This window comes from Apaloderma vittatum, unplaced genomic scaffold (assembly GCF_000703405.1).
Source record: "Apaloderma vittatum isolate BGI_N311 unplaced genomic scaffold, ASM70340v1 scaffold6754, whole genome shotgun sequence".
In the NCBI taxonomy this organism is placed as follows: domain Eukaryota; kingdom Metazoa; phylum Chordata; class Aves; order Trogoniformes; family Trogonidae; genus Apaloderma; species Apaloderma vittatum.
This window is the reverse complement of record NW_009714266.1, coordinates 26361-98449: the sequence shown is the minus strand read 5'-3', so window position 1 is coordinate 98449 and position 72089 is coordinate 26361. Positions and strand designations below refer to the sequence as shown.

General features: G+C 38.4%; 1 protein-coding gene across 1 annotated transcript; it reads left to right on the top strand.

Annotated features, from left to right (window-relative positions):
* Nucleotides 1-18293: 18293 nt before the first annotated feature.
* Nucleotides 18294-33697, top strand: LOC104268582 (guanine nucleotide-binding protein G(i) subunit alpha-1). The gene is made up of 8 exons (XM_009868676.1): nucleotides 18294-18331; nucleotides 18412-18553; nucleotides 23248-23405; nucleotides 25100-25228; nucleotides 30948-31077; nucleotides 32250-32403; nucleotides 33161-33375; nucleotides 33477-33697. The coding sequence occupies exons 1-7, from the start codon at nucleotides 18327-18329 to the stop codon at nucleotides 33349-33351; spliced, it is 909 nt and encodes a 302-aa protein (XP_009866978.1). The 5' UTR covers nucleotides 18294-18326; the 3' UTR covers nucleotides 33352-33375; nucleotides 33477-33697.
* The last annotated feature ends 38392 nt before the right edge of the window (nucleotides 33698-72089 follow it).

Here is a 72089-nt window from a genome sequence, read left to right as displayed (position 1 = left end):
CCTTAAGAACAAGTCCTGGGATTCAGAAGGTCACAGACCATTTATTTGACAACTGTGGTTATCTATCTTCTTTCTGGATAATCACATTTATAGATTTAAGCTCAATGGATACCTTTATACTCATGATGAACAGAGCCACTTTTCTATTCCTGAACGGATCCTTGTGATTAGTACTGGCATGTCATGTTCCTAGATACCTGACTGAGTACTGCTCTTTATCTTTCTCACTGCAGCTCTTCCTGTTCCTAGGCAGTGACTAGAACAATTCTGTTAAGTTGTTCTAAATCTTCACATCTCAGGCATCTTTTTCTGGGTTTTCTTTTATTACAGACCTGCATCTTTCTATCTGCTCAGTCAGCTGACTCCCACTGCATACTCATCCTTTCAGCATCATGATCCTCGCAGCCCTTGGCTAAACCTGCCTTCCTCCTGACTGCACAGGAGACTAAAAAAAAATACATATATGCTGTTTGTACCGTTACTTCTCTTGCCTTTCTCCGGAATATTCTCTTTCTCCACACTTGCAAACCAAAAAGGCTCTGGAAGCTTGGACTTTTGGGAGTTCTCAAAAAAGCCTTAGTCTCATGAACAAGTATGACACATTTCAGAGATGCTGACTTCATCTTTTAAAGTTATGAAGCCTGGCCTAAAACATTTCTGACGAAATACCTTCTGTTTCACCTTCAGAGACAGCTATCTAAAAATACTTGGAAGTTCACCTCTTATTTAAAAGCTGTTTTGTGATACCTAAAAGAAGTGTTTAACGTTTGGGGTTTTTTTTGGTATTGTTTTTTTTTGCCTGTTGGCCTTGCCTGTCTGTTCCCTTCTCCCCCTACTTTCTGCCTGTCTGCTTAGATTTAGCAAAAGTTCTGAACTTGGAGCTCTCTTGTATTTTAGTATGGTACAGATGGACTCTGGCAATCAGATTGTTATTTATGTGGACTTGTATATCTGACTTTGTAGTTAAGTCAATGAAATCTTCAAGCCTTTGTACTAAATACAACAGTTTTCAGGGGGAGTGTCAGGAGGACGGTCCAATGGCAGGACAAGGGGCAATGGATACAAGCTGGAACATAGGAGGTTCCACAAAAATATTAGGAAAAAGTTTTTCACTGTGAGGGTGACAGAGCCCTGGCACAGGCTGCCCAGGGAGGTTGTGGAGTCTCCTTCTCTGGAGACATTCAAAACCCGCCTGGATGCGTTCTTGTGCAGTCCACTGTAGGTGATCCTGCTCTGGTGGAGGGGCTGGACTAGATGATCTTTTGAGGTCCCTTCCAGCCCCTAATATTCTGTGATTCTGTGATTTCAGAGAACAAAGTCAAAATCGCAAGATTTTGGTGGTGTAATAGTCCCCGTTGCTTTTGTGAAAGGAGGCTTATGGCTGTACAGAAAACACAGCTATTCAGTTATGGTTGTGTTTCTGTAATTGCAGTTGGCATTCTTTTATGCTTGTCTCTTTCTGTTTGAGTGTTGATGTAATAATTTACAGCTTCATAGTATTGGTCTTTAATGCGTGGATAGACTTCCTCACTACAGTACAAATTAGTGATATCAGGTCATCTGTTGCATTACTATTTTACATCTCCATTTTGGAAGTTTCTTTATGAAATCACTATTTATGATTGTATCAGGATTTTAATTCTTAAGCATTCTTAAAGATATTTACTTCAGTACATGTTGTTTTAGAAGGAGCTAAAAAGAAACTGTGTTTTGTACTGTCATGATTGCAGTAATGGTGACTTTGCTTTTTTTGATTAAAGGATGTAGTTATGGGTATATAAAAGTTAGTTTAACTTATCTTTTACGTTAGGCATTAAGGCTTTTTAAAAATACTATGAGTTAAAAAATATTTTAACCTTAAAAAATTATTTTCCTTGAAGTTGTCTTTTAAAAGCAATGTAATTCCACTTTCCCCCCCTGCTCCTGAACTGGAGACCAAAAAAGCTCTGGTAGAGTCCTTTGTGGTAAGCCATTCGCTCCCAGCATAAGTGATGCCTCAAAGACTACACATAAGTTCTATAGTACAGTGGCTTAATTAGTTTCTTCTTACTTGTTCTGGCAGCAGTTTATTGGATCGTTCTTGTGCTGCTGTGACACTTCAGTCCTATAGATGAAATAGTTACGTATTTAAGCTAACCTCCTTTTGTGAAGTTATATTTAAGTCACTTCAGAACAGAAGTTTACAGTATAGCTTCTTGCATAGTTGTGTTGACACAACTTGAATTTGGGCTTTGTACTGATTATATAATCATATCACCAAAGTGACTTGTTCTTTTGCTGCTGCATTTTACCCTTTAGTTGTTTTAGTCCTCTGAAAAGGAAGAATTGAGTAGTTGGCACATCCTAAAATCTGACTAAATATTTTGAAACCAAGCCATGAGTCCAGCTTCACAGGGTGTGAAATTCTGAAGTCAGTTTTGCTGCTGAACTTTGTGGGTGTCTGCAGTGTTTCCTGTTATATGCTGTCTGGCAAATGTCAAGGTAGAAAGCTGGAAGTAGAAAAAAGATACTTAAGATAGTCTATTAAGTGTGAAGTTTTTCTGTCATGGAAATGATGAAATAAAGATCTGAAATTATTTGATAATTAGTTATTAAAAGGGTATTTTTCCCCCAAGATGTTTATAAGAGAACAGGTATTGATAAAAACTTGCTATTCTGAAGTTAGGTCTCAGTCATTGTCCAGTTTTACTAAGGTCAGCTGTTCAGTTTATTGCTCTTGTTTCCTCAATGTCTTACTGTTACCTTAGGCTTTATGTAAATTATTTTTGTTATTCTGTAAATGTTGACGTCACCTGAGACACTTTGCATCCAAAAAGTTCGTAAGGTATATAGAAGGCAATTGGAAACATCAGACCTTGAAAATTGTGAGAGCAAGAAGTCTTGAGTGCTCCGTTCAGAAAATTGCGGAGTTTTTGAAGTGGTTCAACTTTGACATTTATGAGAGGAACGATAAATAAGATACTGAAATTTATTAGATGAGACTAAGGTAAACTTCTTGATGAGATGCTTTAGTGTACTGTGAATGTGTGTGCTTATGCAATACAGGATTTGAACTCATCTCTTCTTAATGCTAAACATTTTTTTCTCATTGTCTGTTGAGTAGGAGCAGACAATACAAAATAAGATTCTTAGTGAGGATCAGGGTGGCAAATGAAGGAATTAAATAATGTCATAGACTAATTATCTGTGACTGCTCATAATCTTTTGACAGTGTAGTTGTAAGAAGTGTTGGAGTTGGGCATTTGGGGGATATTTTGCATCATGACTTTACTCTTGGAGCCAGTTTCAAAACCTCTGGACGTATCTGTGGCTTGAATATGTGACAGGAGGTAGGGTATCAGGTGTCTCTTTATGCAGTCTCAGCAAAACTGCCTAAAAATCACCTAGTGTTACAGATAGCCGTATGCATTATTCCTTTATGTAAAACTGTATTTTCTGTTGAGCTAAAATTTTGACTTCCCATTTCATTTTGATTGATGACTGTCTCCTTCCTTGAAAAGCGAATTTCTATGTAATTTTAAAAAAAATTTTCTTCATAATGTTCTTTAGGATATCAACTGATGGGGGTGATTGACATGAAGCGTTTAGGAACCAATTCTTTAAGAGTTTTGTTGTTAAACATATGATAAGCAAATAAGTTGCTTTCCTTTCCTGACTCTGATAATTGAAGGATCTGAATAAGACAATTTCTTGTATGCCCAACTTGATTTATTAATTAACGACATTAATGTATAGATATACTTACATAGGTGTTATGTATTTATATTTAGAGATGCATGTAAACTGCAATTATTTATACCTTTATAAATTAATACTGAAGTTAGAAAAATACTTTTCATAAAACTACTTATTTAAAGGAACCAACACCATTTGAATATACAGTGTTTCAAATTATGAAATAAAATGTATCTGGTTACTTTTTGAATATGCTTTTTAGAAATGTAGTATTGTATTTGAAGTGTGTAATATACTTAGTAAAGGTACTCGATTAAATCTTCAGTGAAATGTAACAGTATCTAGGCAACCAGAATGGACATGAAGTCTTTACAATCATTGCTGTAAACAGATTGCTTTTAGAGAAGAAATCAATGTATGACAATGAAAAGCCCTGTTGAAGCTATGAGGCAGGTTCATAATTCTTAGTGTCTTCTGCAGTTTAATAGGATCCGTTTCTTGAAATGAAAATACTTTTGGAATCAAAAGACTACCTCTGTCCCATCTTCCCGTTGCAAAGCAGAGCTCTGCAGGGATGCTGCAGGGGAGAAATGTCGGTAGGAGACAGGATGGGTCACCTCAGCATCCAGCAAATGCAGGAGCTCTCCTGTGTGTCAGTACAAGAGCTGTGTGCATGAGAATCGCAATGTGGACATCACTGTACTCTCCCTGTCATGATGGGACGTGATTTATTGGTGGACGTGCCATTTCTAGGTTAACAGTTGGACTTGATGATCATAAAGATCTTCTCCAACTTAAACAATGATTCTATATGTGGATGAAGCTGTTGTAGTTGTTTGACTCATAGTATGAGTTGTTACCCATCACAATCGTGTGTTCTGAATCTCTGGATTTTTCTTAATATCCAGTAAAAATTAAAGAGATTCTTGCCTGCTTTCTAAATCCATATTAGATTGCTGGAAATAAGTAGTGCATGTTGTCTAATGAGGAGTTGAGCCATTCTGGAAGCTTTACGTTGCTAAAAAGGAAAGTGCTCTTGCAGCATCTGGCTGAATGGTTTTGTCCTCTCCCTGGCCCTTGTAAATGCTTAATTCAGTTCTGTGCTGGTTTAATAGTTAAATTGGCTGTCCTGTTTGAAAACAGTTTGCTGCTAAAGTGGTCAATGTAACTAGTATTTCATAATGATCTGCTAAGGACTGGAATAAAAGCATGATGAGGAACAGAGATACATGCCTTATACATATGGAATAGTGGAAATTCATAGTGGGTGGTGGGAAAAATGGATGTTCAACAGGATTCTCCGAACTTGTACATTTGTGTGTTAGTTTACTGTAGAGTTGCTTTTGGAATACTGTGAAATTGTGTTCACCTGCAAGGTCCAGTTGTTAAACTTCATTCAAAACCCACTTATTTTAGAAGCTCATTGCTGGGATAGGAGATGGTGCCAGTCTTCGAGTCATTGATTAGGGTACTTGACTGGAAAATGAAAGTAGGAGTTTGTTCTTGTTCCAAGTAATCTCAGACCTACGTTTCCTTATGCTGTTCTGATTTATAGATCATAGGCTTGACTAGGAAGAATCCTCTTCTGCCTAGTGCTTTGTGAAGAACGCAAGATGGCAGTGGATAAGAAATATAATTGCCAGCCCAGTCTCCAAACAGTGGAGACGAGAATGGAGGCATTAGTCTTGAGTTAAAACAGTAAAGTTGTACTAATATTGTAAAAAAAAAAAAAAAATACAGTGTGGATGTGATATTGAAATGCGATTTTCAAACTCGTTGTGACTGGAAATACATATCTTGCAATAAATAACAAAATTGCGAGTAGACAATTGTCTTAAGTATTTATAGGTTACAGTTTATTAAATTTTACTGTGAATACTTTTTTCCAGAATTTACTATTGATGTTCTGTACAAAGATGGATTGAAAACAAGCTGCTAAATCTAATTTAAGTGTTGTCTGTATTCTTGATGCATTTCAAAAGTAGATTTCTCAGCTGTATGCAGATTCACTTACTGATCCGTAATAAATCCGATAAATTCTTAGTAAAACCATTATATACTTTCTAAAGCCCTTAAAGACATTGACAGGGATTCCTTCTAATATGCTGTAGTGCCTCTGTTTGCTAGCAAAAGCTGTCACTTAATTCCTAGGTGAGAGACTACTTAATGTTATTTTCTCTGCTGTTCTTGAACATAGGACCTTTTGAGGTTAAATTAGATAGGACTTCGACAGTATACTTGTTTGAAGCCTAACAAGCTGTTATTTATGTAGGTGTCTTATTCCTTGCTTCTGGACTTGTTGGATGTGATTTCCACTTTGGATGGGTTGAATTTTTTGTGTACTTCAAAGCTTTCTCAGTTTAATTCTAAATCAATTAAATACAAAATTTGTTTAAACTACAAAAAAAAAAGCTAGATTTTTGTCTTAGTACTATTAACCACAAATAATTTTTGGCTTGTAGGTAGCTTTGTGTGAAAAATGCATGTGCATGTAACAGAACAATATAGTTGACTATACACGTAGATATTCTTTCCTGGTTCAGATACAATTAAGAGTTCTGAAACTGTTTGCTTTTGAAAAAGATTAGTTTTGATAGCTAGGTCATTTCATTTAACATTTGAGTCTGAGTCACTTTGAGTCCTTAACATTTTTTTGGTGGAGATGGAGAACTTTTTGTAGTGAAGTTAGGTCAGCTATCAAGATGCCTATTTTCCTTATTTCTATGGATCTTAATTCTTGAACTACAAGGTGAAAACCAGTTAAGTTAGGCATGGATGAAGACTGCGAATTTTTCTGTGAACTAGAGTTTGTTGTACTACTTCACTGTAATGGGCTAACTTTTAGTATAATTGCATTTGCTCTGGTATAAATAATTTTTGCTTTTTTTTATCTCATGAGCAAATAATACCTTGGTGTTAACATGGTGGGTAGAGCTTTGAATAACAGAAGTGGAGATGTACATGAGAGATCTTTTCTGATCTTGATAGGAATGTGCACGCTTTGCTTTCCGAATTTCCCAGCTATTTATACAGTTACATAGTAATGTGAGGTATTAGAGACAGTATAATCTGTCACAACTGTAGATAGTACAACAGTAGTGTTGTTTCAAATTGCAGGCGGAGCCTGAGATGAAAATGTGCTGTGAATGCCAAGTTCTTTTGTTGTATCTCTCCACTAACCTGCATAAAGTATGCCTGTGTTGCAGTGGAGAATTTTTTGTAAACTATTCTTGGTCGTGATTAACGATAACCGGCTTAGTACTAGAACTTCTCTCTGATATCTCAGTCACTGAACCTACTGGTTTTGCACACCGTGTTTATAGTTCAGTGAACAGTAAAAGGCCATGAAGGCCAACTACGCCGTCAAGAAAAAGATCGGGGCACTCTGGATTCCTAGAGGTTTATTAGATGTATATTTGGAGGTCTGGATGAGGCATGCTGTACTTTGTTGGCAGAACTGTCTTGGTAAACCTTGTAAGAGCAAGGGAGTGGTTCTTTCTGTTGGAACACTCAGCATTTTTTCTCCTGTAGTGTGCTCGTATACTACAATATCCACTGATCTTGTAGGTCTTCGTTCATGTTCTTTCATACGTTATGTAGTGATTGTTTCTGGGCATACTATTATGTATAAAACAAGGTAAACAGTATTTTTAGATAATGTATTTAAATATTACTTTAATTTTGAAGAGAAGATAAATTATTTTCTGTTAATGAAGTTCCATTAGAAACACTAACAAGGTATTTTGAGAATATTCCCAAATCTTTTAGAAGATGATAGTGGGGAGGTTGGCTTTTGATATATTTAAGTAGTTAACTGAAATCTTATAAAGCTGCTGTCAGTATCGACATGTTAAAGAAGCCTGGAGCCACAAACGTTTTAGTCACTGGTTGTGTGGCATATACTTGTCTAGCAGTAAGCATGGTTACTGTGTTGTTCTCATCTTCAAAAGTTTGTCCATTCCCTTGTTTAATTCAGGGCGTAAGAGGTTTATTTCCAAACTTTTGAGTCTCAGCTTGTTGTGGTCCTGCAGGGTTTTGCACCTTGCACAAAGAAAACTACACCTATATCTTAAACAAAGAAAATGGTTTTAAAGTACAATAGCCCTGTCCCACTGTAAGGCTGTTATACTGGGTTTTAAGAGATCTCTTGTACATTCTCAACAGATACGTTTTTTTAAAGTAGATTCAGTTTCAAGATACCGTCTTTCCTTTTGAATGTTTCACAGAGTTTCTGAAATGTGACACTTTAGTTTGTACTAGTGCTCTCCTTTATAGGGAGACAAATCCACAATATGGTTATGGCATGATGCACATAATGATAGAAGGTTTCCAACTATATAGCAGTAGCTGTACAGCGAGTAATTTGAAGCAATTGAGGAATATAGATGTAAGAACAGTTTTGAAGAGCCAGATATAATTTGAATTGAGAAGCTGCATGCGTGCATTCAAGCGTGCTGTACCTAAAATTGCACATAAAAAAATTCTGCTAAGGTGCCTGCTTATCGTATACATCAAATTTTAAGCAAGAAGTTTTTATAAATCCTCTATCATAAAAAGATAAGCACTAAGAGAAAATTTGAAATAGCTGGAAACTCAAATCCCCCTTCTCCCGACAGAAGAAAACTCCCGAACACCAAAGACAGGACAGATAATTAGCAAGACAAAGAAAAGAGGAAGTGGCCCCGGTAGGTTTTCCCTCTTAAATACATTCATCACAGAGGTGCTGTTTGGCCTGGCCCTGGCCAGAGGCAGGTCTGACTTTTATCTGAGGCTGTGGGAAGTGGTGGATTCCCCAACATGGGACGCTTCTAACATTCAACTGGACAGGATGCTGCATTGTCTTTTCTAGAGTGTATTTTTTGTCAAGAAAGGTTGGAGCAGGTGAACACTGATGTCCCTTCCAGCCTGGTGTTCTGTGATCGGTTTCATTGAATCACAGAATGGCCTAGGCTGGAAGGGACCTTAGAGATCATTTTAATCCAGCCTCCCTGCTGCCAGGGACACCACCTCTTGACTAGATCAGGCAACACATGGGGACCAAACGGGAATATTGGAAGTCTAGACCTGAATAAATACACAAGATGCTAACATGAGTTAATATGCAATATCTGCTTGAGGTGATGTTTTATATTAATGGTTTTCTTAAATGTTGTTTATATATAATGTATTGACTACGCTACTGTGCACTATTGATTTCAAGCATCGACTAAGAGCAGTACTGAAGACCTAGGAAAGTAGTTACTTGTAATTAATTTTTGAGTTGTTAGGGGATTTAGAATAGTGACAGAGGTTATAGGTTTAAATGTCGCTTCTTCTGTAGAAGTAAGCCAACACACAGCTACTGAAACCTTGAGAATTATCTTGGATCTTTTATCTGAGTTAGTATCATAATTTTGGAATTTGTCACTTTTGTGATTTCAACTGGTGGTGTAATCTGGGTTTCACACTGTATTACTATTTGGCTAAGTTACTGAAATATTTTCTTCCACATATTATTCACACGATTTCTCTTTTCTTCCACATATTGATCACACGGTTTCTTTCTTAACTCATTCAAAGTTTCATGGCACATTGAAACTCCAGTAGCTATGGAAATTACAAGAGTTATGCCACCTTATAAATAATGAGTACTGTCAGCATTTGGGTAATGTCCTGATTTGGGCTAAACAGAACCAATTTTATTCAGTGATTTTACTTTTCAGCTCAGTCTTTTATAAATGACTGTCAGTGTTTACTGGCCCACCCAGCCTTAACCCTTGACAGTTACCTGTATGAAAACAGCTTTGAAGGAGAAAATTAACATAAACTCTGTCAGTGGCAGCAGCCACCCCAGAATTAGAATACAAGATGGTAGTAGATAAGTGTAACTGCTGGGTGCCTTCAGAAAGGGGGAGTGGGGACACAAGACCCAAAAAATAAGAAAAATTTTCAAGGGGATAGAGTGGTGTGGGTGCTGATGTCATCATGTAGTGGATGTATAACAACAAGTTTCCACTGTGGGTTTCCTGTAATAGAAGATTTTTTTAATATAGTAATGGTGATTAGCAGCTTGAATTCTAATTTAAGTGTCATGTCTGGTAATGTGTCATGAGGTGATAAATTTAAGAGATTATACTCCCAAACTGTCTGCTTGTCATGTGCTTTACTAGGATATTACTGGCCCCATGGCACACAGAGATGTCATCACTGGGCTTTTAGCTTGTACTGTGACCAGCGACAGCTGAGGATCAGGCACCATTCATCTTGTACCTTCCGCTGTGAAATACTAATATCTGACAGAAGACTGGATAGGAGAGTTATGGGGAGAGGACTTTACGAAGGGTGTATTCCAACAATTTATGAGTCAATGTGTTTCATTTCAGATTTTGCATGTGTCTGTTGATGTTAATCTGGTGCAGGTCTCCTATTTTACAGTCTGAAAAGCTGACAAGCATCCATTGAAAGTTTTATATTAGTTGCTCTTGCCTGTACTTAAACTCTCTTCTGGTGACATACAAGAGTATTCACAAGTGGTGTTCCCCAGGGCTCGGTTTTGGGGCCAGTTCTGTTTAATACCTGTACCAATGATCTGGACAAGGGCATCAAGTGTACCCTTAGTAAGTTTACAGATGGCATGAAGCTGGATGAAGGATAGATATGCTTGAGGGTAGGAATACTCTACAGAGGGATCTGGACAGGCTGGATTAATGGGCCAAGGCCAGTTGTATGATGTTCAGCAAGGCCAACTGCCAAGTCCTGCACTTGGGTCACAACAAACCCGTGCAATGATACAGAGTTGAGGGAGAATGACTGAAAAGCCGCCTGACAGAAAGGCACCTGGGGATGTTGGTCGACAACCAGCTGCATATGAGCTAGCAGTGTGCCCCAGGTAGCCAAGAAGGCCAACAGCATCCTGCCATGTATAAGAAATCGTGTGGCCAGCAGGACTAGGAAAGTGAGCGTCCCCCTGTAGTTGGTATGGGTGAGACTGCACCTTGAATCCTGTGTTCACTTTTTAGGCCCCTCACTGCAAGACATTGAGGTGCTGGGGTCTAAAGCACAAGTCTTATGAAGAGGTGTTGAGGGAACTGAAGAAGGCTGAGGGAAGACCTTATAATCATAGAACAGTTTTGGTTGGAAGAGACCTTCAAGATCATAGAGTCCAAGTAGTTGTAGAGAGCAATAAGGTCTTCCCCCAGTCTCCTCCAGGCAAAACAAACCCAAATTCCTCAGCCATTCCTTGTTTGACACGTGAACCAAATCCTTTATTAGCTTGATAGCCCACCTCTGTACCCCCTCAGGGTAAACAGCAACCTGAAAGGAGCTTGTATCTAGGCGGGAGTTGTGGGAGTCTGGTCTCTTCTGCTAAGTAACAAGCTGTAGGACAAGAGGAAATGGCCTCAGGTTGTGCCAGGGGAAGTTTAGATCTGATATTAGGAGAAATGTGTTCACTGAAAGTTTTTAAGTGTTGGAACAGGCTGTCCAGGAAAGTGGAGGTATTTAAATACCTTGGAGGTTTTTAAAAGTCATGTAGATGTGGTGCTGAGGAACATGGTCTGATGGTGGACCTGGCACTGTTAGGTTAATGGCTGGACTCGATCTTGAAGATCTTTTCTAATCTAAATGATTCTATGGTTCTATTCTACTTATTTGTGGGTTCTGTTCCGTTGTCCAACTTAGTTGGTGGTTTAAAGCTAATCTTGTTGTACTTTTCAGTTTTTATCTAACTCTTCTCTTAATATGGTTTGGATTTTTTTCCAAAACTTAGTCTACATTTTTTTGCTGTGCTAGCGTTCCAAGGAGTATATTTGTGCTATTAGGAATTGTACTATTAAGATCTCAGCACTTACAAACAGCAGTTTCTGTGCTTGGATGTATAAAACATTTGTTCAAGAAATTTGTACTTCTGGAATGCTTGATATGTAGGCAGTGTGTGGGATAATAAATCATGAGACACTATGAGTAGTTTGAAGTAACGTTTTTGCTGACCTGTTATTTTTAATCAAATTATAAAATACTTAATTCTTTTTAAACACAGATCTTCTCCATTTGGAAAGTAAAAGAATATTGAATCTGTCACAATTTCATAGTAGTGAGTCATGGAATCTTTTAGGTTAGAGAAGACCTTTAAGATCATCAGGTCCAACCAAGTTTATCATTTTAATATTTTAATTCTTGTGTAACTGGCCAAATAGCAGCTTAGAGAATCAGATTTTGCTTTAACTGTTTCCGATCTGAACTTTGCTAGCCCTAGTTATTGCCGTAAGGGTGGCAGAGTAATTTTTACTGCCCTAAGAGTGATAAATCAGTCTTTGGAAGAATACTGCTTCAAGGATGGGAAGAGGAGACAAAGAAAATTTTCAGCCAGTTAGTAGAAAAGATAAGATAGTGTGCACCTGGAGATAGCAAGTAGACCATTGTTTAGAAGGTTTTAACGAGCTGTTCATCCTTGAGGGGGTGTGGAACGAGACCGAAGTGGGACTTTTCTAGTCAATACCCTAGTTATGGAGTTTAGAGAGTACCAAAACATCAAAAATTGTTTATGAAAGGCTGAAAGTGAGCCAAAATCAAATGTGGCAGTGGAAGCTGGCGATGACCACTTCAATTCAGAATGCCAAAAACTCACCCCTCACACCTGCAAGAAGCATGCATGCTAATTTACATGAGAGGCAATATACTGGTTTTAATATACTGATTTAATATACTGATTTAATTTTAATATACTGATCCAATGATTCATGTGTAACTGTTATCGCTAACCAGTAATTGTAGAATTTGTGGCAAGTTAGGTGTGTTTATACTAATAAGCTACTAAATAAATATGTTGCAGTTTTTTGATGCGGTATGGCAGTTCCATCTAGCATCCAAACTTGGCCAACTTTTCTAATAAACCAATGCCAGCTTTCTAAACTATCATTCGGTTTAGAGAGTTCTTTCTTTGCAGTTGCGTCCTCAGATGCTTCAGAGTACTGTACATGAGATTGACCTGTTGAATATTTGTGGTGGGTTTTTAGGTTTGGTGGTTTTTTTTCAACATGAACATAGTTTGATTTTTCTCTGTATTTCCAATGTTGAAAGTGGACTTTGAAAGAAAAAATATAATACAAATCTATCCTCTCTTTAGCTGAGTTTCAGATTAACTGTGCCATGGATGGTGCAGGAGGGTTAGTACATAAACCCAGGCCTGTGACTAGGTATGAATTCGCTATCACAGCTCCTACTGGATGCATGTAAACGATTGCACTGGGTGGCACCAATACTAGCTATGGAAGCTTTGACACGTGAAGGAAAAGCCTGATTACCAAATTTTGAGGCAGGACATCCCTCCGATTATTGTAAAATCTATGAGGTAAATGTGGTTCTGCTGTTTCCTGTGTTAATTGTGCTGATTAGGTTGAACATACTTTGCTTCCACACTTAGTCTGCCTAATGAAGCTTAAGGATCTACCTAAGGTGTAATAGGAGTATTAGATTTTGTTGAAGTTAACTTCCTGGAGAACTATGTGAACAGAAGTTTTAACATTCTGTGCTTTAAATTGGTGTTTATAGAACATGTTGTCTTTTTTTTTTTTTTTTTCTCCTTTTATCAAGGAGCACACAAAGGACACACGAGTATGTAAGAGAGATGAAAATACTCATTAAAACTTCCATTTACTCAAGTGGTGACCTAAAAGTAATCTTAGACATTCATTTAAAACTAAGCAAACAAAAAATGCCCACCATTCTGATGCTGTTTTTCTAGTCTGAGCAGGACTGTCATGTCTTTTTTCTTAATATTTTTTATGCTATACATAAGTAGTAACTGAGCCAATAAGACTATCTGTTCGAATAATTGGCAGTAGTGAAGCTGAAATCAAGTGTAACACTTAAGTAGCAGGCAATAAATAGCATCGTTTACTTAGATGATTGAGGAATATATACAATGAAGTCTGTCTAAATTTGGGTAGGGTTTGGTTGTGACAGTACAGCTAGCTCTGACATTTTATATGCAGCTGTCACATGAAATATTTAATACAGCTTGCTCCTGTCTAAAACTTTCTAAAACAGAGCTAATTTTCATTTTGCTATATGAACACTGAGAAAAAGGAGGAAATTTTGCAAATGCATGTATCAGAAAACCTGTCTGAGCTTTGCATTCAAGAGTGCAAAAATAGTGAATTACCTTTCACTATGGGACAGAGAGGTGTAATTTTCTTACATGATTGCAAAGATTATTAGGCAAGCTGCAGGCATTTTAGCATGCAATTAAACTAAAACCCCACATACAACTGTCTGTACTTTCCATTAAATAGAATAGGGGAACGCATCTTCCAGGAACTCACTGTTGATGTTAGGTATCCTGTAATAAATGAATATGTATATATATATAAAAAAATACATATAATATATGTTTAATGAGCGTTTGTGGTTATGCTTCTGGGAGGGCTTTTGTGAGAGTTCTAGGTAGTTGGTTTACGTGAATTCCAGCACCATAGAGAAACACACATACCTGACTTGGGAAAAACAGTAGGAAGTATATTACAAAATAATTCATTTTTGATACTGTGACTAGCCCTGACACTGACCTGCTTGTTTAGTCAAATGTGGCAGATTTTTAACAGAAAGAGCACTTCACAAGGCTATGCAAATTAAATGCTGTAGCAATATTCCCTAATATCTCAAAAATGGCTTTTGAATGCAGAGGTACATGCTTTCTTCATGTTGTTTGAGTAAAAATGCTAACCTAAAGCAAATTATGTTAATTTCTGTAATAGAGTTAATCTTTAAACTTTTGTCACCTCTTGGTGCTTAAGTGCATAATTAGGTATTTACAGATTAAGTGTTCATTTGGTTTATAAAGTCTTTGGGTGTCCCAATATCAAGTGACTTTTGTACTGGTATGTCAGTTTTCTATTTATATTAATATACCGATGCTGAACTTCCATGGCAGCATGGAGTCTGAGAACCGTTGCTACTCTGTAAAGAATCTTGCAGGTTTATAATGAAGAGATCTTTTACTTGGACATTAGCTGAAGATAGTATTTTAAGCAATCTTAGATTGATTTTGACAGGCCTACTCTATTCCTTAGCTTGTTTTATTCTGCAGCGCACTAACTCCTGTTGGTGCTAACACTCGTTCTGCTGTGTGCTGGAGGAAGGGAAGTGTAGCCACATCAGTAGCGGTGCTGGGGAGGAGGTGGGACAACTTTTGGCAGACAGTCTTAAATTGGCTTCAGCCTGTCACGAATCTACCTATTTGGTTTAATAGAAGGAATATCCTAAAGGAATCACTGGACAATAGTCAAAGTGTAGAAGTATTCTGTTATATGGACATCAAATAATATTTTAAGTTGAATATTTTGAATAATATTTTAAAAAGAAACTTGTAGAGGTCATCTAGCTCAACCGTTGTCTCAAAGCCACGATAATGTCAAAATGGATAAGATTGCTCAGAGTCTTGCCCTTGAAAATCTCTGAGGCTGAGTTTATATTTCCTCCATGCACAACTGGTTCCGGTGTTTCACCTCTTCTGTGGGGAGAGGCTCCCTGCCCCACCGTATGTCTCTGAAACGGCCTGTGCTGCAGCTTCTTCATAGCCTCACTTTTTTGGTGGTGCGTATTTGAGAAGTTTCCATCTGTCTTCAGCTGTCCTGGGTGGGTTTTATGGAGAGGGCAGCAATTAGACACGCAACTCACATCTCCTTCCCGCTCCCTGTAGTCTTTCCAAGATTAAAAAGCCCAGTTCCTTGTGTGCAGCAAGAGCAACAGCCCTGTAATCAACCTTTTACTGTTTTTTTGTCTATTTTATCAGCATCTCGTTTACTGGGTGCTGATGGCAGGAAACAGTACACAGTGCTCAGATCATCATGAGTGCTGACTGCTGGGGAGTAACACCTTTTGACTGCAGTTTTGCCAGTGCAACAGCTGTTGGTCATGTACACCCATGTAGCTGCTAGATCACTCATCTCCCTTGGGATAAGGAGAAATTAGAAGGGAGGTGAGAAGACTTGTGGATCAAGATAATGATGTTTTAATAGGGAAAGCAAAAGCTTGCACACAGAAGCAAAGCAAAAAGAAGCATTATTTCCCTGCTTCCTCTTGGGAGGCAGATGTTTGGACAGTCCTGGAAAGCAGAGCCACAGCATGCATAATAGTTGTGTGAGAAGTTGTAGACTAATAGAATCATTTAGATTAAAAAAGACTTTTAAGATAATCAAGTCTAAACATTACCTAACACTGACAAGTTCTTGACTAAATCATATCCCTAAGCACTGTGTCAACGCAACTCTTAAATGCCTCAAGGGAATGGAGCTGCACTACCGCCCTGGGCAACTCATTCCAATGCCTGATAACCCTTTTAGTAAAGAAATTCTTAACATCTGATCTGAACCTCCCCTGACACAACTTGAGGCCGTTTCCTCTTGTCCTATTACTTGTTACTTGGTAGAAGAGACTTGACTCCCCACCTTGCTACAACCTCCTTTCAGGTTGTTGTAGAGAGTGATAAAGTCTCCCCTGAGCCTCCTTTTCTCCAGACTAAACGACCACAGTTCCCTCAGCTGCGCCTCATAAGAGTAGTTCTCTAGACCCTTTGCCATAACTGCCCTTCTGAAGGTTATGGCAAACAAAGGTTACAACAAACACCATAACCACAAATGTCCACCTTTCCTCCTCCTTCCCCCTGAGCTTTTACTGCCGAGCATGGCATCATGTGGTACGGAATATCCCTTTGGTCAACTTGGGTAGGTTGTCCTGGTTATGTCCCTTCTCATCCTCTGGTCCACCTCTAGCCTACTTGCTAGGAGTCGAGGCAGGGTAGAAAAGAGAAAAAGCCTTGGTATTGTTGTGCATACTCTTCTCAGCAACAACAAAAACACTCGTATGTAATCAGCACTGGTTTAGCCACAGATCCGAAGCACAGCATAATAGACATAATTGCTGTGAAGAAAGTGAACTTTACCAGCCAGACTGAGTGCAGCAGCCTAGTATGTGGTTGATCTTCATTGCCATGAGGGCCCACTACTGACTCCTCATGCTGTTCCTCTCCACAGTTGTTTTCTGCAAGGTTGTTTCCTAACCCATTAGTCCCAAGTCAGTATTGTTGTGTGGGTTATTCTGTGCCACTTGCAGAGATATCTGTCTCGGTTCACTGTCATGAGATTCCTGTCAGCTCAGTCCTCTAGCTTGTTGAGGACCCTCAGAATAACACCTCTGTTCTCCAGCACTGTGACTGCTTCTTGGCCTTCGAGGCTGATGTCGAAGACATTCCATACTGGCTTTCAGGTCATTGATGTGTTAGCGCAGTATCATCTTGCCTCTTCTGTTTGTCTTTCAGTTAGATTTTAAGCTGTTGACCACAAGACTTTTAAGTCTGGCTGTTTAGGCAGATTTTCAGACACCCTGAAATTGATATTTATCCAGTTTGGTATGAGAATGCGTGGGAGGTGGCATTGGAAGCCTTGTTAGAATCAAAGTAAATGACATCCACTGGTGTCCTTCGTCCCCCAAACCAGCTGTTTCCTCACCAAAAGTTATTATGTTAGGTACAGTTTGCACCTTCTGAATTCATGCTGGCTATTCCCAGTTACCTTATTTTCATTCGTGTGCCTGGAGATGAATTCCAGCAGTATTTGCTCTAGAGTTAGTCTGAGGATCAGGGTGAGGCTGTCTGTCTCATCATGTCTCAGATTCCCCTTCCTGCCTTTTCTAAAGATAAATAAATACAACCTGTATCAGTGGCTTCCTGTGGTCATAATGACCTCTGAAGAAGAGTTTTCTTTGTGTTTGGAATTAAGACAACTGGTGATCTGTTTGCATTAGAAAGACCTGTAGACCCTGTGAAGATTATACTCCTGCAAAACCTTTTGAGAAAGAGGAAATGTAAGAGGGAGAATTCAGTACAAGTCAAACAGACAGGAACATGCTGTCTAAAGGGAATAGATAACAGCTCTAAGAGTTCCATATTTTTTTCAGAGAAAGCAGCAAACTAAGGAAAGTAAAAGGGAGTAAAGAGAGTAAATTAAGGTTGTCAAGATAGCAAAAAACCCTTCATTTTTCCCCCCTGTTGACAGACATACTAATTGGTTTTGTAAGCTTTGTGTTTTAACATAGCATACCTTTTTCTTTTTTTAAAAAATGTGGTAAGCTTTGAGAATGGTATCAATGTGTCTGGCAAATCTTACATAGTCTTTTCCAACAGAAGGCATTTTGACTGTGTTGGTTTATTCTTGGAAGGGCCAAAAGATAACCATCTTTCAGGATCTGAACCCTGAAGAGTTTGAAGATATTTGCAGTGCTGAAGACCATTAATACAGTGTGAAGGACTTGTAAAGGAGGGTTTTGGTTAGGTACTGATTAAAAAGTTAGTTAGAGGAATAGAGCTTCAGACTCCTTTGAAGTTAAACAGCTGATCAGATGTTTGCATTAGAAACACCAGCAGACTGTGTAAAGATGATGCTCACTTCTGTAGAAATAAAAGCAAAGACTTACTAGAACTGAATGATTTGTTCTTAAAATGTCTTGATTTTGAAACTTCCAGCTTGAGACACATTTTGATAAAAATATTTGATTTGTATTTGAAGTGTAATATATAAATGTATTTTCAAAGATTAATAAAAGTCTACTCTAATAAATTTTCACACATTTATTTTTCAGGAGCTGGTGAATCAGGAAAAAGCACAATTGTCAAACAAATGAAGTAAGTATACTGAAATACTATGATAGAGAAATACATTTTTTTAATCGAATAGAGAATTTATTTATTTTTTCCTTTCATAGGATTATCCATGAAGCTGGTTATTCAGAAGAAGAATGTAAACAGTATAAAGCTGTTGTCTATAGCAACACCATTCAGTCTATCATTGCTATCATTAGAGCAATGGGAAGGTTGAAGATAGACTTTGGTGATGCAACCAGGGCTGTGAGTATTGAAGTATACAGAGCTGACATATCTGTTACTTTTCAGTTTTTGTCCATTGCTATTTCCTGAACAAATCGTTGATGTTCAAAAATCTTCTTTGTGGGACACAAAGCTTGATTGAAAACTAAGTGCCATTGGTCTCTACATGGCATGATGACCTATATAACTATCCTCACTGGATTGATACGCAGCAACTATTTGGTTTAGATACAATTCTCCAAATTTTGTCTAAATTTGGCTAACTGAGTCTTAGGGAGTTTTTGACAGGCTTTATGCAGTCATGTCTCCTTATTTGTATGAACTTGTGGGCTGTTATGTTCTGTAAGTCGTTTGTCATCTTCACATTCCTTAAAAAACACAACTTAAATAGGTAGGCATCTAGCTATTGTCTGCACTTGTCTATTAGGTCATAGGCACAGCGATGCCTAAAACATTTCCAACCTCTGAGCTGGAATAAACCAATTTTCAGTGTGAAGGACTTAATTTTACTTGAAGCAAAGACGTGGGCATAGCCCTGCTGCTGATACCATATGGATTAAGTATTTTTCCCAAGAAATTAGGAGACTGTTTTCCTAAGTGTTTCTGCACCTTTTCCATCTCTTTTCATCTAACGTATCTCACACAAGCCTCTGATGAGTCTGTTTGCCATTTCACTTATTGAAGCTGGTCTGCAGAATTGATTCTTCTGGCTTATTGTTTCTCCGGTCGGAACCCTATACTCTTGCTTGAGGTGACCCTCATTACATCCCTGTTTGGTAAGGAGGTTAGGTGCTCGGACTCTCTCTGTAAAATGTTTAGGTTGAGTGGTTTTGCTCGTCCTCTGGTTACAAGAATACACTCTGTGCTGCAGTGCTCAAGTTGGTCACCAAAGTTCTTAGTGTGAATAGCACTGAAACACTAGTTTGAATGTGTGCTTTTGTTGTCTTTCCATAGAAATCTGTGTTAGAACATGGAATACTCACTGCTACAGTTTCTGAAGTAGGACCAAGCCACATTGTGGATGTCTTGCAGGAAAGATGGAGGAAACTTTTTTGCTCTGCATGTATTGAAATAAGTGTGTAAGGTAGTCAGAGGAATATTGTGGCATAATTAAATTTTCTGTCAAGTTAAGGTTGAATTACAGTTTGGGAGGAGAGGAGTGTCCTGAGAAATAAGTAACAGTATCTAAATTCTTCATTCGTGACAAAGTCTTGTGTTCAAGGTCTTACTGATTGCTTATAAAGAAATTTATAAATATTAGAGAGCATTCCTTCAGTGACTTTGTGAAACGCATTATGTATGGTTGTAATAGGGAAGACAAACATTCATAAGATTGCATAAAGTGGGTCATAAAGTTGTATCTGAAGTCTAAATCTGACTGATAGTCTTGAATTATTAGTTTTAATTTTGTTCTTTGATAGGATTAACATATGTACATAAAATAATGACTATCTGAAACGTTTTCAATTGTAAACATTACGAGAAAAAGCTTAGTTTTCATTGCTTATTCCTCTCTATAGTCCCATGTTTGCTTTTGTCTTCACACAGAATCACAGAAAGTTAGAGGCTGGGAGGCACTTCAAAAGGTCATCTAGTCCAATCCCCCTACCAAAGCAGGATCACCTAGAGTAGGTCACACGGGAATGCATCCAGACAGGTTTTGAATGTCTCCAGAGCAGGAGACTGGGCCAAAAATTTCCAGGGCAGCAACAGTATCTTCCCACATTCTAGTTCATTATTTATGCAGCGGAGTCCTTTTCTGGAGTCTGACAGTTAGTGTTGGAAAGAGGCAGATGGTAGACTTACGTTACTAAGTACATAGTAACAGAAAACAGAGGAGGAGTAAATTTAGGTTTTAGTAGATAAAATGACTAACAAGAAAATTTTGAGAGCTATTTTATATATGAAATAAATTTGAAGTCATCTGAGTTTCTCAACTTCAGAAAGCTATATAAATGGTGAGGCAAATGTTTGTCGGGGATAATCTTAAAATAGCTGTCCGTGCCTTTGCACTTAGGCAGGTCTTGGTGGTCCAGATTCTTCTCTTGGAGCAACACTGCTGTGGAACGTCAGTACTAGATTTTTGACAATTGTAACGTCAGAAATATAAAAAGGAGTTCAGAGCTTGTGTTACACGTCAGTCTAACTTCAAAAAGAAGAAGCACAGTCACTCCTTGATCGTATAGCCCTTCTAATTTTACTCTATTTTGTTGTAATTTTGTCATTTTTCAGCAAAAAGAAAGTGCTCAGAATAGTTATTCCTTATAAGTGTTACCTTCAGACTATTTTCCTTGAAATTCTGAGGAGAATTTCTCAGGGTTTTACTCTGAATAGGATAAATTTGTAAAGTCATATGCTCTTATTTCTGCTATAAGACTAATAGTAAAGCAGCGAGTTGAATGTTTTCTTTTTAAAGCTATTGAATCAAGGAAGCACAGATTACACCAGCAGCTTCAGTAATGGTCAGTCTTAACACTGGTGTATCTTCCTTTGTCCTACAGGACGTTTTATACTAAAGTAGCAACTGTTCCAAGAGATGTTTAGTGAATGTGCTTTAAGGGAGTAAGGACTGCTTTCTGAATGTGAGATTTACTGTAATTAGCTAGAGAGATTGGTAAATTACTTCCTTTACATTATCTCACTTTTGAAATCTAGTATAAAAATAGTGACACCTAGGGAGGAAGCAGCTCCGTTTGAGTGTATTTAAAGGAAAGTATCTAGTATTGGTCAATAATGAAAACTGGGAACATTATAATGAAAATGAATGGGAATGTGAAAGAAAGAGAGACCACTTTTAATTTGTGGCCTTTTAAAAGGGTGAAATTGATTCTTTTTTTACACCTCCCCTTCCCCCTCCTTCCCGTTTTAGAGCACGTAGAGATTTAAAACTATTTAAGTGGAGTAAATTTTGTGTGTTTTGAAAGTCAGACTATGTTAGGTATAAAATGGTGTCATCATTGGTGACAAAATTTACTGTCACATTCTAAGTTGTTTCTGTCATGTGTCTTAATATATTGGTTCTTCAAGATCTGCTGCCTACAACCTATGAGTTGTGGGTCCCTAAGGACCTATGGTTGCATCCACAAACAATATTAAAGACCAGAATTTTCATTCAGGTTTCTTTTATGCAGGCATATTGCTCAGACTACAATCTGTGAGATCTGACTATCCAACCCTTTGTTCTTCATAGCTTTTTTTTTTTTGAAGGTCATTATTAGTGCAAGCCATTGAATTTTTATTAATTGTCCACACTTTGTCCCGTGCATGTACAGTAACCAGTATTCTGTTAATTTTTCTCACAAACATTTACTTTTAGATTTGTAACTACTCTAGCGTTCAAAAGATTTTTTTGTACCATGTATTAGGTACCTGTTCATGTGTATACCTATGTATTTATATATACAGATACATAGAAATGTCTTCGTTTGCCTTGAGTTGACTGAACTGCAAGCATTTTGTATTCAAGCTGTGAATATCCATATTATGCAATCCATCTGTAAACAGTTTCCCTGTTAGCTGTCATAATCTTTGATTATTTAGCTCTACAGTGGACAATATCTTTAGCACAATCATTACTTTTTGTGCTTATCCTGAAAATTTTCTCTTTTCCACAGCTTATTGTTTGAACAGCAAAGGTGACAGAAGCAAGTTTTTCTACAGATTTACATCTATATTTTCACTTAGTGTCATATGTTGCTTTTTAAAAATCTCTTTCTTGAACTGCTTTCAGTTCCCATCTGATGTACCTAAGTCTCTTCTCCTTCCTCCTTTCTAGTATCGTCTGCTCTCTTTTATTTTTGTTAGACAAACAGTACATGCTGTGGGTAGTAGTTACAAACCACAAGTATGCTGTTTTTTCTGGTTGATGCATGCCTTGGCATTAGGTCACATACCGCTAATAACCAAGGTCAAGCAGCTCCCCACAGGATGTACTAATGTGTATCTCTTTCCTCTACCCAGGTGCTATATTTTTTTTTCCCAGTGACTTAGAGGTATGGATGAAGGTAACCAACTGGTCAAACTCTGTTAAAAGGGACTGGTAGATTGACAGCCTGTATTCCGTTAACCTCACTCGCAAAGGCAGTGAACGTACATCATCTTAAAAGCTGCATTTGCTCCCTTAAAAATATTGATATTTGCTTGATATTGCATTACTAAGAAAACTTGGTCTCTGTAGAATGTATAATGGATATTTGTAACTGATTTATCTGGAAAGGTTTCAAGAAGTATTTTCTACTTCCTGGTGCATGATTTGGAAAGAAATGATCATTTGTCACTTTGAAAGTTGATTTTTGAAGTGATTAATGTGTTGTCTTCAGTAAGTCAATATACATCTGAATTTCTGATGGATCTAGTATGCATTGTAACCATTCTCTTCAGTTTGTGGTATTATATAAGCAAGTATGGTTAAATTTAGACTTGAGCACAAAATATATTACTGCTTCTTTTTATAGAAACTTAGTTTAAGTTATAAACAGATCAGAGGAAGCTTTATCAGCTTATAAGAAATGTGTATTTGCTGTTCTGGAAAAATGTGGTAATTAACATCCTGTACAGAACACTAAAACCAGTTGTTTTCCTTCATGTTTTTTTATTTTGTTACATTTATGTTTACCAGGTTAAGTAAGTAATTTGCTGAATATAATTCTTAGGTGATAACACTTCTGTTGTATTTCTCCATGTTTATCTCTCTGCTTTCTGTTTACATCCTAAAGGATGATGCTCGTCAACTCTTTGTGTTAGCTGGGGCAGCAGAAGAAGGATTTATGACTGCAGAGCTTGCTGGAGTTATCAAGAGACTGTGGAAAGACAGTGGGGTTCAAGCTTGTTTTAACAGATCTAGAGAATACCAGCTTAATGACTCTGCTGCCTAGTAAGTACTAAGTGACGAACAAGACTCAATTTGTCTTGTAGTATTAGCTAAAGGAATATGAGGGAAATCTCGTATTTTGAGGAATTTTGCTCCTATGCACTTTTAAAAGTATCCGGGCAAAGATAATACCTACTTGGATGAGAATGCTCCAGCTAGGTTTCAGGTTTGGAAAGGAAGACATAGTCATGTCTGACCAGTTGTTTCTTCCTCTTGAGGAAGAGAAAAATTGATGCTTTAATACCATTTTTATTACAAAAAAACATGACTCTACTCAAGTACCTGTTTATCTGTGTTCAGGAAACTTGATTATGTGATATATATTTGTATTACCAAGGATACTATTTTCATGTTCATAGCAGAGTTCCTCTTATGGTTCAACATTGCTGCATTTTCTTTGTTAACTAATGGTCTCTGTTAGAAATCTGTTGAGCAAAGGTAACAGTCAAAGTGTGCCTTTTATACAAGGATACTGCATCAAAATAATAAAATAGGAAGGAATCGGTATGTGAATTAAGATACGATGGCAGCAAGTAAGGAAATTGAGGAAAAGAGTCCATCAGGGGAGAGGTAAGATGGTAAAGCATGGCATAGCAGTGATACTGGCCTTATGAGGCAATTTTTTAAAGCTTTGTTGTTCTGAATTAATTTGTAGTGCTTGAAGTTGGTTTTCACTTTCCTTAAAGTAAGATACTTCTATTATTTAGAATAACTGTACATAATAAACAGCATGCAACTGAGGTAACTGTGAGAAGACTCCAGCTGGCATGCTGAATGAACAGAAATGGGATCAAATTGCATTGAAATAGCAGTCATGCTTCCAGTATGATTGCTGCTTGTTTGCTGAAGCTCGAAGGGTACAGGGTTACCCTCAGCAATGAGCTAAACTCACGATCTTTTGACTTCAGAGATGGAAATTGTATACACTTTGTTCAATGTGGAGCACTTCCCTTTCCTCTGGTAACTTCCACTGTTCTGTTTTGTTGTTTTAGACGCCTCTGCCTCCAGTTTCATAAGGAAGCTATTCTTCTAGCCATACATTTTTGTCCTTAAAATTGCTAATTTCTGGTTACACTGAAAGAAGAACATAACGCCTTCCCTTTTTACTATGAGGGAAGCACAAACAAGATTTGTATGGTTTCTAGAAACGCTGGGCTTCTTGGTCTGCCTCACAAGAATTTTGACAGTGAAAGAATACTGTTGTAAAAATGTGTGCAATTAGAAATTCTCAATAGAAAGTTAATTGTTATATGTTACACATTTTCTTAAATACATAACTTCTGGCCACAACACTGAGTTGTTCTTTTCGTAGCTATTATCAGTTCCAAGGTAATTTTGCTCTTCGGTTCTAGTTCAAAGGAACTCGTAGTTCAGCAGGTTACAAAGATGGTGTTCTTCTAGTTAGTGCAAATAACATTTGTATATGTGGAACCACGTTTCCATTTGGGGATTTCAGAAGAAAAATTCTTTGTAGTGGAGTCAGTTGCATAAATTTTCTTATAGGGTGAAATATCTTTGTGTCTCTAAAGCTTGTTTCAGAAAAACTTTGAGAGGAATAATGTATCTTATTTTTGTCTTAACTCAAAGAAAGCTTTGTTATAAAAGTCAAGCACATGTAATGAATGGGCCTAGAACTTTTGTAATTCTTTGTAATTATTTTATGAATAACTGAAAGCAGTGTCTATTTTTACCTTCAGTTACTTGAATGACTTGGACAGGATAGCACAGACCAGCTACATTCCAACCCAACAGGACGTTCTCAGGACTAGAGTGAAAACTACAGGAATAGTGGAAACTCACTTTACTTTCAAAGATCTCCATTTTAAGTACGTAAATCATGCTGTATGTTATCTGTCTGTTAAGTTTTCTTTAAAGTTCTGGAAGATGGACTGTCGATGTAATTTAACAAATGTGTCTAACCACAACTTTCATTTTTCCATCTCCCCCCCTCCTCCCCCCTCTTGCTTCTTTTCTGGCAGACATTCCTCATGTTTGGCTTAGTTTTCTGAGGGAATATGAGAGTTATTGCAACTCCTGTAATAACTCAGAACAAATATGCAGATACTAAGTAATAAATGCTTTAGTTTTATTGTAAGTTTGTTTTTCTTAATAAAGATATTTTTTTGAGATTTAATTTACATATCATTCCATTTTCTGTCATGTTTAGTAGTTATTCTATCAGATTCTCCCTTTTAAATTCAACTGGAGTGCCAGGGGCTTAAAAATGCTGGCATTGTGTGAAAGAGTGAATCCGTTTTCTTGAAGAACTGAATTCAAACATGTGTTGTACTTTAAGGTAGCACTTCATTTAGTGATGAGAAAATGTTGCTTGTGTTTCTTGTGCTATGGGATTTATGAAATAATGTAAATATTTTGACCATTATGTCCAAAGACATTAATGATGAAAGCATAGAATAGTATAAATGTAATAATGTTCTACCTCCTACTCATCAGGAAGAATTAGAAAAAAAACTCTAAAACTCACATTGCATCTGCGTTTAGATTGTGCAGAGATTGTCGTCAGCATGTCTGTACAATGTATTTGTTTTGTATCTTAATGGGAAATATTTTTTTGATGTAAATGCATAGCAAGTACTGTAATATGGATGCTTCAGAACCATCAGTATTGCGGAAATGTGTTATTTCCTTGGTTCAGGGATTAAGTATTCGTAACTCATATTCATCCATAAACTAGTAGCTGGTAAATGGGAATTACTCTCTTGCAGACCCAGGGAGAGTAGTTCTTAGGCAAGCCTCAAGAGAGGTCTTCAGCAGTCTGAGGAGCGATCCGTTTTCTCTCTCGCTTTCTAACATTTCTTGCTCAGCTCCCTGTTGTGGGTGGGTTTAAGTTCTTGTTCAGTCTCAGTGAATTTGTATGCGGGTAGCTACTTTAGTCCGTACTGCTTGTTTGGACTGTTAAAAGGATCGTATGGTTATAGTGCTATGAGGTCCATTAGAAGGACTATATGATTACAGAAATGTAAAATGTGTAACTTTAGGACAGATCTTTGGAAGTATTTAGCTGTAATGTTGTACATTTAACCACCTGTACAGCAGGTGTTTAAATTTTAGGTGCCTTTAGGAGATAGGCTTAATGAGTTATTGGAAGACTTTGAAGAAGTATACACTTACATAACCTTGAAAATAACTTTTAAGATGAACTAAAGGTGTAAAAGGCTTGATTATACAAAGATGAGGGTACATAAATGTGACTGACTGTGCAATACTGTGTACTTCAAATTTTTTTCATTAGCTCTTTCCCATTATGCTGTGTGCATTTAGATTCTTTGAGGTTGAGCCTCCTTTCAGATTTCACTATAAAGCACTTACCTTAGCTTTGATTATTGATTCAATCTAAAATGCAAATAGCAAGTCATCTTCATCCTGTTTCTATGGACTATTTCAGAAGCTAAGTCTAATTATTTCCAAAATGTGGTCTTCAAAGAACACCTCATTTTGTATAACTGTTCTTCTAGTAATTTAACAAATTCTTATGGAAATTCTGGTCTTAGGATAAAATTATAAAACGTTGGTATTTAGAATTGACAGAAGCAATGAGTGAAATTTAAAAAGTTAATTATTAAGGCTTACAAGTATGAGGTATCATCCTATGGTTATATAGCCATCACTAAATATTTGACAACTACATAGGAGTAGGTGGCTGACTTGCATTTTTATAGGGTAGTATCCAGAGATATCCCCCTCTGAAGGTAGGGGACACTTCTGATGAATCCTTTTGTCATTTTTAAATTCTAACGGGAGTAATCTTTAAAATGGTTTTAAGATTGCATTATTCCATTGCAGAACACTCAATGGGCGATGAGAATTGGCATTTGCATGATAATATTGAAGTAGAAAACCTTGTTAGAGAGGTTATGGTGTTTCTGACAGTTTTTGATCAGAAAGCAAGGGGAGTTTTTCTTCAGCTGTTTTCTTCCACAGTTTCCTTTTCTACTTATTTATACTGGGGTTTTTTGATGTTTTTTTCTTAAATAAAGTGTTCCAAGTTGCTAGATTTTTAAGATTGCTAAAAATAACAACTGTAATTGAATCCCTTCAAGTGCAGTTTACCTACTCGTGTAGCATAATAACATTAGAAATTTTTATTTTCATTTTTTTTAATGTACCTCCTTCCCCCCACACCCCCTCCACAGTCTTACAGCCCAGGGAAAGGCCGATAATAAAAAATACAGGTCAATTTTAGTAAGTGGAGAAGAAGCTTCGTTATGCAAAACTATCTGTCAGGTTCTTACTGCTTGCTGTTGAGGTGTTCACTCTGAAACTGTGATGCCAAAGCTTCATCCAGCACTAGATTTTAGTGTCTAAAAACTTTGAAGATGAGATGGGAGTTCGTTAGGTGCAGAAGAGACAAGCAGTCTTTTCACCACTTTCACAAGTTGTTCACAATACAGGAAAGTGCTGAAATGCACCACTAGCAGAGAGGCTGTTAAACATTTCTGGCTAAAATCAGTATCTGCAAATACAATCTAGAAATTTCATTTCTAGAACATAAAAGAAGTTGTCAGTCTTCTGCATTTCCCTCCCTTCTCAGGATATGTTCTGGCAACATAGTCCAATCAAGGCAAAATCATGCAGTGTTTCTTGTGCAGACCTGTTTTCTTTGCTCATATTTTTGTTGTTCTTTGGAAGAACACTTTTTACTACAATTTTTTTATTAACACAGGAAGTAGTGCCACATTTTCTTATACCTTACAGTTACCACCTTAGTAATATTTTTGCACTGAGCAATGCCATAAGAAACCATTAGGTGAAATCCATGCAGACTGATACTACAGTATTGCCATCAGTAAAAAGCATTTAATTTCTCTTGTTTCATTAGCACATATCCACAAAAAATAAAAGGCGTGATTTTCTTGTTCAGTTTCTCAGTTATTTTTTCCAGTGTGTACTCTGTTCTGTCCTATAAAAATGAGCCTTGTTGTTTAACCGTACAGAGTCTTAGAATCATAGAATGTGTTGGGCTGGAAGGGAGCTTTAAAGGCCATCTAGTCCAACCTCCCTGCAGTGAGCAGGGACATCTGCAACTAGATCAGGTTGCTCAGAGCCCCATCAAGCCTGACCTCTGAGGATGGAGGCTCCACCACCTGTCTACGCAAACCTATTCTGGTGTTTCACCACCCTTATAATAAAGATCTTCTTCCTAATGTGTAATCTAAATTTGCTTTGCTCTAGTTTAAAACAATTGCTTCTTGTCCCAGCACTACAGGCCCTTGTAAATAGTCCCTCCCCAGCCACCTTTTAGACCCCCTTCAGGTACTGGAAGGCTGCTATAGGGTCTCCCCAGAGCCTTCTCTTCTCCAGGCTGAATAACCCCAACTGTCTCAGCCTGTCCTTGCAGGAGAGGTGCCCCAGCCCTTTGACCATTTTGTGGCCTCCTCTGGACTCGCTCCAGCAGGTCCATGTCCTTCTGGTGTTGAGGGCTCCAAAGCTGGACACAGCACTGCAGGTGAGATCTCACCAGAGCAGAGCAGAGGGGCAGAATCACCTCTCTGCATCTTCTGCCCACGCTTCTTGTGATGCAGCCCAGGGTGTGATTGGCTTTCTGGGCTGTGAGTGTGCATTGGTGGCTCATGTCCAGCTTTTTGTCCACCAGTACCACCGAGTCCATTTCGGAAGGACGACTCTCTAGCACGTCATCCCCTAGCCTGTATCGACAGTGAGGATTGCCCCACCCCAGGTGCAGGGCCTTGTACTTGGCCTTGTTGAACTCGTGAGGTTCACACAGCCCCACTTGTCCAGCTTGTCCAGGTCCATCTGGAGGACCTCCTGTCCCTCTGGCATATCGCCCTCACCACTCAGCTTGGTGTCACCTGAAAACTTGCTGAAGGTGCTGTCTACCAAAAGTCCTCAATGTGATAGCGTTATTATTAATATAATTCTGAATTCTTTTAGGCTATGCTGAAATATCTTTACAAGAATTGTAGCTATGCACTGTTGTTCTGGTCTGAGTTTCTCTTATTTGAGTAAAAGTGTCATACTAACAGGAAGTTTTTTGGGGTAGAGCAGGGTATTCTGCTACTTAGAGCAAAAAGGATGGAGATACAGGAACTTTTCTGTCCTCTGTTCTTCTTCTTCTCTCTTCCTCCTACGTTTTGAACGTTTTTATACCTGCTGAATTCTAAGCTCTTTTTTTTGTCACAGTGCAGAAAAAAGTTAAAAATATTTATGAAACCCTTGAAATCAAAAGTCAGGCCTCTTTTAAGGGGAGTAATTATACTTCCTTGTAAGTAGGAGGAAACATTAAATTTTTTCATGATAGAATATTAAGTAATATAGCGAGGGAACTAGTATGTGACATATTTGCTTTGTTCTGAAGCCTTAAGACATCGCAAGAATTTGAGACAACAGCCTTCTTTTTCTCTCATAGGAGAGACGGATGGAAAAAGATCCTCTCTCTCTGAAAAGATCCTACATTGCATATATTTCTTAATTTCAGGATACCACTGTTTGTCTCGTTTTGATTTATTTTCCTTTTTGGTATTGAGTCCCACTCCCACCTCCCTGCCCCATGGATTCACAGTTCATTGTATCAGGATGGTTTTCATCTGGCTTGCAAAATACTTGAAGTTCATAATGATGTCTGATGAAAGTTTTCTTTCAGAGTGGTTGTTAGCCTATAATAGTTAGCAAATGGCCATTTAAAGCATTTCAACAGCAGAGAAAAGCAATTCCATATCATGGGAATTTGCTGATCCTCTGGTGTTAAGTTGTGGAATGTGGCTTTTTCCTGTTGCTCAATTTCTGCTAAGCTAAGAATTCAAAAGCAACAGCCTTATAGTTAAATTTTCCCACTTAACTGCATTTCCAAAAAAATGCATTTATTAGAGGGAGTGTAATTATTCTTATGTAATGCTCGTTTTGTCTTTCAAGAAAATTTTGAAAATAATTTTAGCGTCTCTTAAAGAGATATCCCATTTTCAACGTGGGTAGTTGAAAAATGCATCAAGTTGCAACTTGGTGTAAGAGAGAAGCTGAAAATCTCCAGGATATAGATTTTACATATTTATATTCAGAATACTAAAATGATAATAATGAAGTCAGTATTACTTGTGTCCAACTTCTTTAGTATTGCAGTATTTCCAAGTACTGAAACAGACACCGTTCTGCTCTTACAGGAACTTAAGTTGTTGATCAATACCTTTCATTATTTTAGGCTTTTTATTCATTTTGGCTAAAAGTGGAATAACATTCTTCTAGTTTACATTTAGTAAAGCTAGTTCCATGTATTTTTATTTCTTTATAAATTAAAATTTGCTTTGTTAATGAAATATTTGGTATTGTAAATAAGTAGTTCTAACGTTAGCTTTCATCTCGCTTTCATGTTTTGTAAAATGTTGTATAGGAAATCTTAGAAGGCTGTATTAATTTTTATATATATAGTGACATAATGGATAGTAATAAATATTGCAGATTTTTGTGTGTTTTAAAAAAATTGAAAAGGTGATACTTCATATTTCATTGATTAACATTCAGAAAGCTAAAAATTCCAAAGTTCATTCCCTGCTTTGCACTTGTGTTTTGCAGAATGTTTGATGTTGGAGGCCAAAGATCAGAGCGGAAGAAGTGGATTCATTGTTTTGAGGGTGTCACAGCAATTATTTTTTGTGTTGCGTTAAGTGACTATGACTTGGTTTTGGCTGAAGATGAGGAAATGGCAAGTACCATAATGTTGAAGAAGGAAATAGTTGTTAGATAGAAACTAAAAAAATTTGAAAGGAAAGCTGTAAATACATCTTTTAGAGTATTACTGCTTTATAAGATGTATGGGGTTTGTGCAAAAGATCTCAGTGATAAAATTCATGCTTTCAGGTTTCAAAGTATTTCTTCATGTTCTCAGAAGGAATATGGAGACAAATATTATTTCCAGCTACTACATTCTTCAGTGTTTTAACGGACACATAAATTAATGAGCATAGATTGTCCAGTAATAGACATTTTATTCTCTCTATGGATGCTAGAAGTATATAATAAGAAATTACTTGACTTAGCTGGTTCTGGTTTACCATGTGTTTTGTTTTCCTTTTCTTCCTCAGTCTTCTTTGTAAATGTCTTTTTCTGATCTCTTTCCTTAGTTGCAGAATTTTTTCTCTTCCTTCTTCTTTCCACCCCTCTCCACTCCCTTTTCCACTTTCAAGGTGTGACTCCTCCCAAATCAGTATGCACAGAGTGCACGTTTTCTACTGCGTGGTCTGAAGTGATGCTTATCTGTTGTGTGTGAATCATTAACAGAATTCTCTGCTCTTCCTCATGTTATACAACTTCTTATAAAGTATAGTATCAGGAGGAAAGAGAAATAAACCCTTTCAAGTCAAGCGTAGTCAAACAAGATCATAGCTAGCATCCTGGTACTTAAATGAATGGAGCTTGGCCTAAGTACTTACATGTTGGATAATTTTTCTGCAGAGGTAAGAATTAGGGTTAGGGAAAAAAACCAAAACTACTCACTTGATTCTCTAATTCTATAGAACTTTTTAATTTTCTTTTATGCTGTAATCTCAGCTAGGTGTAGAATTTAATTTAAAATTTCCAGAAGAGGTGGTCAGTATAAGACAAATTCAGATAACTCAGCAATTCTTGCAGAATATTTGTACTGTAAAACGTCAAAACACTCCAAAGATTTCTAAAATATTAAACAGCTTAAACCTGGAAATGAGGAAAAAAACAAAGTAGCTGCTTAAGCCCTGATTGTGAAAGTGCTCTGTGTAGTGGTCTTGGCCTCTCTGGATTTCCCTGTGGTAAAATATGATTCTGTATGTTCTAAACTTAGTTTTGTCTGATAAATACATTCTGTTAAAATACAATGGAGTGTTTTTTTTCCAATTACAGAATCGGATGCATGAAAGCATGAAATTGTTCGACAGTATCTGCAACAATAAATGGTTCACAGACACTTCTATTATTCTCTTCCTGAACAAGAAAGATCTTTTTGAGGAAAAAATTAAAAGGAGTCCTCTCACTATTTGCTACCCTGAATATGCAGGTATGGAAGGGGGATGCACGCGTCAAATACTTTTTTGGTTAAAGTACTTTGGTTTTAATGCACAGATCAGAAGGACTGTAGTAACTCCAGGTATCTAAAACATTTAAATTAATTGGGCTGAATATTTAAGTGTAGGTGGGAGAGGTATTTTTATAGATCACAGTCAGGTTCATCTTTTTAACAGGTGAAATAATGCTGGTCCACTGGTAGCATGTATATGTTACTGCTGCAACTCTTTTCACTCTATTTCATTTAGCCCATTCTTTTTTTTCTGATATCCTTCTATTTTTTGTACTTATATGCCATTTTTTTCACTGGGAGGAATCCCTGAGGATACATGAGAGTTCATTTGAACACTGTAACTTCAGACTATTCCATTGTAGAGAAAATAGCATATTGGAGGTGAAAAGCTTAAGAGAAATATAATTGCATTTGGGAAAAACCGAAGCCTTTAAAAACATAAAAATTGGAAGTGAATAACTTGTACGAAGGAAACAAAATATCCTAATGTGGGGAACAATGATGGGTCATTAATGATCCATCTGCCACTGAAGTTAATGGAAAGAACTCTTCCTGCTGCTGCAGTTGAATTGAATCCTTAGTTCTTACTTTTAAAATTCTGTCCAAATTGTTTCCTTTGAGATTTATTTATGGTATCTGAAATCAATGGTTGTGGAATTATTCCTTTTCAGGTTTAAGTGTAGGTCTTGGTCTTTCTTGGTTTGAAACTACTCCCTGACCATTTTTTTCCTTCTAGGATCAAACACTTATGAAGAAGCAGCTGCTTATATTCAGTGTCAGTTCGAAGATCTGAACAAGAGAAAAGACACGAAGGAGATCTACACTCACTTCACATGTGCCACAGACACAAAAAATGTGCAGTTTGTTTTCGATGCTGTAACTGATGTCATTATTAAAAATAACCTTAAAGACTGTGGCCTCTTCTGAGAACAGACGAAAGGTTGTTAAATGGTAAATTATATGCCTGAAAAGAGAACTTGGGCATTTGGAATATGCCCGTGCTGTGTAAAACCTGCACAGATATACTTAACTCTCTTTTATTTTATTTCCAGGTTTGGAGAATGACTTCGCACAATTCTAATCTGATTCTTTTCAAGGTGAAAGAAATACAAAATACATTGTGCTGAATGATAGATCAGTACTGTACTTGCCTGTTTTAACAGCTTTATTTATGTTTGTCTTGTAAATTTTAAGTAATTGGTTAACACTGAGATGTCAGTTGATTGTATGTAAACTTATAATTGTAGTAATGTATTTGTATAAACGTTGAACGGAATATTTTAGTAACTTGATGTCCTCTAAAATTTCCATGTTTTATGAAGATACTCGTAGAGACAGACACTTTTTGCCTTTGGATTATTTAAACATCTTGTAAAATTAAATTTTCTTTTCATCTTAAGGGTGCATGCTGCCTTATTCTTTACTTTTGTTGGTAATACTGTATATGGCGTTAGCTTTTTTAATATTTAAACAGCCTCATACACCTGCTCAGACTTAAAGAAACATAACCAATAAAACTTGTTTTTTGCCTTAAGTTTTGAAAAAAATCTTTTTATAAATTTAAGATAAATGCAAAGATTATTTTTTAAATTTAAATGAAATCCACAGTTTATGAAATCTGGGCTTGCAGTCTTTGCAGTGCAAATGTGGTGATACTGAGAAATTGAATTTTAAGGTTCAGCTATCATTGAAGCTGATGGAAATGCAAAAAGGAAGTTGTCAAAACCGTTCATATCAATAAAAAAGTTTGAAACTGTGGTGTTACTCAGTGGAGTGAATGGCAAAATTACCTTTGAGTTTTCATTGGCAAAGGCTGGACTTTGGAGTATTATTTTTTTTTGTGCTTACTTAAGAAGTTAGATCATGTTCTCCTTAATTTTTTTGCTATTTTCTACTAAAAAAGTTTAATAATTTAATAACCATAGAAATATCAGGTTATCTCACAATGGCTTCGCAGGTTAAAGCATTTTCCTGTTGCATATGAAAAGAATCTTCAGGTTTTTGGATAGGGTGTTTTAGTCACTTACAAATGCAGATTCTTTTAATTTCCTCTTTAATTACAATTAAAGTCTCACAGTTTCTTTAAAAACTAAGTTTAAGAATATGATTTTCTTCTGGTTACGCTTTCATTATGTGATTTTCTATCTGAGATACATATCATCCATTGCCTTATGAGTAGTGCCAAATCTGATTTTTCAATACAGATTTTAAAAGGAATTAGCTCCTATTTGTACGTTAGTTTGTGGATTGTTGTCTTAAATGTATGTCATGTAGAAAATACAAATGTACCAAACTTGGAGATACGATTTTCTATAATAGTTAAAATATTTCAGGCAGCTACAGTACACCATAAGTTCTTTGAGAAGTAAATAAGTCTTTGAAGCTATTGCTATTTTTCTATATTATCTTAGCATTTATGTTCTTAGGAATGTGCCACCAAAATATTTTAAGTCCTTGTTCTGTTACTTAGTTTTTGATGGTGTATGTGTTTCATTTCGGCCTCAGATCGCTTGAGTAAAACTTTACCTACACTTCTCGTTCTTTAATGCTTCCGTTGTTAGGTACAGAATTGCTAAATGCTTTTCAAATGGAAGATTAGAGAGGAAATAAGTTATTGCTGGAGGTTGTTAAATATATTCATACATTATGAGCTTTTTTAGCAGGTATGGTAAGCAATCTGTATATCCTGGGCTGCTTCTAAGTGTGCTTTACAGTTCTGGATACATAAATGATTTTAAATCTCATTGAACTACTTTGTGGGAATTGTATTAACACCTACCTTCAAGCTGGTTTTTGTACTTAATGTAACACAAAAATTGGGATTAATCAGATTACATAAATAAATCTAAATTTTGTGCCTTGCTTGACAGAAATGTTTTTCATTAAATGTGCTGATGGAATTTTGCATCCATCCTGTGGAGACAGCTAGGTAGTAAAAAAGAGAAGGTATGAAGTCAAGAGTAAATTCAAAGACTTGATGCAAGAAACAGTAAAATGAAAATAAGCATAAATTGATGATTATTGATGATAGGTGTTCCTAACACCTTCAACTGGAGAATTTTTGGAATTTCATAGCTAGTGTTTTCTGAAGTATAAACATCTTAACACAGAACAAAATTGTGAAATGCTTTTGCTTGCTAGTCCAAGCAGATAGGCTTGTTTTTTTCTGACCTGATGAAGGGACAACGGATATGTTTCCTTACAGATACTCTCTTCTGGTCGATCGGTCTGTGTTCTGAGATGAAAGTCGTCAGCCTAGGCTGCTGCTCTAGGAAAATCTACAAAGAGAATTTATGTGCAGTAGTGGTGGGAGCCACACACCTGTTTTTTGCTGCAGCTCTAATAAGGCTCCACTTGATCTCTGTTCTGTGAGGAGGATGCTTTGCAGTCAGAGCACTGCAGAAAGCAGGGGAGATCCTGCAGGTCTGCTGCTTCCTGAAAAGGACAGTCTTGTCCCTCAGCAATCTGAGCCTCCATTCTCTTCGAGTTCCCCGTGCCTCTCATTTCCTCATGCAAAGGATCCAGGCAAACTGCTTTTTCTAGCCTTACGTAAGGAAACTCCCTCTACTAGCTTAGATATTCCTTCAGATACTTTAAGTTTTCTAAATTTAGTCTATGTAGGGAAGTATAACCTTAGGGATGTTTCTGCAGTCCCTGTGGTCTTGTGAGGGTACTCTGGAAGTCTCCAGGTCGTAGCTAAATATGGACCGAGCTGTGCAGAGCAGACTCGTGCAGTTCTGGGTTGGAAAACACAACTGATTGTTCAAGCTGGCCATCTGGCATCGTTAAGCACATAGCTCTTTTTAAGGTGCTTAACTGTCAGGAAGTTTTGCATTTGGCCTCATGATGCTGCCTGTTGAATTTGGAAGAAGTTTGATGTTAAATGTAGTAACTTCTTGGTAACTAAATGGGGATCCATGATCATAGCATGGGAGCAACACGGTATTTGCTGGATTGCATTTCTGATTTGCATGTATGCAGTTAGCAGCTTCATGATTTAAATTCTACATAAAACTTTAGGAAGCAAAAGAGTTCTATCTGTAGCATGCTGAACAGCTTGATGGCTGGTATGCATGTAGAGTTGGGGAAAATGAAACGATGCTTCTATTCCAAATCAAGCAAAAAGGAAACCCTACCAAGATACTGGCTATCCTACTGTGTGAATGTCTCTTGAAGTTATTATACTTCATATTAATAACTAAGAGCTGTGGGTCAAAGAGTAATGCCAGGATTGTAAACTTGAAATCCTTGATTATTTCATTTTGAAAAAAAGTGTAGAATGTGTGACAAGAGGCTGAGGACAGGTTGTGCTTGAATAATTCATAGCCCCTCAGAGTATACTCACAGGCTGTGAATAAGGAAGATTGAGCTGGTGAAAGAGTAACTTAATTGCCAAGTACGAGCTATATCAGTGCCTGTAGTTTCTGCAAAAATTTAGCTTTTTGGACTCTGAAGAACAGGAATACTAGAATTTCAGCTGCATAGATGCAACAAAACTATTTCCAGCTGTGTCTCTGGAATTCTTGCACAGAGGGTAGGTAGTTAATGTTTCAAAGTGCTGTCAGTGAGTTGAGATCTATATGGAGTAGTGTAATGCTGTACCATTTTTGGTCATACTCCCTTCTGGATTTTAGGAAGGGAAAAAGTTGAGCCCACAGTGTAGAAATAAGAGTTCTGTAGTAGAACTGTATTTCTGTAGTATGATGCCTCAATTCGGAAATGTATTTCAGAGCAGCTGTTACAGAAGAAAGATGTGTGTGTGCAAGGTTGTACTGACCAGAATGTGGTATCTGAAATTTGACTCTGTTTTTAATTTCAGTGGAACAAAAGATTGTTAAGACCAAACATGTCAGCAGAAGTCAATGCAGCTTCATGGAACTTAATTGTTCCCAGCTACCTTCTTTCTTCTCCCTCCTTTTCTATGCTACTTATAGAGATGTTTGGGAAGAGGTTTTGTCACTGTGCTTTCCCACTCATAGGTTGTGCTATTGTGTAGACACCTTAAGGAAGAGGTACCTTGAATCCTGAGGAATATGCAGATAAAGAACATACAGGTATCTGTGTGCAATGTAAGAATATTACTATTATGGTAACGTAGGAATTGGTTAGATTGGTTAGAGATTAAATAAGTGTACTTAAAACTGCATGTAGTTACATTGAAAAGCATGAAAAAGGTCTAGGAAACCAGGAACTCGAGCAGGTGAAGCTTTTCAGATATGTAGCTTACAGTTCTAGAGTGCGACGTCGTCTGATCATAAGGCCTTACAGTACGGCACAGAGCACACCTCGAATACCTCTTTCAAATGCACCTTGAAGCTGCACAGTACAAATCGCTGAACAGAAGACACATTTCAAATAGACACTACCAGAAGGGTTTAGCCATTTGTCAAAATAAGACACCAGTTATCTGAACTAAAACAAAGGACTAATCCATCCAAACTCAAAGGTGTATACCTTGGGAACCATAACATCTTACTCCAGAAAAAAAATATGTGCGGATATAGTCACAAATTCTCACTTTCTCTCTTCCAATATAGCAATTCTCTTGCAGTGTGATTAAAAAAAAACAGACATGAAATCTATTCAAAAAATCCTGTGAAACCAAGTCATCCTGAGAATATTACATAGTTTTCGTGGAGAAAAGCTAATACTTGGCCTCTATGCTAGGATTTTTTTGGTAGGTTAAAACAAAGATGCAGCTATTCCCATTCTGTAAGTCACAAAATACTGTGACAGCTGCTGGAGAGACAGCAGAAAAGGGCTACGAAGATGATGAGAGGACTGGAACATCTTTCTTAGGAAGAAAAGCAGAGGGACTTGGGTCTTTTTAGTCTGGAGAAGAGAAGACTGACGGGGGATCTTATCAATGCTTCTAAACACTTAAAGGCTGGATGTCAGGAGGTTGAGGCCAGTCTTTTTTCAGTGGTGCCCAGTGAGAGAACAAGTATTGGATGCAAATTTGAACATAGGAAATTCCATCTAAACGCTCACTTTGATGGTGGGGGAGCACTGGAACAGGCTGCCCCCAGAGGTGGTGGAGGTGTCTCTGGAGTCATCCAAAACCTGCCTGGACACCACCCTGTGCAACCTGCTCTAGGTGAACTTGCTCCAGCAGAGAGGTTGGACTCGATGGTCTCCAAAAGTCCCTTCCCACCCCTAACGTTCTGTGTAATTCTTGTAGAGAATTTTATCAAAACAAAGATAAATTTCCCATGAGAACAGTATTAACTTGGTGTGAATTACCAAAATGTATTTTTCTTTAATAATAATTGGTGGTTTTATTAAGATAAATAAAAATCAGAAGTTATAAACTGCATAACTCGGAATATAAAACTGAATACCAACAGCCAGAAGAAGCAAATCCAGTGTGTATATTCAGTGACTTTATTTCAGCAAACATATTTGAACATGTGTTCAAGATGGGATTTTATCCTGTGTATTATGTCTTAAGATACCTGTAAGTCAGCAAAGATAGTTCATCACATCCAGTGTATAATGATGATCTTTCTACTATTTTTAATCTTTAACAAAAATATGGGTTTAATTTTTCATACTTCTAGAAATGTTGTTGTACAAAAAGTTGTCATTTGTTCAATACTACACATAGAGATGAGGACATTTGATCAAATTCTAAAATTGTTGCTTATGAGTTCTGCCAGCATCTTTCATAACCGAGTTATGTTGGTCTGGCTTAAATGTCATTGGTTTCCCTGTTTTTCTACCTCTAACTTAATTTTTTATAAAATTTTCAGTCTTTGATCTTCTGACTATTAAAGAATGGAAGAGAGTCATGAACCATATCATCTGCTGAGACGAAAAGAACATTTTCAAGATGTTTGTAGTCGGTCAGGCATATGAGACTGTTCTGGGAAAGTTTTAACAAAAATACTCCATTATGTCCAACGTATGAAGAAAGCAACTTCGGGAGAGTGCTGTGGCATAAAGTTGCTTTTTGGTGTGTCCTTTTACGGTTGCAGTGTCTAGAGCCCTAATTGTGGGGACATACAAAGAGGTATGTGCAGTTACTTACCCCTTTCCTAGGTGAGGCTGTTAGATGTTTGCGTATTAAAGTCTTGGGCAGCCTGATCTTACAAATACTGAGGAAGAGGGTTGTGCAGAAAGAAACAGTCAAGGGGCACCTTGATTGTCCTGAAGAGAAGATAGGGAGCACTCTCCAGAGGAATGAATAAGATGGAAGGCAGCGGGGAGGTGTCTTCTTCCGAAGTCTATTAAGTCTATATTTGAGTGCACTTGGGGTTTAATACAATTTTACGAGAAGAGATGATGTATTTGAGTGCTGCTAGAATCAGGTTGATGGTATATTGCAGACTTAATCTTGAAACATCTTGTCCTGTCCAGATTCTCAGGCATTGAAGATCTGTCTTCCTCTAGCGAAAAGCCAGGCCAGAAAGAACAAAGTGCTAACACAGCTGCAGAGTAGTAGTTTGCTAATCTTGAATGACTTTTTCTTCAAAACCAGAGTTTTTAGTGTTGCAGAGTCTCAAGGATGATCTAAAAGATAAATCTTGAGGCTATTAAATTAGTTTTATTGTTTAAAATATTAAAGTGCAGAGATTGGGACAAGCTATTTAATTTCTTTTTTTTTTGAACCAGTAAGTCCATGAAAGGAAGATTAATAGAGCACTAAAAGTGCTCTGTGTAAGCCTTCCTGAGCACAGTGCTGAAATACAGTGCTTCCACAGACTCTGAGAGAGGCAGAATGAAGCATTTGTGTCTCTGTGGAATTGTGGCAAAGAACTGGTAACGCTTCCCAATAGCTCTAGTGTTTTAATCCAGTACATTGACAGTTGACGTCCTTGATGAAGAGGAAAGAAATACTAAAATAGTATCAATGATAGAAGACCCTAAACTGCCAAAAGAGGAAGTGTTAAGGTCCTTTGAGGCCAAGCTGTAATGACTGCTGTAGAAGAGCTGTTTACATAAGCTGATGTTCGGTGAAAGCTTTAAAAGGAGTTAGCTGTTTCATCACTTTCGAAAGGACTTCAGAAAGCAATGAGCAGTTCTCTTAGAAATGGGATGATTTGACACACTTTAATGTTCAGCATCTCAAGTGAGTTAAAACAGTTTGTCAGGCGATCGCCTGTCGGCTGGCATGTGGTAATGAGTATGTTTTCTTAGCCTTTGACAAATGCGATGTATTTGTTCAGTTTATTTAAAACACAATGAAAGTTGTACGTCTTAAGAAGTAAGGAAGACATCAGTAAGGAAATAATTTGCAAAATTAAAATTAAATGTTAGGTAACCAAGACTTTCATTCTTTCAAGTACTACTTACACACATAATCACGTTACATCAGCATTTTGGAAACTCATTTATGAAGTAGATTTAGCCACGTTTTTGGAGACAGCACTTCTCATTGTCATGCTAATAGAGAACTGAGGGGATGATGACACTATTAGTATTTTCTGTAGTCCAGTCACAAGGCTGTTCAGCTGGCATCTGGGACGCCAAGGTTCAAACTCTAGTCTGATTTTTGAAATACATTTGGCCTGCTAAAATCTGAGAAAAGTGTCCTCATGAATGGACTGGTAAATACTCTGAAATGGCCCTTTTTATTTCTAACAAATATGTGTATCTCCTGTGAAGTGAAATATATTCAATAGAACACGTCAAAGTTAGACCCTTACTTAGATCCTTTCTCTGAACCAAAGCAGGTGCTGAACTCATTTGCTTGTATCCTGAAGCGACACCCTAGCCAGCTTATATTATGTTGTGTGAGACTACAGCTATGTTCCCCCTCTTCACCTTTGAATAATAGCAAAATCTTCCATCAGACATTTTTTTCAGATGCCGCCTTAATGATAATCTTTACAATGTCTAACTCAATTTGAAATTAATTTATTATTTTTTGAACTACCAGTAAACAGGAAAAACCTAACAGATCTCATTTAAGACTGATCTAGTCATCCTTCAGCTATTTCCATCTGAGGTGGATGGATTCAGCCTGGTAAGACTTTCTGTAAAATATATGGGTTTTTTAGTCTATTCATTCTTGAAATTCTTTCCTGCATCAGTTTCCATTTCTCCTTGTGTGTCTTGAATTGCAGAGCTATTTATAAGTGAAAAGGGTTTAAAAGTAGAAAGCTTTTTTTAATTTTTTTTTCTTTTTGGTAGGATGGATGAGGAAAGAATATGAAATGAGTGTTTTACTGAAAAATACCAATTTGAGATGATTCAAACTGGCTTAAAAATTTTCCATTCCCAAAGCTTAAATATTACTTGAGAGATTTGTAGATGACCAAACAATTTAATAGACTTATAAAAAGAAATGCAGATTGAAAGACACAAAAATACATTATCATAGGTTGTAATATCAGAAACCCTTTCTACCTCCATACTGTTTCTGGCCAGACTAGAATAATTAATGGATGACTACTATTAAGTCATGATGTTGTTAGACCAGGGAAGGCTAGACAAAAATCAGAACACTGTGTTCATCCTGGAAGAATTTAGGGAGCGTATTGCGGAAAGGCCATCAGTGAAACAGGACTGCAGGAGTTTAACTGAACAGCAGAGCACTTTAAATTTCTGAATGAAGACATGCAGCTTCCTTGCAAGGTATTTGTCTCTTGTGCTTTTAAGCACAGCAAATTGGTGTTTATAGCATTTCATTATACGGAAATAAAGTATTTTATTAGCCATTGTATCTGCACACATCTTCACGTGTTTTAAGTAGGCGCCTAGTGATCCTGCATTCTGCCTTTACACTGAATTCCTTGAAAGATGGCATGAGAGGTATGGTGAGAAGCTACCATCATTTACTTTCCTGTATCTATTAATCTTTAAAATCTGACTTACTTATTTTTTTATTGCCATCAAACAGCACGGAGGGCATGCTGTAGAGGGCATGATTATTGTGGGCCACATTGATTAAATGTTTCCTCCGTAGTTTGAAATGGCATGTATGTCTTATTTTTCTCTTTTGAGACTCCAAAGTTTGAGCACTTTTTCAAATTACGTTTTAGTGTAGGCTGCCTGAAATCTCTGTAGCTCAACTTGGGCCATTAGCTCATAAAACAGGCTTTGGTAAAAGCAGAGTAGTTTAATGAAGCTGTGGGCCTTCTACTTACAGGGTTCCCCCTCCCCCTTATTTATGTATGGCTACAATGAATGCATTTGCCAAGTAATGCATTAAATTAGAGGAATTTTTTATTAGCAGAGGGAAGTAACAGGAAAAGTAGAGAGTGGATCTTGGGTAAGAGAAAGCACCTGAAGATGCCAGTGGCTTGTGGGACTTTTTATAGCTGAAAAATACAACTTTAACATCTCTATTGTGAATGCTGTTTTTAATGTTCTGGAGAGGAGGCAGATGGAAGGAGACTATCAGATCTGTACAACAGGGAAAGATGAAGAATAAGCCCTTTTAAAGCAGTATATAATGCTTAGAGATAGATCTCTCTTCTGTAAATCTCCATATGATGATCATATGGACATACGTACAGCCTCTGTCTGTCTTCTCTGCAACTCTTGAACTCCATGCCCTATACATGATCAAAGGAGGTTTTGGCATGTGTTTCTGAGCACTTGCTGTGTTGTGGTTTTAAGTGCTTTGTGCATGATTATAAACTCTACCATGTTTGACTTTATTTGGGTTGATACTTCTGTAAGTGTAGTTCTCAGTCACTGTGACCTGCTGTAATCAAGAATGCAAAATTCTTTTCCCTTTGTCTCCATAGGTGATCACTTGGGGTGAACTCTCTGGAATAGCATTTCATGGAAACAAGACATGGGTATGATTCAGTTCCCCACATATAAGGAGTCATTCCATAAAGTGAATGAGTCTGCAGCATGTGCAAATAACATCATGATTTACCAGTCAGATACAATTTTACTGCAGTAAATAAGCTTGAGAGATTAGCCTGATCTTGAGAGTGATATGGATCCTCTTTAGAAAAAAAAATCCACCAAGCTCAGAACATTTGTCACACTCCATTCCTCAATAAACATCAGAGATAAGGAATTTCTCCTAAGACATTAGCAAAACTTAGTGGTACAGTAAGTACAACAGTAAAATGTACCTGACAGTACTGCTTGTTTTGCTGCCAACATAGATGTAAGTGTTGTGTTCAGTGCTGTCTGTCCCACACAACCGAATTCTTCCACTAGGGTCAGAGGATAACCGGCTAACGTAACGCTGACTTTACCTGTGATGACCACAAAGCTCTAGGCAGGCTAGTGAGTCAGGTGAACAGTCACCTTCCAACATGGCAGTGCTGTTAGCAGATGTTGTCCGATGCGTAATGGTTTAGTAGCAGTACGTTTTAGCAAGATGTTTGGTGTCCAATGGGCATTTAAAATCATCGGTTTAGCTTCACCCAGTTTGATCCAAATGTGGTCATTAACAGTAGTGATGTGTAGTGACTAGCAACATGATTTCCTGCATGAAAACTATGTTTTAATGAATCTGAATAGTACTACTATATACTTTAAAATCCCACTCTTATTCTGAATTCAAGTGCTTTTTATTATGTATAAGTATATAAACAATGCCATGTACAGTACAAGTGATGATGGTTCTTACACCCGTGAAACAGACCTTTTCAAGGTTGTATTGTGCTGTCTCGTGTTTAGAATATTTTCTCTAAGAAGTAAACTGGAAGTTCTTTTCCAGTAATGGAAATGACATGGGCTATTATTCTATGACTGAAAACAAAGACTTCAGTAGGATCTCTCAAAGACCATTTCCTGGCATATCTGATTCAATATAATAAATTTCTTGTGCTAAGTTGCATATGAAGTCTGTGGCAGAACAAGTGAATAAGAGATAATCTCATTCAGCCTTACTCTTTAGAATATTTCCAAAACTGCACTATTATCTCTCAGCCGTTTCTGAAGTCTGGTTCTCTGGGCTGCAGTGATGTAATACAGACAGTTTATTTAGCACTTAATTATCCTTATGGCCTGGGAAGGTACTGAGCCTTTCTTTAAAGGCATAGGTAAGAAAAGTAGTCTAAACTTTCCAAAGAGATGGAGTAAAACACTACTTCAGGAATTAAGTATATAGCCTTTTTCTTGAAAATGTATGTTTATGTCCTTTTAGAAGGGACATATTTACCTGAACCTTATCCTAGATTAATCTGTTTTATCACGTTTTCTCTGCCATAAAAAGTAGCTGACTTCAGAGTGGGATTAAATTCTTGCAAATATATTCCATAGCTTCTCTTCACATTTTGTGTACTACTCAAATCCAGTTGTAAGATAGCAAATGTTATGTACTAACACTGTTTACAATGTGATCTGTCAGCAGTCCTGTTAAACTGAACCTCTTTTCAAGGATTCATAAAAACTGATACTAAAACCAGTTTGTAACTGAAACTGAAAGTGCCAGACGTTATTTCAGCCTGACATTCTTTTTATATCCTTTAGAGAAAAACAACACTGCAAGCACACCTTGCGTATAGAAGGAAACTGAGGAAAGTTGTATCTGTGCTAACTTTAACAGGCACTACCAGGGAGAGCCTCTGAGGTCTCCTTCCAAGTGCTGGGGGCTGGCTTGCGACAATACTATTCCGCCTTGCTGTGCTTGCTTGTGGCTTGTGTTTGGAAGGGACGCTTCTTCTGGAATGTTCTTCTGGAATGTGTCTCTAGTGTTACCTGTGCTCATGGATCACTTGTCTCACATTCACCTTGGCTATACCTGTTAGCAAGCAGTGCAGACCAAGAGGAAGCAAATTTGTTCAAGTTAAATGCCTGTTGCTAAGGTTGCAATGCTCAAGCTCTGTGTGTTTCTGGGGGTGTTGCTCTGAACCAGCTGTTCTCTTGGACACAAGTGCCCTTCAGTAGCTGGAGCTTGGTAGGCACCCTCCTGGTTCAGATATTGCAGAACTTGTCCGCAGTAGGAACCAGCGAGGATGACTAGGAAATTTTGCTTTGGAAGCACCTTCCTGATAAAAACTAAATTTAATGTAGACACACCTTTTTCTGTTCACCCTGTGTAAAGGTCTATGCACAGATGCTCAGCCATGTTTATCACTGGTACAGGAGCAGGCAGCAACCTGTCTGCAACTGCCATGCCCAGTGCTCTTATTTCTACTGAAGAGGCATACAGTCTCATTCCCTGGGAGGGTCTTGCCATTGCCTTTTGGATCATGGAAATCCTTAACTTGCACTGGTCAGTGAAGAATCAATTCAAAGCAGAATCAATTCAAAGTAAGACAACCATCTAGTGGAGGCCTAAGCTTGTGATGCCGTATTTCACTTTGAGTGTAGTTTGGTCCATCGCAGTTGCTTACCTGAGCTTAATCAGTACTAGTGGTGTTATCAGGGATCTCTCAGCTGAAAAAGACTACACATCCCTTACATAGCTTTCATAATACAATTTCAATTGCATTAACTAATAATTATCATTCCATTATTTTACAGGTCCTGTGAACCATTGTGGAAGATCAGTGCTTCCTGTGAGTCTCTGCAGCAACAGCTTACATCACAAATTGACTTTTATACCTCAGACATTTTCCACTGAAGATGCATTTCTTCTCAAAGAAAACCTCATCCTCCAGGGTACCATTATACTAATCCATGCTCTTTGCTACTATTCAGCTCTACCAAGAGGCCAGGAGACTTACGCACTTGCTTTGAGAGGATCCTAACTCCCCAGTGCTGTCGTGCAGTGTGTTTTCTGTTAGACTCACTGAGGGGAAGGATGCTGTGGGACAGCCTTTCTGCCAGCAGTGCAAAGTGCTTGAAATCACTATGCAGGCAGCAGGGAACTGTGAGCTGTGGCATATGCCACTGAATTGTTTGGCAGGGCAGGGGTCAGTAGGTTCAGCCTCGTCCCAGACTGCCTTTCTCCAAATGTTCCTGCCTCCCTTGTAGCACCACTAGATGTTCCACTCATCTGTATTGTTTCTGTTTTCCTGCCTTCAGCACTGTTCTTTTTTTTTCTCCATTGCTAAAGCATGCTATATGCACAAAATGTCCTACACTGTATAAGGGCACTTCTAAGGACATTCATATAATACAAGGCATAAGCAGTATGCTGCTTTTTATTCAGACCATTTAATCCTTATAAAGGTCATCCCTGTTCTAGAGGGCCAAGAAAATTTTTGTGAAAACCTCCCAGGCACATATGCTGGAAGGCTGTTCTTTACCCACCAGCAACCCTCTACAGGCTTTTGGGCATTTCTTTTCACTGCTGCCAGCCTTTTATCTATGAAGATAACTGTTCCTTCATAATGTCTCTTGTGTCTAGCAGGATGGATTTCTTTATTAACACTTCTAAGTGGGTTGTCTTCTTGGCAAAAAGCTTGCAGTTTGGGAGAGGAGTAGGAGCAGAAAAGGCTCCCAACAAAACATTGCAATAAACAATTTTTCAAGATGTAGTTTTACAGTTTTGATAAGGATCCAGCCAGCCTGTGTGTGGGGGGAACTGGGAAGAGATTACCAACTGTCCTTATGGCAGCCTACTTGGCCTCTGCCAGGGCAGCTGTTTCCTGGACGCCTGCCATTCCTTTGGGGCCACAGAAGTGTCCTGCCATGGGGTCTTCTGGGGTGGGAGGCTCAGATTAGAAAATATGACCAAGGAACTGCTCTTTTCTTGGTTTCCATGACCTTCCTTCAAATGCGGCCCATGAGACACTCTGTTTTTCTGTTGTTCCTTCTTCTCTTGTGTGCAACATTTTGACAATCAACCTGCTGCTGGATGACCCACACTGTATTGTATGTACCAGTCTGGGACCAGGTGAGGCTAAATTCTCACATGTTTTTGTGGGGAGGAACTCTTTTAACCTGAAGACACACACTGTTACCCACTGTTGTACTTAACTTACTGGGACCTCAAACCCAAAATTTTTAGTAAGAAACTTCAGTTTGATGATCGTACTAAAAAATACTTCTTAGAGGTGGTCCTTTACCAAGATGACTTAATGACTACTGCTAAACATCCTCCAGTATGGAGAGAGAGTGGATGACAGAGCCCGGTGTTCTGTCTGAATGATCTCTGTGGTTTGGTAGTAACCTAGAGAAGGGAAGCTGGAATGAGCTGTCCTGTAAGTGTGGGGAACAGCAGTTGAGATGGGAGTGTTGGTCTGGGTGTGCTGTGGGAAAGCTTTGATACTAATGGTCATCCATGTTTTTTCCTTGTTGCTTGCTCTGGGAGGATTGGATTGATTCATAAATTATAGCCATGTCATCCTTTAGGGAGACTTCTTTTGGTTACTCTGCATATGGTGAAGTACTCAACAACTTTTTTGCCTCTTTCTTCACCAGTAAGTGCTCCAGTCATAACACCCAAGTCAGAAGACAAAGGCAGTGACTGGGAGAATGAAGAACTGTGGAAGAAGATCAGGTTCAAGACCATCTAAGAAACTTGAAGGTACATAAGTCAATGAGACATGATGAGGTGCATCCATGGGTCCTGAGGAAACAGGTAGATTAAGTGACTGGAAAAAAAGCAATAAAGAAAGACCAGGGGAACTACAGGCCAGTTAGTTCCACCTCTGTGCCTGGCAAGATTATGGAGCAGATCCTCGTGGAAAGTATGCTAAGGTCTCTAAATTGGAGGGCTACGGATTTGACCACTTGGTGGATAAGGAATTGGCACTCACAAATAGCTCAATGTCAATAGCTCAGTGTCCAAGTGGAGACCAGTGACCAGTAGTGTTCCTTGGGAACTGATGCTCTTTAACATCTTTTTCAGCACATGGGCTGTGGGATTAAGTTCACCCTCAGCAAGTTTGCCTATGACACCAAGCTGTGTGGCATGGTCAATGCACTGGAGGAAAGGGATGTCATCCATAGGGACCCTGAAAGGCTTCAAAGGTGGGTCCATGCGAACCCCATGAAGTGTTCCACAAGGCCAAGTGGAAGGTCCTGCCCCTGGGTCGAGGCAATGCCAAGCACAAATAGAGGCTTGTCAATTACTGGAGAAGGACTTAGGAGTGTTGGATGAGAAGCTCAACATGATGTGACAAATTGCATTTTCAGTCCCAAAAGCCAACTGCAACCTGGGCTACATCAAAAAGAAGTGTGGCCGACAGGTCAAGGGAAGTGATTCTCCCCCTCTGCTTTCATGAAACTCTGCCTGCAGTGCTGTGTTCATTTCTGGGGTCCCCGACATAAAAAGGACATTGACCTGTTGGTGCAAGTCCGGAGGACGGCCATGAAGATGATTAAAGGGCTGGAGCACCTCTCCTATGAGGACAAGCTGAGAGAGTTGGGATTGTTCAGCCTGGAGAACAGAAGGCCCTGAGGAGACCCTGTAGCAGTTTTCCAGTACCTGAAGGGGGCCTACAGGAAGGATGGAGAGGGACTTCTTACAAGGGCATGTGGTGATAGGACACAGGGTAATTGTTTCAAACTGGGAGAGGGTAGATTTGGGTCAGCTATAAGGAAGAAATTTGTCACTATGAGGGTAGTGAGGCACTGGAAGGGGCTGCCCAGAGAAGCCGGGGAAGCCCACTCCCTGGAAATGTTCAAGGCCAGGTTGGCTGAGCAACCTTGCCTAATGGACCATGTCCCTGCCCATGGCAAGGAAGTTGAGACTAGATGATTTTTAAGGTCCCTTCCAAACGAAACCATTCTTTGATCCTCTTCTGCTGGGTGTTGCTCTTAGGCTTGTTGCTTTTCAGCCACATCTGGGACTGAAACTATGTGATCTGCTGCTCTTCCTGGTGGTGAAATACCTGGAGTGGGCACTGCAGGAAAATCTGCTGACATTGCTTCTCCTTAGTGGGTCACTGTTTGGTATCTGTACATAGACAGGCTGTCCTGATAGAGGGCAAGCAGCCTTGTGAGATTGGAGTGGTCTTGTGGAAGAAAGCGGAGTGTGGAGGTCAGGAAAGATGAGAGAGGGATAGTAGTTGGGGCTTCTTCCATACTGGATGGTATGCATTTTGTGATGTCCATCTCCTAGGTGCCAACAGCTGGTTGTTTTCAAATCATACTACATGTCCCCAGTCTGCAGCCTTTGTTGGCACATCCTCTTGCCCAAGCAAGCACAATCAAAACAGAGCAATGCAGCAAGGCTCTTTTCTGCATTTTGCCTTACCATAAAGGATCTGGGAGTGAATTGTTTCTAACTGAGGTAGAAGGGTGGGTAATGATGCCTTAGCACCCTCAAGTGAGTCCATGCAGTTATAGAAAATGGGATACTTAGGATTTTCCAAGTCCAAGCAAAGCTTCCATGAGGATGTGCATTTTGATACTCTGGGATGCCAAAAAGTCAAACCTGAGGATCTGCAACTTCTGTCCTTGTCTCAATTCAAGACATATTGTTTTAGAACTAATTGGAGTCAAGAAAAATCCTGTGAAACAGTACAGAATTTTATGGCAGAAATCATGGCAGAACAGATGCTGTTGTACGGGAAGAAATGGAAGAGGACGGATTTGCTGTTGGAGGTTTGTAAAGTCAAATCTGAACCTAGTCTGCATCTCTACAAAATTCAGACCATGCAATCGAGTGTTGTGGTAATCTTTCCATAACTGTACAGGTCAGTCATTCTCTTTGTAAAGATTAGCTGTGACCTCAATATTATTATTTCCTTTACTTTTTTTTTATATAAATTAAAATGGCAATAACAAAACCACAAAACCATGAGATGATTATATTGTTCTTTCCAGTCTTTGGTGCTTGATCGCATGATCTAAATCCACACCTGTAGTCTGTTCAACTTTGTAACAAACAAAACAGTTGGATCAAGGAGATTTAGCAGTTGCACTGTTTGCTTATAGATCTGCTCACTGCTAGAAATATTCAAGGATGTTGCTAAAAATAAGCATCCTCTTCCTGCAAGGCTGTGAACATGGGCTGTAAAATGTGATACACAAAGCAACAGGAAATCGTCTCAGTCTTATTTCAGTTTATGAGTGCTTGGTAATGATGTCACCTTTGTAAAACGAGGGTGAGGTCCCGAGAACAATAGCAGTAATTTGCTTTGCTTTGCAGTCCTATGCTTGCATGAAATAATCTCTGGTTAGCTTTCTCGCTGACCCAATATGCAATTAAGAATAGGAAGGCAAGATCATTCTGGTGCACCTATTGTATATCTAATCATATACAATTTTTCCTTAAATGATAAAAACAGTGATAAATCTCATGTATCTAATGTTGTGTACCTTATGCCAATACAGCAAAAAAACCCTGTGGTTTTGCAGGTCCCTTCGCTTCTCCAGTTAATGAAATCACCCAGCAATGTGAGTGACTCAAGTTAGCATTTAATTTTGGCTATTAGAATTGATATTTGTTGCTTAAAAATAGCAAAACTAAACTAACAAACAACACTAAAAAGTAGAAAAATTACTCCATTATCCCAGTAAAGGAAGTGCAGGGTCTGTTCAATTAAAAGTAATCTATTTTTTAGAGAACAGTGATAATAGTTCTAGCAGATGAAAACTTTTCCTTTTGAAGTGCATTGACTCAAGCTAAAGGTATTGGTTTTCAGTGAAACTTGTAACCCATGAGCCTATTTAAAATGTTTAACAACTGAGGGGTTTTTTTATGTGAGGAGAAAATTTGAAATTATAACCTATTTTCCTACTTTCAGTGAGTTTTCTTATTTTTGCTGTTCTGGGGTTTTTTATCTCTTTTTATTTTTTTTAATTTTCCTTTGAGGGTGGGTGGTTTGGTCTGTTTCAATGTGCTAATGGCCACATGCTAGATTCTTATCAGAAGTCTAATTACAGAAGGGATTAAATTTCAGTGCTGAAGAACCCCATGTTTTTTCTTGCTTCCTGTTTTCAAGTGATAGAAATTCTTGTTAGTGTTCAAAGAGTTTGGTGTTTATGTGTACTTTGGCACTAAAAGGATCATTTCATTAACAATTTTCAGCCACCTTTTGGCGTTGTGTTTTTTAACACTTGTGTGAGGTTTTTTACCTTGGTGCAAATATTTCATCAAAATTCCTATGAATGGCACCCTTAGATTCTTTATAAATAAATTTGTTACAATTCTTATGTTGCAGAAATTATTCACAGCGCAGTGTTACAGACTTTATTAATATGAATATATTAATATTAATTCAAATGATTTTATTAAAATAAGTCTATAAGTTATTGCCTTCTATGAGTCAGAAACTGAAGAAAGGTGAATCCAGTGTTCGTAGGTAAAAATAATATGTTCAGATATTAAGGGCTGTCACTGTCCTACTCAAAAGAGAAAAATCCTGTAGATTATAGAAAGTTTGCAGAGCAAAAAGTCAAACCCTGAAGTTCCCATTTATGTATGACTCTCTCTTTAGGAGGACTCACATCTGTATTTCATATTTTGGATACTTGTGCAGTTCATGAAGTTATCTGTGTTCTGTCATGCTGAGTACAGTCAGGTGTCATGTAATATTATTTCCTTTCTGTCTTTAAAAGAAGTAGACTGTGAAGCTCTGACTTTGTTCCGCATAACACCAGGACTCTTAAGAGTTTCTGGATGTCTAACGCCAACTCTATTAATCTTGCTTAATAAGCTACATTATCTCCGAGTACCAGAAGTAAATGAGCATTTAGAATTTCTCTTTTCGAAACTGCAAGAATGAAAGAGGCGAAGAATTTCCCAGGTTTCAGTGTTCAAGTCTTAAACGGTGGAATAATATGTATCCAGTGAAGACCACTTTATGCTGACAGATCAAGTCGCACATGCTGTTAACATGGGGTGCTTTCAGTTAAGTTACTGAGACAGATTCAACATTTGGGTTTTGGGATCCACTAATTCCAAAGCAAAGGATATTCCAGGTGTGTTGGAAGCTTTCTTCACTCTTTGCAGCCTAGTACTTTCAGCTACATTTAGAGGTGATGTAAAGACACATGATTTTCACTGCCAGGCGTCTTTTATTACTTTCAGGTAGGTTTACTTATATTTCTGTCCTCAAAATATTATATTGATCTTTTCATACCAGTTCAAGGGGAGATATTACGTGACTAAATCATGTGACTCATCACATCCCAAGTCTAGCAAGAAGGATTCCTGACAACATATTTCTGTTGCTTGAATAGTGCAAGCTAGTGATCTGCTGTTTCATTCCTAAAGACAATACTGTCTTGAAAGCAAAAAAAGAAACCGCTTATCTTTTGGGAGAGGAATGAAATTATGGTTTTGCATTTACAGATTAATTAAAAAAACACCAACCAAACTGGAACTTTTTGGATGCTGCAAAACTTTCAGCAAAGGGGGATTCTAGCTAAAGAACCTCAAAATTGCATTGCTAATTATGACTGAGATCTATGAGGTGTTTTATTTTTTTCAAGATGAGTGTATCACTTCACAGACAGTGATCACTTCATCTTCTATTTCCTGAGAACTTTTCATCTTCTGTTTCCTGAGAAAATAGAGATGATGCAGCAGAAAGGGAAAGATGACCGGTAGACAGCTCTTGCACCTACCAGTGCTTTTTGATCTGGCTGAGCTAGTATGCAGACAGTTCCATGAACAGCTCAGGCAAAGTGCTGCAGGCTGTAAAGAAAACAGCTGAATAACATAAAGATTTTTTGTATACTACCTAGGTTTGGTGAATATCTACTTGACAGTCTCTTTGGGCTGCAGTGTGTAACAGTAAGGAAGATGAGGAAATGGCTTTCCAAGACCTCTTTGACATGTATCCAGAGTTGAAAGCACAACAAATAATGTTTGAATCATTAAATTATTCATAATGAACAAGTTCAATGGCTTTCAATCTAAAACCCCAGGCATACAGGGATACCTTTGTTCTCCAATAAATAACTTCAAGGCTTGATGTTAAGCCTACTAATGTTATTCAGAAGACTTGAATTGACTTTTGTATGCTTTGGATGTAACACTTTATAAACACAGTAATTCAGAGGTGATGAGTCCCTTTTCTTTTAGGAAAATAAATGCAGAAGTCACTTCTGAAACATTCACATGTGTGACCAAGGACTTAAATTTTCCTCATGATTTGATTTCCTTCAGGAAGCAGAGAAAAATAGACACTGAACAGACAAAGCCATTACAAGAATCATTCCCCTGGTGTTTAAGCTCAGTCATCTACAGATTTGGAAATGTGATATGAGTGACCTTTGAAAAACATGAACTACTATCAGAACATGCAATTTTTAAGACACATTTCAATATTATAGGAAGGATGGGAATTACGTCAGTAGCCAAGAGACACATTTTCCATTTAAAGCTTAACACTTTAGGAAGGCAAATTGTCTATTACCAGTGGAGGCAGGGTTTGGGTTTTTTCTGTCTACACTGACTGGTAAATTCTTGCTATTTTATTTTATTCTACCCATACAAAACAAGCATAATCATTTTTTTTCCAGCAGAGTTTATGGCTGCTTTTCATCTTTGGGGTAGTATAAAGTGGGTAGGGTATGTTAATGAATCTGGGCCTATACTTCAACAAAATAAAAGTAAAGGCAACTCTAGGCTAATAGTTACCATTACCTGGCAATCAGCAATAAGAGACATAAAACAACTTCTGAAGTTAATCTCTTTTTCCTTTGTGCAACTGATCACTTGTTTTTCAAACCTAGATTTGCTGCTGCTTATGTCTCTGAGTGAGGGGGGAAAAAGTGAGGATCAAATACGAGTATTGGAGATCAGACTGTTTCACAGCAACAGCAAACATGACGGCAAAAGTAAAATGGCACAACTGCACCAATGAATGTAACAAAAGCAACTGAGCTCTTTTTTTTTATCTGCTGTAATTCTTCACAACAAACTTCCTTTCTGCTTTGAGTACTCCCAAACCTATATTAATTCTTCAGAGCGACAGTGTGGAATGTGGAGCTGCTCGCTTTGCTGGAGGTTAGAGAAATGGCACTGAAGATGAGGGGGAGAGTTACAAGCAACAAAGGTAGATCCATCCGTACTGTTCCTCTCAATGCGCCTGGGACAACACAGGCTCTTGCATTGCAAGCCAAGCCATCTCCATAATGTAGGTGATGTTGCAGAGGAAATACTTTCTATCCTCGTTGTCTGTTTTGTGGAAGGGAGAACCTGGTAGACTAAGGAGTGGAATCCAACCCTCTCTGCCTTCCTGGGCTTTTTGCTACATAGAGAATCTGCAACAAACAGATTTGCTGTAAAAGAAGACGCTGCCTTTGGCCCTGCTGGGTGGCCCTACTTGAGCAAGTCAGAGCTTCAGAACGTTTAGACAAGGTGTTGCCTGGAGCGTGGCAGCATGCTCTGAAAGCACCCCAGGGCTGTGGGTCTGCACTTCCCCCTCCTTTTGGGCTCCTCCAAGCCGGATTTAGCATAATGGAGAGTCTTTCCTCTTTGCACTCTGTCAGCAGTTCTCACAGATGATTATCCACAGACAATCCCATTATTGTTATGATTTACTGTGAATTACAGAAGCCTAGCTTGGCTGAGTAACAGCATGGGCAGCAGTAGAGCTGCCAGAAACAAACACTGAGAAGTCTCCTGGTGCTGCATGTTTGCTTGGCTTTGTGATACTGGTTACTAGCTGCACGTAGAAAGTTTCGAGTGGGAAGTCTGGACTTTCCTACCTAGGAAGGCTGAAAGGAAAAAGTCATTCAGCAATGCTAATGCACAAGTGGCAGGTCATGAAGGCTACTGAGTTGTTATATTTTTCTTTGATTTATGAAGGCTACTGAGTTGTTATATTTTTATTTGATTTAAACCAATTTGATCTCTGAAACACTATTTAAATGTGGTCAAGATGCTGACAGCTTGCTTCCTGGGGAGGTATATACAACTGGGCAGAATTACTGATGTATGTTGTAGCAAGGGATTAAAATTACAAATTTGAAGTTTATGTTCATCATGCATGGAGAGCCAAGTTGCTCAGCCAGGATTGGTTTCATTAAGTAATTGCATATTTATTGGGTCCCGTAAGCTGAGAATTTGGCTGAAAATTTGTTATCACATTCAGTCTTGCAGTAGAATATTGTCTGTGTGTTGTCATTTAAAATAACATGTAGTGAAAGAAAGGCAGTGGAGAGGGTATTGTCACTGAGTCATGAATAAATGGTTGAAAATAGCAGTCCAGAGTGGGCTTAATGGTTCTTGATTTCCTGCCTGCCAGAAATCTTTCTTGGCACATGATTTTCTTGGTTTTGCAGTATGAATGCTGGCTCTGGAGGAGTTTAAGGATAGCACACTGAAGTGTGTTTTACAGCATCATTTGTAATATTGCCTTACTGCCCTGCTTCAGGAGGAGGAACACTTCCTGGCTTCGTGAAATGATGCTGCAAAATACATGTGACTGTTCATAGCTAAAATATCCTTCTGGATTTCAATCTTTGTTTCAGGTGAAAAAAGCAGCCTGTGCTACAGGCATGGAGGAATGAATATGTGAAAGCATAAAGAGGACTTATGATTTAGTGAATTAGTCAGAAATCGAAGTACTGAGTATTTTTGCAAAATAACCATGAGTCAAAGATGTTGGCTGAGACAGAATAGAAACTGGCCTTTCACATATCCACGTGTAGTCAGTGGAGCAGCTTAGCTAACATAAATTAGCATTGTCTGCTGAGCTATGGGATTAACCATGTGTGTGCTCCCAGTCAAGGGTAAATGCAAAGTCAACTTTCAAGGTGTTTTCAGTTAATATGCTTTACTTTACAATGGCACTGAAGCAGCACAGAATCACGTTACCTGGCTCTGCAGACAAGTGGTGACACACTGACGTGCCTTGTTACACTGTTTACTCTGGCAATGCATGTTGCAAGTTCCTTAAAAATTTACCTGAAATGTCTTGCTTTTATCTGAAAATATATAAATAAAAGATATGAACTGGGTATGAGAACATCCACTCAGGGACCTTTTGTATTAGGAAAGCATATCTTAAAATGTCTTCAATGTTTTTCCTCCTTTTTCTCCAAATTTCTAAATGTTAATGTACAAAAAGTTTCAGTTAGCTTTAGATGTCTTTGGGGAGTCCTCTCTCTCCTAGGGTTTTTATGATTCAGCATGCAGTTTTATACAAAAGTGTTCCTGAAGCATTTTGAAAGCTTCCCTGTGAATTATTTCTGGCCTTCTGGTATTTTATGAAGCATCATATTTTGCAACTGAAATATTTTTAGCATGATTTTAGCACGTCTGATTTTCCAAAATCATAGAGTGCCTCTCTTGAAACAGATGGACAAAGTGATAAACAGCTGAAGGAGCGTCTGGAAGTAAAATGGACAAGTTATGAGTGATATTCTGTGTTGGACCCCCTTCTATTAACTTCATCTCCTTTAATCTCAGACTCTTTCTGCGCAAAAAAACTTGAATCCTTTTTTTTCCCCTTTCCTTTTTTGGGGAGGAGGTGGGGACTGAGGATGGGAGGGAACATCCTTTGGGACTTGTGTTTGAGGAATTAATCTTCAGTAGCAGAAGGCAGAAAGAAAAATCTCACTTCATTATTTCATAATTTAGCGTTATTGTAAGTTTCTTCCAACCTCCTTTAAAATATTAATTACGCTTGCCATAGTCCTGGCAGCATTATTCTGTGTATGACTATCTTTGCTTTTCCCCTAATTACAGCTACTTTCAGATGCATTTAAGGACAGCAATTTACTGAAATAAACTCACTGAATTTGTCCAGGAGACAAAAATAGCACTCTAGACTTCTTTCTGTGCACCCAAATCACAGAATCACAGAATGGTAGGGGCTGGAGGGACCTCTGAAGATCAACACAAATCCAGAGGTGAATCTGAGTCCTTGAAGACATTGTCCAGCCTCTCTCTTCAACCAACTGTGAGGTCTTACTTGTACACCAAGTTGTCATCATGCTATTTTTTTAGTTTTTTCCCAAAAGGAAGGATTTCCGCCTGCTGCCTTTGTTTGCCTTTTCCACACCCGTGTTGTGAGGACGTGATGTGTGCGTTGCAGCACTGCCTGGGCTCTGGGGAGCACGGCTGAGCATGGCCCCGGCACTTGTACGTGCTGCAGTTTGATCCCTGGCAGAGTCCCAGAGCAAACTCCTGGGCTGGGGTACCAGGCTCTGCCCAACCAACACTGGAAAGGTCAGGGGAGTTTGTGCTTGAGTTTCCCAAAAGATGTGTTAGGATTAAAATTCCGGCCCTGTAATTCCTTTCTCATGGTGTTTTTCCTCCCACTGAAGTAAGTGAAGGCAGGATCAATCCCGACGACAATAATTATTTCCCAATGATGGAAATGGGCACAGTAGGAAAGTACTCTTGCAACAAAGATTGTAATGCATGAAGAAGCCAGTATTTTTGATTGCTGAGGGACAGCTTTAGTCCTTAGATCCCCCGAAGGCCAAGGCTATCCGTCACGCTCTGTCACTGCAGACAGCTGGTGCGCAGCAGGCGCCGACTTTGTTGCTGCAGGCTTTTGTGTTGGTTTAAGATTCTTATAATTAAATACGAAGCAGCGGTATAGTACAAACTCGACAGGATGTTTTCTCAGTAAATCCATTGGCTTAATTTATAATAGTTAGCCCACTGGTGTGCTGGGATCCTTGCTAGTCATGCTGATCGATATCGTTCCCCTGCTCTCTTACACTAGTGTCTGTGTAATCTCTTGTCTCTTGCTTTGTGCTGAGGCTACAAAACTTAATCAAGGTTATGGTGCCTCTCGTCGTTATGTTTCCAAAGTACTATCAGTCCTGTTCTTCACAGTCTTTCTTGATGTTATGATAATCCAAATAATAATAATAATAACAATTATAATAATAATAAAAGTTCCAGGGTAAATTGTAAGTTGGAGAGGCATGATGTAGTGATTGAAACCTGGTGTTTGTGTCAGGCTTCCAGGAGGGCGTTTTGAGCTCTGCTGTGGAGCTGTGAGTTAGGGGGTCACCCGCTGCAGTTTCTCAGTCCTTCATATGGTTCTGTATCCTGATTTGCTCCATACAGAGGTAAAGATTTAGGAACATTCGCTTGCTCCTACCAGGTTTGGATGAAATATACCCTAAAAGTACCTTTTGTTTATTCTCCTCTGCTACAGAAGTGGTTTCATTTTAGTTAAGGTGCATAAATGCATATCCAAGAAACAGCTATGAAACAAAATGGTCTGATATTTATTATAGTGGGTGGGTCAGTGTTTTCTGCCAGCATAATCACAGAAGTTAGCGTCATAAATCAAATCATGGTGTCACTTGAACTGAGCTTTGCATAAATCTCGTGTTAGACGGAATGTAGTATTTTCCAAGGAAAGCAGTTTTACAACCTCTCCAGATGAATTTAGCATATACACATATATAACATTCTAACCAAATGTAGGATAAAATACATCCTAGGGATTTTCAGATTTAGTTTACTTCATTTTTTTAAAAATATTTGTTGAGGGAAAGGATTTAAGCAAGCATTTGTTCTACATTTCTTATCTCTTATCAGAAAGTTTAAGTCTATTGTCTATCTTTAGGCCATAGTTGATCACCTGTGCTATTCTTACTGTATATAGAGGTTTGAGCAACGTAGCAAGTGTCTCCATGACTGCCCCTCTTTCCTTAGCATCTCTTACCCCGTATTGCATGCCAGCCACTGTCAGGAAAAGACCTAAGTTATGTTCAAGAACTTGTGTCATTGGGCCAGTTTCACATCTGCTATAAGCCTGATGATAGGAGGAATTAATTGAAAGGGAATGTTTTCTTTGTTCCCCCAGCTGGGGTCACATAGTTGCAGCACAGAGCCTGTCTCATATGGTTTTAACTTTGTACACAAGACAGGCACATGATGAAGCCAGTATTTCAGTTGGGTAGAACAGCAAGGATAGTGGATAGTGTTTATTCGTAGCTGTGTCCATGACTGAGATCAGTGTCCTAGCTTTCTAATTACTGAATGTTTTGGTGAGGACCAGCCGTCCTTCTTGCCAGCACCAGAGCACCTTTCTCCTCCTCTACTTGACATGGCACCACATCTCCTGCCAGCCAGAATCATGATCCCACCATCTGCTTGGGCTGTGAGGAAGACAAGCCAGTGCAGAATTATTCCATCGACGTACCAGAGTGCATCTCTTGTTATGGGCATCAGTGTGTTTCAGTGTAAGCTTTGAGCATGCTGTGTTTATGCTAAATTAGTTTATAAAAACAGGCTGAGCAGGTGGGAATAAGGGTTAAGATCCATGAAAGTGTGCAGCCAGGACATGGTGAAGACAGATTCTACACAAAATAAAACCAGTTTCTCATCCAGTGAGAGGATTTGGACTTGGAGCTCGATTTTAATGGATCAAGGAGTCCTCTCTTTGTCTTATTTTCTTCTGAATCTGCAGCTTCTCATGAGGATAAACAAGGACATGGAAACTCTTAAATGCTTTTAAGGCATCTTTTGTTGGATGAGAATTACCAGCTACTGCACAAAGTGAGTCTGATAGCCCTCCGATGCTGTCCAGTGCCTCTTCCCTCACTAACAAGGCAATAAAAGTAAGTAGCTGTGACCTTAAATCTCAATCCCAGTTTCTGTTGGGGACAGGAAGCACTTTGTTTTCACTATTTCTTGTTCCAGAAGTCTTTGTTTTCTTTGTAATCATCCTGAGGTACTGGATGCTTGCACTTCATGTTGAAATGAGTGAAGGAATGGGCATTTGAACCATAGCCTGGTCTCAATTTGAAAGGAATTGTAATGAGACTATATATAAAGAGGACTGCAATGTATGTAATCCACATGAAGTGTTTTCCTGAAAGTGAGGCATCGTTACTGAAGCCTGCTTGTGTCATTTTGATTTTTCTGAATACATTATGAAAAGGATAACATTCTTATGACATGGTGTCTGATGGCCTTATGTTACTTTACTGAGCAATTTCTTTATGGCTACTATTCAGACCCCCACATTATATAGTCTCCCATGTTATCACTGTGATTCAGATTATTTGTTCACAGAAAACGTTGTACTAACTCCATAGAAATGTAAATGATGCATCATGCCTTAGTTCCTGATTAAGAAAGGTGGCTGGTAGATGTAGCCATGACTGGTTTTGACATGTTGAACCCTTCAGTTTTTATAACAATCTGGTCAACTGCTTCATGCAGATTTTTGTTGCTTTTTTTCTTGTATGACTAGTTGTCTTCAAACAATAATCATGTACATTTAAACCACCTAATTGTTCTTCACTATGGAGAAAAAAAGCACACAGCCATGATTATGCTTAGGTCAGACACATTAGAAACTAATTAATCGTGATAGCCTTTAGAAGAAAGAATTGTTGAAGAAATATTTGAATGCTTATGAAACCAGGAGATAGATTTTAGATTACAGCAGCCTTCCTGCTAGCTGCAGATGTGTTTTCCTTCAGAAGATGTTCCGTAATTGTAAAGGTGTGTAATTTCAGACAATGTCACTGTTGTCATGGTGATTGCATTAATATTGCATAGGCATAAAGTGTGCAATAACATCATGTCAGTTCCTTCTGCCCTCAGGCTACCACAAATTACTCATTTTTTTCCTTTAAATTGTGTTAATTTTCCCCTATGAACATTCCGATTGCAAATATCAGCTACAGTTTCTATAAAATTGTTCACTCTTAATTTGTGTAGAGAAGATGCCATTTTATCTGCAGAAGGAAGGGACTTTTATAAAGTTAAATGCGAGATTTAGTTGCATTGCTCAACAAACACTAGGAGCTGTGGAAATGGTAAAAGCTGCAATTTAAAATTAGGACATGTTTTTATCTGCTACATTTGTGTCTTTTACCTTCCTATCTTTCTTGGTTTTCTGTCTCAAGTTGGAACTCACCCCTTTTTGAATCAATGAAAGTTTGGCTGCTGGTAATCAGGACTTTATCTTCACATTATCTTAAAGGTTGCATGAAGAAAAGCCACAGAGTAACAAAAATAGTAAGAAACAAAACAACAGAACTTCGCAGGGGTTTAGACTGTGCTGCTATCACCCTTGTTTTGCCAGGTCTGATGGAGCTGAGGGAAGTCGAAGCTTGTGGGATGGGAAGGTCCATGGAGGTCCCTTGTGCCCTGTTCCTTTTCAGTTAACTTCAATGGGCTTCACTAGAACTCATAAGGATGCAAGAGGTGTTATCATTTCTGCTTCTGGCATATGTTTGGTCTCATTAAAAGTGGAAAACTTGGTGTTAATTCAAACAACTGATCCCAAAAGCATGTGTCTCTATTGTGCATGTACACCTGTGCTGCCTGTGCAGGGGTGAATCCTGTAACGATTTGATAAAACCCATTTTGAACCTGCAGCTGCTGCAGCATTCTGCTCCCTGCTTGTCAGGCACTGTTTGTCTGAGCCAATAACCTTCTGCTTCTGTATCTGCACTAGCTGTCTTTGATTTGCATGTTCCTTTTAGGACTTCAAAGCCCTACATAAAGCCTATTAAGCATATGTTCGTTAAGTGGCTTGGGAAGATTCATTTCTCTCCTGTTTCCATATGGTTACTACTCTCGCATCTCCAATGGCTTTAGCAGTGTCAGTAGAGCAAACGGAAAAGAAGGAATCTTTTAAGATACATTCACATTTTGTACAGGGGCAGTGTGTTTTCAGGATTCCCTCATGGAAGAAGTCGCTTAACCAAATTTCATGCCAGTGCCGTGGCCAGACTGATAAATCCAGCATCTCAGAGGGTTTTGTTAGATGTGTCTCTTCAATATTCATAAATAAAAAGCTATTTTTCAGCACGCTATGTCCACCCAGAATGTGTTGCATAAGCTTGTTTTCATCTTTTCCTTATGCCCCATCCCTCTCCCTACGGTTTTTACCCTGCTGGCAGAGAAGTGAATGTGCCTGCCTGGCTGTCACCTTTCAAAGTCTGCACCCTAGAACTTGCCTCCTCCTTCGTCTCCACAAGCTGGACTTAGCTGTCCTCCAGGCTCTGTTTGTCCTCAACATATTGAGGAGAGAGCAGCTGTCTGCTTGTGGTAGTTTTATAGTGCATTACATTCAGACTTTTCGGTACAGGCAGAACCTACCTGGAGGTTGGTCCAAGCAACTGTCTGTTGGATACAGACATAAATACTGCAGTTAGAGCTATGGGCATAATGCCTTAGATAATGAATAATGGGAGATTGTAATCAATTAACTTCTGAGAGCCCTATAATTAACACTCTTAGGGGAAGGCATTTTTCTTCAGACTGTTTGGAGCATTAAATCCAAAGCACAGCATTAGAGACCTAGGAGGGCCCATCAGTGAGGCTGTCGCATGCATTAAACCAGGAGCAGAAAGCCTTTGCACAGCGAGCACCGTAGTATTTAGGAACATGCACTAACTGTGCTCCAGATCACTTGCTTAGGATTAAAATTCAACTTTGCAGCCTTCTTTTTCAGCGCCTGAAATATTTCAGCTACATTTATTTTCTTTTCTCTTTCTACTTAAAGTAAATCAAGTTTATTTTTCAGTGCTAGCTTATGATTCACAGATAATGAGAAGGTGGAGCAGGGCCAATAATGCATGTGACTAAGAAGATCTGTTCTGCTGAGGTTGTTGTGAGGAAACGAAAACCACAAACTGCAATAAATTTGCTTATTAAAGAAGCATTAAAGATCCCTATGATTCTGTGATTCTGTTGAAAAATAGGATTCTTTGTGATATTTTTCCTGAGTCAGTTAAGTCTTGTATTTCTAGAATTAAGAGATTCATTAATACTATAAAAAAAGGAACACGTGGGCTACAAATACAGGCCAACTTCACTGATTTCAGTGGTGTTACCAGGGATATGCACAGATCTTCCCTTACTCTTTCTAACAGACATGGGGTTTTCAATATCTCTTTAGAATCAGAAAAATGAAACCCCTTTTAACTAAGTATTTTAGGGAAATTCTGGCATTATTAGAAGTGGAAAGCATCAGAAATCAGAGAAGATCTAGGTGTCCCTAGAGCAGACACCATTCTGCTATGCAGAATTATGCCTTGCTGATATCTTTCATAGGGAACGACTGCCCCCAGATAAAGTAAGAAGGGGCATTGCTGTCACGCTGGCATGGACTAGCAGAGCTTCATGAAGTACACACAAAATAGCTTGAGACCTTCAGTGCAAATGCTACTCCTGAGCACATTTCCTGGAAGGCCTAAGGGCAGCCACAGACCTGTATTTCATTATTAATTCCTCCGCATATTTCTTACCACTGAATGATGGAAAAAAAATGCAGCATGGACTGTACCCTAAAAGCTGTTGAAAATCCAGCCTTGCCATCCTAACAGTCCTTCCTTGCACAGCATGGACAGAGATTGCATAAATCTCTGCTTAAAAATGTGATAGTGCTGCAGGTTTTAAAGTGTGGGTTATTTCCGTTCAACATACTTTCGGTACTGCTGTGTTCATGTTTAATATTAAAAAAAAAAAGATCTTTTGAACATACTATAAGATATTTCTCACTCTAAGCAAGCAATAACCATCAGGGTTAACTAACCTTAGTTGTACTCTTGGTGTTTTTTTTCCTGATACCATTCCTGTAGGTGCTCCAAGTGTGTATGAACAGTCACCATTTTACCAGCATTGAGAGTATTAAGCAGAGACAACAGCATGGTTTGATACTGAAGTAGCAAGTCTGTATATGTTAAATTGGCATCTCACAGCTCACCTGTCCCTTGTGACTCTCACCATCAGTGTGTCCAAGATTCCATTTGATTTTCCTGTAATCAGCAGTAAATAACCTACTTGCTGTTTACAGACTTAAAATCTTGGCTGTGATTACTTTACCCTATCCTGTAGATTAAGTCAATGTGTCCTAATCTAAATGCTTCCAGGTCTTTCCATGTATTCCCTAGTTAGCACTTCATTTCTATCCATCTACGTAACTGCCTCAAAATACTGGTTATCTGATCTGCAAAGTACTAACTCTTTGGTTCATCTCCATGAAAACAACATTTCCGTCACAGGAGTTGGCAGTCTGTGGTGCATCAGTCTAGGGAGGGCTGAAGTAGCAGGGTCATGGAAATGTCACTCTGGGTGAAGTTCAGAATGTATATAAATCCAGAAACCTATTAAAATATCTTTGCTTTCCTTTCTATGTTGTTGAAGTACAACTGGAAAAGTACCTTTTCCTCTTTCTCTCTGGATAAATGTAAACTAATGAAGAATTTGTAAAAAAATCTTAACCTTTGACAAAACCCCTACTGTATATTGATGAATAAATGGATTTAATTTCCCCGCAGGGAGCTATAGGCTCAATATTATCTGCTGAGGCAGAACTGGAGCAGAATGTGAAACTGTATGGTAGTATATGTGGAATGAGACTTTTTTTTATTTATTTAACCTACTGTATTGCTTACTATCTTGAATATTGGTTCCCACACTATAACCCTGGATCAAGGTAATCTGCAAAATTGCAACAGGACTGCTTGTGGTCCACAGCCTATGCTGCGCTGTGGTGGAGTAGACCTGATGCCTCTGTGGGCTGGTACCCCCCAATGCAGTGCAGAGACAGAGTCTCTCATCCTGTCTACATCCTCCTGACATGTAACAGGATTTGCATTGGGCCTTGCTGCTGAAGTAGTGGCCCAGCTGAGAAGGAGGGATGTTGGAAAGCCCCTGACACGGACTGTCCAACAGCACAGACACATGGGACCAAATCCAGGGGTTGCTTTATTAAGTCCCTTCATGTGTCTGTTCTGTGAATTGCTATCATTCTTCCCATGGAGAAAAGACACATCGTCAAACTTGGCAGAGCGTGAAAACCTTACTCATACATGCTTGCTTTGGCTCTGATATCCAGCACGTGGAAAGGGTCAAAGTCCTGAAGTAATGGTCGAGTGAGTTGAGCGGATATAAGGCAAAGAAGTGCATCCCCCTCTGTCCTGCACTGGGAGCCTGTAATATAGTGTGACAGTAAAACTGTGCAAAAGCTTTCACACAAAGTGTTTTCTAGGATAGTCTTTAGGATATCTGCTGTTTGAACACCATGCAGATTTTGTGAAGAGGTGGGACAACTGAGTTTCTAGGAGAGATACTATGCTAGAAATGAACAGAGGAAGCAGTGTTCTGCTTTGCACTCCAGCCAGGAATTTTTCTTTCCCTGCTGAATACTGCATTTTTCCTTTATAAAAACATTAATCTGTAGGGTATTGGGACATGGTCAGGTCCTGCCAAGAACAAATTGTTAAGTAGTTGCTGTGCTCATTGTCTCTTAAAGCTGTAACTGTTGGTTTTCATTTTGCAAAATAAGTATCATGGGGCAAAAATGTGACATTATAACTATTTCCCAGAAAAATTAATTCTAAACTGAGACTTGGACACAAATAGTTTCTTAGAAGGCTCTGTGATTCTGTTTGTTTAGCAGCTGTTGTTTATATATGAAACAAAAGCAATTTGATTAAAATTGCATGATATGCCCCTACATTTCGAAAAAGGACCCCCTTTAAAGTCTCTATTTTCAGTCAGCTTTAGGTCGTGCTACCATGCATGAGTTTCAGACTGATAAGGAACTGATCATCCCTTCGCAGGAGCTCACCCTCCGAGTCTCAGACTCGAACTGCACCATCCAGAGCCAGCACAGCAGCAATTCCTCTGCTCCAGCCGTGTCCTCTGCTTTTGTTGTAGCCTCCATCTACACCCAGCACTTCAAATTCCCACCCCAGTGACCACAGGGCTGTCCAAACTTACTTATGTAATAAGAGAAAGAAAGTTTCAAACAGGAATGTCCACCAGCTGATCATCTTACTTAAAAGCACTTTCTAGAAGTGCCAAAAAAAAAAAAAAGCCAAGCATCTGTCAAGGGCATATCCAGAAGGTGCCTCTATTCCATTGGGGCAGACTAAAACCCACCACATGTACAAACACGCTTGCTCAAATCAGCTGTCTCTTTTGGCAAATAAAGGTCTACTGTAGTGTAATAGGTTTCAATAAATAGTATAGCAATAATCAACAGGCTGAGATAATGAAATATGCATCAATTTTACATAGGAGAAATCTGGAAATGCCCAGTTTGCACCAGTCTTGTGGTTTAGTTTAAGCTGACATGATGCTCACCAAGATCAGTAAGTATGATGGTCTTCTATAGGAAGAACATTTTGTCCTTGAACTTCACTGACATTTTTATGTTTTATCATAACCTAAAAATGGAAATATTGTCAAATACTATATCAACTCATCAGACAGCTTTTTTTTTCCCCCGCATAGTTAGTTATTAAAGCTGTTGCCAGTCACTGTAATGGAAGCTGCGTCAGACTGCTCGTATTCCCAAGTTACTCACAATTTGGGAATGTGTATGTCTGTCTTCTTGTAATGACAAATGCTGCTGTTGTGCTGGTGATAAATTCTGCAGTCATTTCAATAGTCTTTTTGCTGTAATTTATATGCATTTGTAAGACTGAAACAGCAGAAGAGATCATAGTGAAACTAATTTTTAGGGCAATTGTCTGCACAAAGAGGAGGATGGCCTTAACCTTGCTTACAAGACTGGAATACTTGGACCACTTTCATGTTTGGCTAAATGAACTTCCCAGTAATTCTAGTGTATTGAGAAAATGCTGAGTTTAATGATAAATGAGTTAATAAATCCTTTCCTTAGGCTTTTAGTTGGCTTCCACAAGACAGAGATCTTTAATTCAGTATGTCGTTGACCACTCTCAGGTATGAGGTTACCTCCACAAATCTTTTTGTACTGTCATATCTTGGTTGGTTATTAAATTGGTGCTGTCTACAAATTTATTTGGTTTTAAATTGTTTGGTAATTATTGAGAAGTTCCTTTCACCCTATGTGTCATCTTCAGATGGTTGCCAGGAATCAAAATGGAAAATTTATTTTTAATGGTAATTTAAAAGCGCTTGTGAATAAGAAGAATAAAAAAGTTACTGTGTTCAGTGTCTGAATTTTGCTTTCAGTATATATCTATAGAATACTGTAGGCTTTCTGGAATAGACATTATTGAATGTTTTTTTGTAAACTAGACTTTTAAAAACTGTTGTATTTGTGTTCAAAAATTTCCTGATGTGAGATTTTATGTATAATCAACTTAAATAATTAATTGCTACACCAGTCCTGTTTCTTTTACCCTGAATTTGGGAATGAATGTAGCATTCATTTTGAATGTAGCCCTCATTTTGAGGGCCTGAATGACCTCATAATATATTTGCCTCCAGAAAACATCTTCAGCTTCTAATATTTACAATCAACTAGCAGCACTGCCCTTGAGCTATTGACTTTAGTGCATCAAACAGGAATCGTATTTCTGGGTTTCTTTCTCTTGAAATACTGTTAATGCCACCGGATACTGAGCACGCTGAGGTCTTGTAGCGGGACTTGCAAGATTTTTGTGTTAGGAGCTAAAAGCTTCTGGTGTGGACAAAAGGGTATCTAAGGTGGAGGTGATATGGGGTGTGGATGCGTGGAGTTCACAGCAGCACTAACATGATACTCAGATGGAGCTCACCCACTGCACTTCAGAGCAGATGCCATTGCCGTTACACTCCGTTGCGCTTGTGTTCCTTGCCTGAGGAAGGTGACCCCTCCCAACAACCAGCCATCTTCCAATAATAAACTTAAGTTATTCAAGTTTTGTTACTTTTTGTGGATTTTGGTCACATTTTTAGTATTGCTCTGCAGGGATCATTTACGTGATGGCATCAAGGACAGAGTCAGGCGCATTAGGTAACTCACCAGCAGCAAGCACGCATTACAAGCACAGTGAAACATAAACCAGACTCCTGTATATTGATTTTAAAACAAGGTACTTGAAATGAGTAGAAGCTAAAAGGAGGAAACATGGTGCACCGCAGCTCAGCAGTTATTTACTGACTGAAGTCATCCATGTTCTCACTCACTTCGGGAGCCTATTTAGTCATGTGAGTGTCAGTACATCTGCTATTGATCATTCATTAATTATCACAAATATATGAGGGAATTATTTGTTGTTGTGTTTACCCTCCTGCCCAACTTTTAATATTTTCTTGTTCCCAAATGCATCACTTCTGTACCATTGATTTCAGGATGGTAAAACCTGACTTCATTTAGGATTTCTGGCAGTATTACAGGCAATTTTTACCCAGAACAGTTATGGCTGCAGGGTCTGGCTCTGTATCATTATGTTAGCTAGATACTTTTTCATGTTAATCATAATTACTATCCAGATTTCTGTTTTAATGCATGTCCAAAGCCCGGACAGTTGACCAACCCTTGGCATGGAGCCACAGCTGACAAATTGAACCGGGAAGATGCTGGTGAATAAAATTGAGGCCGCTGTTTACAAATTCTTGCCCTTTCCTGCCCTCTTTTCTTCCTCCCATGTTGCTAAAAACTAGGAGCATGTTGATTAAAAAGAAAAAATGATGCAGTAACTGTATCATCACACGGCTCGTGCTACCTATGGTGAGGCACTTCCTATATGTAGCAAGAATGGATTTCTGGATTAAGTGCGCTTCTGATTTTTTTGGCCAAAGTGCCTGTCTTCATGGGCACCTCCTTCCTCCAGGATGAGGAGTGACACCAGCGGAAAATCCTGGCCGGGGGAAACACCCCCTGCAGGAACCAGGCTGCTTAGTTATTGCCTGCTTAGTGTTCATGCTTCATGGCAACCTCCAGTCCCACAGCTGACAAAGGATGAAACCTTAAACCTTTAGATTAATTCTTTTTTTTTGCATCTGTGTAGGGTTTCCTATATGGGAAATACTTGAATGTGACCCATTTCTCCAATGCAGCTGACTGGTTTTGATGTCCCATGAGGCACATAGTTTTTCTTCTTGGTAAACAGAAGTTCTAGTTTTTATCATGGTTCAGCTATTTTTTTTTTTTTTTAAATAGGCTTGGAAAAATAAACCAGTGCATATAAACCAGCTCCTGAATCAGGAGTTTAATGTCTGTAGCTGGAGTAGGTCTAAATTCTTTTTGCATTTATATATTTCACTAAATACAAGGAGGAAAAAAAAACAAAGAAATATTTCTCTATCCTCCCCTGCAAAATGTCTAGCCTTCATTGTGCAAGCCACGTGTGAAATGTATAAATAATTTGTGCATGTGGTATAAAAATGACAAGACCAGAATAATTAATGTTTAGGAATTGAGTGTCAGAGTGATATGTAGATATCCACCAGAATGAGGACTGAGATTCAAAGGCCAATGTTTTAGCAGACATAAAATGTCTGGAGTACACTGTACTATTTTTTGTTAAAGACACACACCTGTTGGAATACAATACTATTTTCAGTGGAAATTATACTCAAACTCATATTTAGATTCTGTATTGGCATCTTGCTCTTGCCCTGCTTCCACAAAGAATGAAAGCCTGCAGCATTTTTTTGTGGCAACCTAAATTCACATCCTCCATCCTCCCACCCTTCCTGCCCCAGATGCACAAGTGATACTCCAGTATCTGTCCTGAGGAAACCTTTTGCCTGGTACCAAACGGCTGCTCGTGTGTTTCCACAGTCACTAGGGTTATACTACTGCAGACCTGCAAACATATTCTTTCAATCAAGATATTTCTCACAGAAAAGAAGATACTGTTGTTGGTATTTATGAAACATATTTTCCTACGAATTTTGGCTTTGTTGATAAGTTACCTTAATATCTGCAAGATGCCAGTGTCTCTGAGCAGACCACTTTGTAGTTAATGCAATAACTGAGCTGACATTTCATTGCTGGGGATGGTGAAATGTACCACTTGAGAGGTGGTACTACACAAAGATGATTTTCAGTGTGCTGTTTTTATTTACTTGGAACTGTCCATTAGTCTCAAATTTTCTTTTTTGCTAGACAGAATATTCCTTCCTGAAATACATATTTATTTCTTAGTCTGAAATACACTGACAGCTGAGCTGATTTCCACCCTTTTTTGGCTGTTCCAGGTCCATGGCATTTGAAGGCTTACACACAAAGAGGGTTAAGTTGACCTCGGTTTAGAGGACAATTATGTTAGTCATAGGGTAAGATCAAGCTTTAAAGTAGGCACAGATCCATCCCTCTCTTTGCTGATAGAATCTCTCACATCATGTGAATGAACTCTAAAAATTCCTCCTATTGCTCCCTGTCAGGAGTGACAGTTGAGGCTAAGACCTGGAGTTTACGAAAGAGAAAGCACAAGCTTCTGTTAGGCTGCATGTTTGGAGATGGAGAGTAGACAACTGGGAGGTTTAGCTCCACTGTCAGTTAATCCATCCATTGTTCATTTCAGTTTCGTTTAGAGATTGGCCACACCTTCCATACAATCTCCTTACCCACTCCCTTATCACAATACTGAGGTTCCTCCAGTGAGAGTGTAGTGCAGTTTACTTTTGATTATGTTAATTTTCAGCCAGATTAGTTTTGGTCGTACAGACCAATAGACAGTCCTCTGTTGATTGCGTGCCTGTTTTCCTCCCACAGAGTTAAAAAAAAAAATAAGGAAAAGAATGATAGAGTTAATGGTTTAAAGTTGGGCTGTAATTGGAAAACTGTAAATAGAGTAAGGTTCTTGGACCTTGCATGTCTTTGTTTTAAATTTCATCTCACGTTCTGAAAAGCTGAAGGATTTGCACATAGAACACTCCAGTACAGCTCAATAGGGATGTGACCATGTTCCTCCACGCATTTTATAATAGAATTAGATTTTACATGTAGAAAATACTGTTTTCTTTAATTCTATAAACATCTCAATTTAAAACAAGGGCCCTAATGAATTGATAAAGATTCACAGATCATCTCTAATAAAGCAAGCAAACAAACAATCCAAAAGAGATTTCCAGACACTCAGTCTGCTCTGCTCGTTGAACTCAAGCTGCTGTGTCTGCATCCCAGCCACTTCAGCTCCTCACTTTCTGCTGTTGCTTTTCAAGGTGATATGAGGTACACAAGATATATTTGCTTTATCAGAAGTTTTATGAGTTACTCACGGACTACTCGGCCTAGAAGTTGCTCTGGGAGAGTAATAAATACTCAAGACCTAAGCCTCAAAGTACTGAGAATGTTCACATTGATTCCCAGCTTTCACAGAGGGATATACTTAGGAATTACTTAAAAACACTATCCCTTTCTTTTTCTGACAGCCTAAGACAGTTCTGACACAGCCCAAATACCATAATTCTTCTAACCACTCTTTGACCCCATTCCCCTCTATCAGTCTTTTCTTCCATTCTCCTTTTCCTTTTTTTCCCATCTTTTTTCCTTTGCTTGTTTCAGATTTTTTCCACTTGATGCTTAGCAGGCCATGCGTGGAGGGATTATTTAATAGTGCCTCTGTGGACTTAGGAAGCATTTCAAAGTGTTAGAAAGCTGGGAAAAACAGTATTAAACATCTATAGGAGAGGAAGACAGATGTAGCAAAGTTTAGGAAATGTTAAGAATCCCCCTTAAGACTTTAAATCCTGTTCTTAGTATTAATGAGCATTGGAAAATAGGGCAGTCAGCACTGAAGGGCTTTGTGGTGAGGACTAAGACTGCGGATTTACATTTTTTGACCTGTTTTTCTGAGAAGTAGATGTTGTGTGATGATTCAGTTTGGTTGTACAATCTGCCTTTTCTCCTTTTCTTTCTCCCAAATATTTTTTGATCTGCTAGTTTTAAGGAAATTCAACAGGAATCTGAGTGTCCCAAGTGTTCCTGCAAGTTTCATGAAAATATTCATCCAGGTTCAGGAAGCATCCGAATTCAAACATTTTCTAAAGTGAGTAGATGCCCACTTTTTGCTGAGGATATACGGGTGCCACCATTCCCAGCTTCCTTAGCTGCAGCAAATGAATGTGCAAATGCCTTTCTATGCTTAATGCCTCATCAGCATGGAGGGTCATGATTAATAGAACTGAAATGAAGTGCAGCATTTCTTTTACACAACCATAGGCATCACGAGGGATTCTGTTAGTATTTCCACCATAATAAAATCATAAAAATGGCACCAAGTTTGATAGAATGGTCCCAAACACAGTTTCGGGGTTTGAGAATTTTTGCTTAATTTTTCTAGTGAGGAGGAAGGTTGAATCTGCA

Excerpts from the sequence above, each read along its gene's own strand:
- LOC104268582 (XM_009868676.1), top strand. Across the intron at positions 31,078-32,249 it reads TGGCTGAAGATGAGGAAATG|AATCGGATGCATGAAAGCAT; the intron begins GCAAGTACCATA and ends TTCCAATTACAG. Across the intron at positions 32,404-33,160 it reads TTGCTACCCTGAATATGCAG|GATCAAACACTTATGAAGAA; the intron begins GTATGGAAGGGG and ends TTTTCCTTCTAG.